Source organism: Ceratotherium simum, chromosome 2 (assembly GCF_057802395.1).
Source record: "Ceratotherium simum simum isolate JZ-2026a chromosome 2, ASM5780239v1, whole genome shotgun sequence".
NCBI lineage: Eukaryota > Metazoa > Chordata > Mammalia > Perissodactyla > Rhinocerotidae > Ceratotherium > Ceratotherium simum.
The window spans coordinates 65,933,616-66,005,704 of record NC_141901.1 but is presented as its reverse complement, the minus strand read 5'-3'; the positions used below and the strand labels follow the sequence as shown (position 1 = coordinate 66,005,704).

Below are 72,089 nucleotides of genomic sequence, written 5' to 3'. Positions count from 1 at the left end.
GTCCAAGGACCCCAGTGGCTCACTTGTTGCTCAAAAGTTTCAGTCCAATTCCAACGCTAGAAGAGAGAAAGTCCAAAGGCCTACTTTTCCTGTGGCATTTTGGCGTCATTTGCTGTGACACCCTGGTTTTCCACGGTCCAGTGCAAGCTAGCCCAAGGCTGCTGAGAGTCTCTCAGTGACCTGGACCCCTGCACAGGCTGCAGCAGTGCCCACTTTGGGACTACCAGGTCAGAGTTCTCTTATTTCACAATCTCATGCTCTTCTATTATTCCTCAAAGCATACCACCATGCCAGGACCAAGACCAGAGGCTGTTCCCACCTTAGTTACGTATTCCTCCAGAACTAGCCTTTCCTTGACAACTCTCCGGCTCCATTATTTTGGATTGAGGTCACCAAACTAGAAACTCTTTTCCTTTTGGCAAGTTCCTCTTGTGAGTCTTTATGTCTCCTCCTGCCAGGAAATCTTTTGTTAGGGTCACCCTAGGTTGCCTCGAGAATCTCTCCTAGCTTTTATCCAGTAAAATAGGAGTTAGAGCCTGGATCCCTTTCTTCCACAAAGACCTTAGCTTTTTATAAAACTGACTCGTCTCTCAACATGCCAAAGAGAAAACAGAAACAGAAAAGCAGCTTCCCTGGGCACAAAAGATGTGTGATATGCTTCCCTAAGGACCGTGCATCCTATTCGATTTACATTTGCCTATGTCAATTCTTTTCAAAGCAAAGATCGTCTCCAAGGTGACCTCTCTCTTTGCCTGTGGAATGGACTTGCACTTTCTCTTCATAAAAAGAAAATTTAACCCTGCTTATTTTCTTTTTTTTATGAGGAAGTTCAGCCCTGAGCAAACATCCATGCCAATTCTCCTCTTTTTTTGCTGAGGAAGACTTGCCCTGAGCTGACATCCATGCCCATCTTCCTTACTTTATGTAGGACTCCGCCACAGCATGGCCTGACAAGCGGTGCCTCGGTCTGCACCCGGGATCCAAACCGAGGCCACCAGCAGCGGAGCGCGCGCACTTAACAGCTTCGCCACAGGGCCGGCCCCAGCCCGGTTCAAAAGTAGCTCTTTTCACCAAAGCATTGTGCACACAATGGAATACTACTCAGCCATAAGAAACGATGAAATCCAGCCATTTGTGACAACATGGATGGACATTGAGGGTATTATGCAAAGTGAAATAATAAGTCAGAGGGAGAAGGTCAAATACCGTATGATCTCACTCATTAAGTAGTAGATAACAACAACAACAAATAAACACATAGGGACAGAGATTGGATTGGTGGTTACCAGAGGGGAGGAGTGGAGGGAGGAGGGTGAAAGGGATAATTGGGCACATGTGTGTGGTGATGGGTTGTAATTAGTATTTGGGTGGTGAACATGATGTAATCTATGCAGAAATAGAAGTATAATGATGTACACCTGAAATTTATACAATGTTATAAACCAGTGTTACTGCAATAAACAAAAAATTAAAAAAAAAAAAAAAAGAAGCTCTTTGAGGTGTGAGGTCACTTTCATGGGATGCAAGAAGCTCTTTCTGGAAGGGCTAGACTTTCTAAATCGAATAGAAGGTAAATTATCTAAAATGCAGATTAAAGCAACACTGCATATCTAGATTCTTTTAAATTTCCAGTACTACACTAATCTTTATTTTGGCATCACCTCACAAGTGCTGGCTCATCACACAACTTGCACAATTCACCAATCAAAACTTGCCAGCCTCAGTTAACCCCAGTGAGTTGTGTGCATGGGAAAGTTAGGTATACCTCCAAGAAGTGGAGCTCCAGAATCACTACATAAGGGAGCTTTGTGGGCACCCTTGTCATCACCCCTCCCTGCATGTTGTGAGTGGCAGAAAATTATGCAACAGTGAATAACTTGCGTTGAGGCTCACTTTGTAGTCTATTGTGTTACATTTCAGGATGATGGCGTGGTAGGACTGTAGCTTGAAATCAGTTAGACACTGATTGTAAACACCTCATAATTTATTCCCAGAGAAAAACTCTTATGATATCACTAGTATCATTCTTATAGAGTGTGTATTACACGGGTATTTTTGGTTATAAATGACAGAACTCAAAGAAAAGCAACCTAGGCAAAAATGGTTGGGGAAGGAGGTGGTTACTGACTTACATAGCTGAATCCCAGAGAAGGTTGTGCTGCAGCTGGCCTCATGGGTAATTGAATTCAAGGACTCAAAACTCTCAGGAATCTTTCTGTATCTTTTAGATCGTCTTCCCTCTTAGTGTCAGCTTTATTATCTTCTACTACTGTAAGACTTTCTTCATTTGGCAGAAGAAACATGACCATAGGCAGCTTCGGACTTAACACTTGTACAGCCTTGCCACCCAAAAAGGAAGGGCACATTTCCCTCTTTACTCTAGTTGGAAAACTTCCTGGAGGGTACTCTGATAGGTTCCTATTGGTTTTATGACCATCTCTGGACAAATCTCCATGGCCAGAGGATAGGGTTTCATATATGATAGGCCTCCCTTCAGTTGTGTGCTCACTCCATGACGAATGCGGTGAATTCTGTGACGGTCAATGCCCCCATGCCTCAGGACCACATATTGGCTTGTATTTGGAGAAGTAGTCCTATCGCAGAAGAAGGGATGGATGTAAGCCAGAGCAACAAATGTTTCCTATACCTGGAATATAGAAAAAATAAAAATTGGATGAAGTAGTATTTCACTAAATTACAAATCAATGACGTATAATTGCCTGTAAAAGGTGAGTCAATGAATCTGAGAATTCTAGAGTTTAAATGAACAGCATCTCCACATTTGCAAAGGCAGAACTTGGAGATACTCTGCCACTTCTGACTCCACACCTGTATGAAATCAATTTTTTTTTTTTTTTTTTGTGAGGAGGACCAGCCCTGAGCTAACATCCAATGCCAATCCTCCTCTTTTTTGCTGAGGAAGACTGGCCCTGGGCTAACATCCATGCCCATCTTCCTCTACTTTATATGGGACGCCACCACAGCATGGCCTGACAAGTGGTGCATTAGTGCGCACCCGGGATCCGAACCAGCGAACTCTGGGCCGCAGCAGTGGAGTGCGCACACCTAACCACTTGCGCCACCGGGCAGGCCCCGAAATCAAATTTTTTACATCAAAATAAAGTCCAGCACGAATGCGTCTATTTTTCAAATATCAATGAACAAATTTTTATCAAAGGGATAACTAAAGGGTAAAAACTATATTGTGTATAATTTTCTCGTAGTTTATTAATTACTGTGAAATTAAAATAAACTGTGTCTATCAGTTTCATTTTAAAGTTATCTTAATTTTAAGCACTATCTTGCTTTAGCTCTTTTCATAAGTGCTTCTAGAGCATACTGTGAGAACAAAAGTGGTGTGAGTGGCGGCGAAGGTTAAGAACCACCGCTTTACATCATCTTACATTGCTTTCCATGTCTAGGAAGATGTTTCCTTTTAGTAATTCCTTCTAAAATCATTTGGACTTCTGCCCTAATTTTTATTAGAATTGGTTATAAAACATAAGTATGGTGACTATAGTTAATAATACTGTATTGTATATTTGAAATATTGCGTATTTAAAAATTGTTAAGAGTAGATCTTAAAAGTCTTCATCACAAGAAAAAAATTTTGCAACTATGTATGCAGATGGATGTTAACTAGGCGAATTGTGGTGATCACTTCCCAATATATAAAAATATCGACTCATTATGTTGTACACCTGAAACTAATAAAATGTTATATGTCGATTATATCTCAATAAAAAGAATAATAGTTATTATTATGAAAATCAAATTAAATGGGCACCCAGAGAAATTGTAGTTTAGTATGACAAGTAACATAGAATTCCCAGCCCCCAGAGGAGTTCAACAGCTAAGGAGACCAGGAGAGGTGAGAAGATGTATGCAAGAGCCACATAAGTGCACAGGTGCTCAGACGTGAAAGAGGACAGCTACCATATGGATTATAGAAAATGTTTGGAGCTGTCAGAGCCTTGAGACAAGCCTGCAAGACTTCGTAAGGGAAGTGAGTCTTTAGTAGAATTTAGGAGAATTTGAGATTAAATATTTAAGAGGGCATGGTTGGCTAGACACTGGGAAGAGAAGAGAGGAGGTTGAAGATCTGCTTTATTGGAGCACATTTCTCAGCAGCTCCAGAGAGACGCTAAAAATTCTCACATTGGACTAATTATCACACAAACTCTATGCAATCAATAGATGATTACAGAAGGATTGAGACAACAGGAGTCACTCTGGGCTCATTAAAATAGGTTCTCATTTGTATGTGTCAGACATGTTTCACACTTCTTGTGTAAGTTGTCAGTGTTCTGAAAGTGTTGGGAGAGAAAATGAGGGAGAGAGCGTGCTTATCCCAACATAAACCCCCAAATTAATCAATCAGCATTTACTCAGAATGTCTATGTTGTTCTAGGGCTATACTAACCACTGTAGAGGTGAATAGAAATTATAAAATTTATTTATTTAACAAATATTCACTGAACTCAATATATACAAAATACTAAACTACAGGTTTAGAAGGAAAAAAGAGAAAGATGAATTAGATATGGCTTATAGTTCCAAGAAGCAAAATATCTTTTGGGAAAAATAAGACAATCAAGGCAAAATGTAACATGATCTACAAAAGATGTCCAAAGAAAGTCCTAAAAGATCACAAAAGTGGGAAAGATCAGGGAAGCTTCATCAGGAGGTTGCTTTTGTTTGAAACTTAGAGAATGGGAAAAGGGAGTACACATAAAAGGCTTTACTTCAGGAGACTATGTTTTAAGCAATACCATGTGGGCTGTGGTGTCCAGAGTGGAGGGTCTGCATAGGACCTACAGGAATAAGAGGATGTGAGATGGAAAGATTGGTGGTGGCCAGACCAAGGAAGCCCCTAAATGCTAGACTGGAGACTGAATACAATTTTCTAGGCAATGGAGAACCATGGAGCATTTTCGAGCAAAAGAGTGAAATGATCAAAATTGTGCTTCAGGAGAATTATCGCGGTGCAAAATTAAAGAATTGATGAGAAAAGGAAGATTTGAAGCCAGGAGAATTAGCCAGGAGGCTATTATAACGTCACAGAGACGATGAAGAATTGAACAAAATAATGAGAGCAGAGAAGGAAAGGAAGGGATGGATAGAAGAGAAATGACATGTGTCATTGCCCCAATTCTCTCCTATAGTTGGAAATACAAGATTAGAATCTATCTAATAAAACAGTTCATAGTGAAGTGCTAGATTGTGCAGTGCAAAATAAGGACTATCAGTGTTCAGAGAGGGATCACTGAGAGCTGGGGCAGCACAGATAAAATACAGAAATGTGAGATGGGAATGCATTCCAGGAGAGGGGAACAGCATGTAAGAAGGCACAGAGGCAGAATGAACATGGTACTAGTACGGTTCAAACAAGCTCCTCAGAGGAGAGGACACAGTCTGCAGAGGAGGAAACAAGGCTGTTTAGCCGAGACAAGGGGCTTATCCAGAGTGGTGGTGTATGGCAGAAGAGCGAAGGCCACAGTAGACTTTTGCAGGAAACCAGGCATTAATTGATGCCAATGGAAATAGGGAAGAGACAAATACAAAGGAGCACACTTTCACCGGAAATTCAAAAGGTTGTGGAGACTAAATAGAAAGGATGAAAGTCATGAATAAATCCAAGACGATGACAAGATTTTTAGACTGAGTGGCTTGGACTATCTTATACTTTAATTAGTTCCTTCTTATTACTTACCAGTAAGATAGTGGAGAACCATTTACACAGTGTAACAATGAAGGAAAAGAAATAGCCAATTTAGGTTCATGTATTTCTCAATCTTTTCACACATAAAATAGAGGATTAATGCAGCACACTAGGGTAAACTAAAAGGAAATTGACGGCAGCTGTATAAAACTTGGTGGGAAAAATTAATTACATCTTTATAGTATGTAAGCATGAAGACAAATCAACTTTTGAGGAAATACATTAAATATAAAGCTTCCAAATAAAATCTATTCAATTTTTTAATGAAAAACTCGAGCTTACTTCCATGAATATATTTTGTACAGGGAATGGCTACATACATTTTCAGATCAAAATTTTAATTTCGATCTCTTTAAATTCTTGACAGTGACCACGGAAGAGAAACTTCACGCAAGTAGGTGATAAAATTCTAAAATCATTGCTTTACAATCGTTGAAAATATAATAACTCTTAAAATTATATTGAAAGGCCGGCCCCATGGCATAGTGGTTGGGTTTGGCACATTCCGCTTTGGTTGCCCAGGTTGGTGGGTTCGGATCCCAGGTGCGGACCTACACCACTCATCAGCCATGCTGTGGAAGCAACCCATATATAAAGTAGAGGAAGATTGGCAACAGATGTTAGCTCAGGGCTAATCTTCCTCAGCAAAAAAAAATTATACTGAACGAATCCAACAGCACTGCTTTCATTGACAAAAGTAATGTTTAAATTTCTTATTGTAACTCAGATGTTATAAAATACAATATTTTTGTATCAAATGTTTCCAAACAAAAATTATGCTCTTATCTGAAGAATGTGCATGCATTTTCAGCACAGTTGCCATGCAGCTGACTGGGGCACCACATAAAAGACTCATTGGTCACCGACGGACAGACTTAACAGATATACAACAGAGGTATTAGCCACCACCTTTAGCTGCACCCTTGAGGAGACTGCTGGGTCTCTCCCCACTCTCACCCCAACAGGCCACACCTGGGGTTGTGCCCAGTGCCCTTGGGCAGTAACATGTCCTGCAGATGACTGTCCAGATGGTAAGTCCAGTGGGTTTCCAGGTGATGTGCCTTCTTCTTGTTCAGTGCCCTGGGGTGGAGCAGCAAATGCCGATGCTACTCTTCCGTTCCTCTGGCTTGCAGCCCTCTGGGCACCGTGTCAGATGACGCTCCACCCCAACCGGGATGCTTGCTACCAGAAGCAACCTGCACTGAAGTTCTTGCATAGACTCTGCCATGCCCCTGAAGAGATAAATATGTTGAGGAACAGTTGTAATCCATTCCCAACATGTTAACATGCCAATGCATACCCACAGCAAAGCTCTGCAATGTAACTTTTTGTTTTGTTCCTATGTCACTGCCGTGGGATTTCTTGGGATAGCCAATATTCCCAGAGCAAAGACGTGTTCCTGTGGAACGGGGCTCATTAGAATTGTGTAAATCACCTTCTACCATGCCCTGACAGGGAATCACAGGGGACCATGGTAGGCAAAAATCACTGATAGTAAGAAAATGTAAAATCGGATTAAAAAGTATCTCCTACCAGAAGAATACTGTTAGGTTAGATTAAAAAAAAGGGTCTTAAGTTAATCTTTTAGCAAATAAGTGTCTTGTGATCTCTTTGAATTAGGTAGAGGTTTTGGTTGCAGTCACAGAAGTGGACTCTGGCTAAATTAATGTGGGAAGAAAGAGAGATAGAAAGAGAGAGAAACAGAAACAAAGAGAGACAAAGGCAGAGAGAGAGAGACAGAGACAGAGAGAAAGATAGAGAGAAGAATTTATTTGAGAGGATATGGGGATGCGCCAAAAGACAAAAGAAAGGAGAAAAGCCAGACTTCTGAAATGAAAGGAACAGGGGCAGTTCTAAGAATTGAAGGACCAGTATTAATTGCTGTTCCCTCTGCTTCTGCCGTGAATCAACACCGAGAATTTTCTGTCTTGGTCTCACTCCCCTCAAGATTCAAATTCCTGAGGAATAGAGTCTAGTTGTTTAAATTTGGCTTACCACCTGGCCCCACCACCCACTTGACCTGGAGAGGGCTGGAGCCAATCGCAGGCCCGGCTTTGACTGTGAGAGTGGGACTGTTCATCATGAAAGTTCAAGAAACTGTCACAAGAAGAAGGAACAATGAATCTTGGACAAACAGAAACAACACATGTCCACTTTCTCATTCTAACTCCATTTTCAGGGCGAGGAAACCGAGTCCTGGAAGGAAAATGCTCTTCTCCACAGCCACGTAATTAGTCAACGATGAGGCCATAACTAGAATATCACTTTCTCATCTTCTAGGACTTTCCTCATTTCAGTACTTTTGCTGTCTCACGCATCTGCATATTCAGTTCTTTTAAATCTCTCTCTCTTAGGAAAATGCAGTAAAATCTTACATTGTTTCCTGGAAATGCTGTGGAGTGGGCTGATGTCTGGGAAATACATGACTAAATTAAATATACTTCTTTATGACCTTAAAAGTAAATGTCATACAAATATCCTGAGGATGAATAGTTGCCCAGAAGCTGAAAAAGAGTTTGTATTTGGCTGTGGGCACCCAAAACCAATACATAGGAAAACTGCTTCTTTTTTATCTCAGGAGTCTGACAGTTTTAATGATGATGTCAAATGCATTCGCAGTCATATTTTTTTCCAGATTATTTGTGCTGTGAAGTACTCTGTCTCGTGAAATGTCAGAGTGCTGCTTTTTCAGTGGGTGCCATTTTTTTCGTTTGAATGCCCTGGAACAGAATTTCCACTGAAAATACTCAAGTTCTGCAAGGCACATTAAATCGTATTTTTATGAGGACCTGCAACAAGCATACTTGAAGCAACATTTAACATACAAGTTCTGCCCTTGGCCTAAACCTGGATTTACATGGTGAAGGTGGGATGGAGTGTATTTTTTAGTTCAGGAATGTCCTCTAGTAGCCTCAGTGCTGTAAGTGGCTTTAATGTCAACTCATCCCAAGGCCTCCCTTGGCCACCGAACTTAAGAAGTTTCTCATAGCAATTACAATTGCATCCTAATTGTTTCTTAGTAGTGTATATCACAAGACGTAATTATATGTTTGTTAAGAGAGGCAGTATGTAGCCCTTAATATCACAGAGCTTGGAGCAACCTACTGGGTTCCAAATCTCAGCTTCACTAATTATAGTTGTTGCCCTTGCACACAATAGCTAACCTCTTTGAGTCTCATTTTCTTTAACCAAAAAATGTGACAACAACGGTACCCAGTTCTTAATGATGTTGTGAGAATTAAATGAGGTAACATGTGCAAAGCATTTTTAATGATGTCTTGTCCATAGTAAGCATTGTGTAAGTGTTTTCTATGGTTAGACTAATTTATTGTCTACGTCTTTCTCCTCTCCACCTGCATTAGACCGTGAGTTCTGTTAGGGCAGGAACCATATTTATTCTTTTCTCAAATGGGTATCCAGTGAGAAAAGTGCCTCTTACATAGTGGGGGTCATTCAATATTTGTAGGTTGAGTGGATGGACAGATGAATGGACAGACCAATTTCATAATTCACCAAGTGCTTTCACATATGTTGTCACATTTGAGCTAAAGAGCATTGCTATCAGATGGTGCTAACACTTCTCTCATTTTACGTATTAGGAAACTGAAGCTTGGAGATATTAAGTGACTTGCTCAAGAGCAGAGCTCAAGCATAACAAATCCTGGGTTCTAACTCAGGTCTTCTGACTCCAAATCTCATTCTCCTCTGGTTCATCTTTTTATTTATTTATTTTTTCCATCTCAGAATCCTATCCACAAGATTTTTCTATAAAATAGAGAAATAATTTACTTTGTTCGTTGTGTTGTTTTGAGCATCAAAAGTTAAAGTAGGTAAAACACAACAGACTGTTTACCAGCGTAAGCCACTGTTATTTAGTATTTAGAGGATTGCATAACGTAGCTTGATTGTTTTGTGAAAGGATTTTAAACGGGAAAAAGAATATTTAAAAAAAAAAAAAACAAGCAAGGGAGGGATAAAGATTTATAGTAGGCATTGACTTTGAATTTGGAAGCATTTCCTGATTCCTGACCAGGAGGTCAGGTCAAGCTGGTAAGGTCTCCTAGAGAGGAAAGGAGAGTAGTCTTCTGATGTTTCGATAATTTCTTGAATAATTGAGGTGTGATCAGCATGCATCTCTGATATTTTATCACATATTTTCAGCTCTCAGCTAATGAAATTAGGGAGCTACAATTTTAGCCTTATGTTTTATTTCTTCTTTATACAGAAATGCTGACTATCCAGGAAGATAAATTCAGAAATTTTCTAACTTATTTTTTTACCTCTATCAAGAATTATAAATTTTTTTTAAGTACTGAAAAAGTTGAAAAAAGAAAACACACACATACAAAGTAACTTTGGTAGTAATGAGAAGCATAGTTACCGATTAATACCATGATAATTAACAAACAGAATCAACTAACAATTATTGAACATTTAGCATGTGGAAGAAACTATGCTGCATGATTTTATGTGCATCATTTAACTTAATTGATTCATTCATTTCTTCAACAAATATTTACTGAACACCTACTATTTGCCAGGCACAGTTCCAATTACTAGACATACAATGATGAAAAAGTGCTTGACCTCGTAGAGCTTACATTCCAGTGGCAGAGAAAAGCAATGAAAAAACTGACCAAGAAATACGTGATAAACTATCAGATAGTGAGAAATTCCATAAAGAAAAATAAAATAATGTGAAAGAATAAAGAGTAATGGAGGCCTGGGGTGATTAATGCCACTTAGGTGAAGTGAGTAGTCAAAGAAACCTTCCCTGAGGAGCTTAAATATGGGCAAAGGTATGAACTGAGAGATTAAGCCATGCAATGTTGGCAGAACAGCATTCCTAGACAAAGGAACAATAAGTGCAAAGATCCTGAGGCACTAAAAAGCTGGACTGGGCTTGCCAGTCAATATGGCACAGAGCAAGATGAATGAGGTCCATGAATCAGGCAGGGTCCTTGGGTAGGGCTTTGAGGTACAGGTGAGGAGTTGGAATCTTCTCCTGAATGTGATGGAGAACTCTTGGAGGGTTTGGACAGAGGATTGACACAATTGGATTTATTTTTTTCTGGCTGCTGCATTGGGAATGTCACAGGGGTAGCAAGAGTGGAAGCTAGTAGAACAGTTAGGAGGCTATTGTGCTACTCCAGGCAAGAGATGGTGGTAGCTGTGGAGGGTGGGGGTGGGGGCAAGTAGTTAACTCTGGAAGATAACATAGTTCCCTTCTGATTACTTCCATTTTCTGAGCGGAAATAAGGGTTGAAGTCATTAGCTGAGAATGATGAGATTTGAAGAGAGCGGAGAAGGTGCGAGTTGGTCTTCGGAGTCAGAAAGTGAACAGACTATGGAAAAATACTGGGATTGTGGGGCAGTGGGGCCTATTTGAAGTCTGTGGTCATGAGTCTAACTTGAGACAAGACCACGTGGTCGTGTAATCCATTTTCAGTTGTTCCGGTAAGGGCAAGGAACTGGGTTTAACTGGGGCTGGGATTTTGCCAGGTGAGTGTGGTGAATAGGGAGGGGGAAAGGAGGGATTATATTGCTGGACTCTGGAAAGTGAGGGCATGAGGCGGCAGTGGCAGTGAAATGTGGACATTGGCGAATTGGATTTTCCCCAGGCTGCCAAATATCTATTGCACTATGCTATGGACTGAATGTTTGTGTCCCCAAAAATTCGTATGTTGAAACCCTAACCACCAATGTGATGGTATTTGGAGGTGGGACATTTGAGATGTAATTAGATTTAGAAGTCCTGAGGGTGAGGCCTTCATGATGAGATTAATTTCCTTATAAGAAGAAAACAGAAAGGCAGTGCTCTCTTTCTCCACCACATGAGGATACAGGAGAAGGCCGCCATCTGCAAGTCAAGAAGGGAGTCCTCACCACAACCTGACCATACCCACACCCTGTTTGTGGACTCCCAGCCTCTGAACTGTGACGAACAAATGTCTGTGTTTAAGCAGCCCAGTCTACGGTATTTTGTTATAGCAGCCCCAGCTGACTAAGAAAGAGTAGCAAAGACATGAGCTGGAAAGTGGGGTGGGAATTGGCTTTCATGTGCTTGAAATAGAGACTTTGGTAAGGTTGGAAATGGCCTGGGGCATGTAACCATTGAAGTGGGCTACCTTTATTAGTATAATACAGTGTTGTATATTTGCTGGGTGTTTTTCTCCTCTATATCGCTTGACACTTCAGAGTTACCAAAATAATCACAAAGTTGAGCCCAGCCATACACACCACCACTAAGATGAAGGACTTAATTTAGGTTAATGTCTGAAGAAGTGCTTCCTTTACAGTTATGACTGTAATACTGACGCTGTTTTGGGGGTGTGATGGTGAGGTTAGAACACCTCCTGGTCTTCGGGGTAAATGAGGATGCCCACACATCTGCCTCCCTTCATGCGGGAAACTCTCACCATTCCCAGACAGCCGAGTGTTTATCAGCAGGTGCATCAGTGTTTTGGGAGCCAGGGAGTCCCCTGGGAGAGAATCCTCAGAAGGAGCTGTCACTCCTGGCTCGCAGCCAGCTCTCAACGAGTTCCCACCGCGGCCTGCTTCTCAGTATGGGATCCAAGTTTTAATTTCGCACAGTAAGAGGTCCGTTTTCACAGCTGAGGGTCAGTGCGCAGAGGCTGGGCTTCTGCTCTCCGACAATCCTGAAGTTAGTGTTCCCAGAGCGACCCGGGAGGCTTCCCAGGGGGCGTGGGTGCCTTCGCTCCTCGGGCTCACTGCTGCAGAATCCGGGGGTGCGTTCCCATTTTCCGATTCTTGACGTCAAGCTCCGACAGCCGCGAAGCCTCGCAAAGGCGGTGGAGAGGAGAGGGAGAGTGGCAGGGAGGAGTAGCCATTGCAGCAACAGCTTGGAGGAGGGAGCTGGACGTCTCTCCGCGGAGAAAAACAGGGAGCGGGAGCCAGGGCAGGGGAGGTAGAGGACCTGCCGGCTCCGGGAGCCGCTGGGTTGCTGCAAAGAGGGGCGGGGAGAGGCGGGGGCGCTGCACGCAGCGCGCTGGCTCCAGCGGCGCCCGCGGGGAATGTGACATCAGCGGCGCCCGGCGCTTGCGGCTGGAGGAGGCAGCTCGCCTCGGCTGCGCCGTGCACACCTCGCCCGGGAGAGGACGCGGACCCGGGCAGGCGGCCGGGATGTCGGCGAAGGAGAGGCCAAAGGGCAAAGTGATCAAGGACAGCGTCACCCTCCTGCCCTGCTTTTATTTCGTCGAGGTGAGTTGGCCTTGGCATAATGCAGATCCTCCGGGCAGCTCCGGGGCGAATTCGGGTCCTGGACGGTGCTGCAGGCGTGGAGACAGTGCCAGGGCGCCCGCCGCTGCCCCAAAATGCCCGACCCTCCCCCTGACCCCCAGGTTTCTCGGGAGGTCCCCCGAGCGTGCCTGAGAGTGCCTGCCAGCCCGGGGTGATTACCACTATCGGTGTCGCTGCTAGGTGGCCTGTAGGGAAGGGATACCTGTGTGAGTGAGTGTGGGGCTAGTTCCCTGGCCCGCCTGTGTGCACAGCGTCCGTGGCCCAGAGGGGCCATGATGCCGATATTTCGGGATTTGTGTCTTCAGTGTGCGAGTACATATCTAGAACTCTGTGACCTTTTGATAAGAAATTAAATGCACACAACCATGCCCGGGGTGTATGAGGGCTGGGACTGTTTATGTACTATTAAGATTATGGATTGCTTTATTACAAAATAAAAACAAAAAAATCCTCCCCTTATAATTACTATGGTGCTCACATCTGCTTCTAAAATTGGGTCTGCATCTCTAGGCATCAATCTATTGGCCCTTTTCCATGGTTAGCAAAAATTATGTATATACACATACATATATATGTGTATATATACACATATGCACATGTAGTACATATGTGTATATATAATATTTTTAAAATAAGTGACATCATCTGATTTTACATGATTTGTACATGTGCATTTATTCTGTGCTGAGCAGTATTACAGATAAACAGATTAATATGCACATGTATTCATAGTGAGCCTCTAACTTACCAAAATGCAGTATTTAAGGGAGGAACAATTTATGGGAGGGTTATAAAGATTGACAGGTACAGTGATTCCATGCACTGTGGTCCATTGCTTTAGGAAGACATTTTTAAGCAAGAGATTTATTAAATCATAGGTAGAAAAGAGATATATTGGACAGGTTTAGTGAAATCCGGCGGTTTTAGGCATGAAACTGTGTTCTGTGTAATTAGAGCCTGTATTGCACAGAGAATTATAAGATTGTTGCTGAATTATAAATATCCCTTCTTGGCCATCTTTTCAGCCAAATATGGAGGTTTAGCACTTCCGAGTATAGGTAGTAGATTCTGTATCTGATGATTGTGAGGCTTAACTGTGTTCAGGGATATTCACTGACTTGAAACTTGGGGGAAGGGACATTGTCAGACTGTTCTTGTAGATAACAGTATACTTGCAAGTTTCTCTTAGGTGTCACAAATTTTAAAAATGGTTTCAGATTTAAGAAAGATGTATATGACTTGCATAAATCTCAGAGAAATGATGGGTGATTCTTTCATCCATGACACATAGAAAAGAAGAAAAAAAAATTGTCCTGTTTATTGAAAGTAGTTAATGGATTCATTTATTTTTGCTCTTCCTCTGTACACAAGGAATTTTGAGGCCATGGTTTAGGTGATTTTGTTGAAAGATGATAAAGAGTTTTCTCAAGAAAAATGTGGGCAGCAGAAGATTCCATGATGAAAAGGGTAAAGGAATAGAAAGATGGGATACCTGCCTTCAAGTTAAATCCTATCAGGCCACTTGTCGCATTGCTAATCCACTGTGGTTTTGTACGAAAGTGCTTTCATTCACGTCCGGATCTATTACATCTGTCTAGGAAAAATCAGTTAATTGCTGGATTGCACCTCCAGGACAAAGCACACCTGAGGTCAGCTAAAAGCTGACTACATATGGATTGTAGGCATATGGCTTCAAGGACAATGCTTTCATGAAAGAGGATGCAAACAAGAGAATTAAGGATGTACCTTTAAAGAATCTATGTGTGTACTTTCGAGATACTCTTAAGAGGAGTACGTATCCCTTAATCTAGAATTTTAAAAGTAAAAATGTCTCATAATGCATTTGAAATGTGTCTCTAGGAACAAACATCTCACAAATGTTACTTCTTCTCTATGAGTGGAAATAGCCCCAAATCATTACATTCACTTTGACCCATTCAGATACTCTCTACTCCTTAGCAGGGCAAGCTATAGAACAGTTACTTGAAGACAATTCACGGAGTCGGAATGAGTATTTGTGACATTATGTCTTGAGGGGTAACAGACTCCAAAGGGAGAGCACAAAATTGGATTGCAAATTATCTCACTGGAACTTAAATGCATGAGGAACCACTAAAGAGCCTCTAGAAAATGGAAGAAGACATTAGTACACCAATTATTTAAGGAGTTGACAGGATGTAATACCCAGCTCCTTTGGAATGACTCATTTTGAAGCTGGTGAGAATGAGCTTTATATCTCCTTTGGAGGATGAATAAATATAGCATGAATTAACATTTCAGTAAAATGCTGTAGAGTAATGACACTTTGCTGTACAACAGTCTCCCAAGACCTTAGTAATTAAAATGGAAAAGTGAAACATGAGTGAATCGCCTTCCATCACATATCAGCCCAAAGCACACATTTCAAGCCTTCTATGTTACTTCAGACAATAATTTAAGTAACAAAAAGAGGCATAAAGGACCAGATCTTGAGGAGAAAACAAAATCTCTGGGTCTCAAGTCAGTCACGCCATGGATAATTTAAACTTTGTCTTTCTTCATGGAGTTCCAGCTGTCTTAAATTGCTATTCACGAGAGGTATGAGATATGAAGAAACTTTAACTGGGAAAATGAGGGGAAAGCAACTTTCATTTGGACCATAGAGGGCCGATGTCAAGTTAGAGTGAATGATGGCAGGAAAAATGGCAGCATGCTTAACCAGGAAAAACTTGGGCCTTACAGACTGGTTGACCTGGTTCTAACATCACCTATGCCGCATACTACTTGGATAATTCTGGCCGAGTTACTTCTCTCGTCCTAGGTTTCTTCATATATGATAGAAATTATATGCTATAAATATAAATAAATATATTTTTATATAATATAAATTATAATACCCATATCTTAGACTATATTATGAGGTTAAGGCATGTAAGACACCAAGCATCATGCCTGAGATAGCGTAGGAACTCGAGATGTGTTAGTTCCTTTCCTCTCTCATAACTGCCCTTGACCTGAATGGATTATTTTACTTCTAGGCTGGTCTTAAAGGATCAAGTACTGACAAGGTCTAACTTGGGAGTTCCCATTGTTCAGAAGAAGCCATCTCCTCCCCAATGCCTAGAAGTGGTTTGGGTTCCAGAGCTTTCCCAAAATGGACTTATATTAACAGACCTGAATGGGGAGAGTGGAGTGCTCTTTACAGCTTGTACAAGAATAATAGTAATCATTTATGAAGCGCTTAATATGTACTAAGAATAATGCTAAATGCTTTACATGCACATCTCATTCAGTCTTCAAATATTCTCGTTAAATAAGAGGCCATTATTATCCATATTTCAAAGAAGAAGAAACTGAAACTCATAGAAGTTGAACAACTTGCCCAGGTTTATGAAGCAAGGTCAGAGGCAGAGCCAGGTGTTAACTCAGAGCACATGCTCTTAACCACTGAAATAACTGTGTCTCTCAAAGTGTTGAAAGAGTATTCACATAGGCAAAGTTACTTCCTGTGGTTTCCCACTGGTAAAAATAGGAAGATGTAGTCCAAGGTGAGGGAACATTTACAAAGCTGATGCAGTTTTGCCTGACAACAGTCCAGTTTCCTCAGCTGAGTTCCTCCTCCACAGGGCGCCTCTACGCACAAGAGTTGGTGGACAGAGTACATTCCCCATACTGACTCACTAGTTAGTGGCTAGTGTCCCCTCAAGAAGTCCCCATGACTAGATGCAGGGAAAGAGTGGGGATGCTGGCAGCCCATTTGCAGAGTGTCAGGTATCTGTAATTTAAATCCCTGCGGGCTTGAGGCTGAGGTGTTCAGCCCCTAAAATGAAGTAATTTTGTCCCGGTTCACTACCAAACTCAACGTTAAACAGACATTAAGTTAATGGACAGAAAGAATTCTTCTTACATCTTTGGTTTATGCTGCCAATTGTCTACTGACAAAGTAGTTTATGGTTGACGGTAGTTAAATATATTGATATTACATGGTGACACGAAAAACACACGATTTCCAGCAGTTTGGCATTGTTCAACTTGGGAAAAGAAAAGTCAAGTTGTGAAAGGAACTCTCAAATAAGCATATCCAAGGCCTTATCAGGTTGAACAGAAAATCAGGTAAAAAGGAATGTTCCACTGAAGAAAAGATGTCTCATGCCTTTAAAATTCCAAAGCACCCTCCAAGTGATGGTTGTATCACTTATAATGGCAGTGGCAGCTAGCAGCATACCTAGAATTAATAAAAAGGTCTTTCAAGCTTAATAACCCAATATTGTTTGTGATAAGGCTGGGTGTCTATGTGCCAAATGCATTTCCTTTATGCAAAGCATTATAATGGTCCCACCTGTGCTCAGACTCACAATTTTATTCTCATTAGTCATCCTGTTCAAAGATATGAGTTCACATTGATTCAGTATGTAATATAAACAAATGATAAATTACTTTTTAAGCCAAAAAGATATAAATTCTTAATAAATAAGCAGGAAAGAGATCCTTTCATTTAAACGCTCTGCTTTATGGCATACATTTTTAACACTAATCTAATGTTTACTTTAAGGAGGTGGAAGAGCTGTGTTTGACCTATATGCAAAGAGATTTTTATAGGGCTGTAGATACAGAGAGTTTGAAATTTCTTACTTCTCATATACAAACACACACACCTGCACACATAGGCAGGCACAAACAGAGAGTGAGAATATCATCTGTCTCTCTCCAATAAGCATAAAATAATAGTTTCTGAAGCATTATGGATTCATAATATTTTAAACACAACAGACTTGAAATTATACAGAAATTATTCACTAACGTGAATGTTGTGCTTAACAATGGATATGTTTTAGGATTTTGTTAATGCAGGTTATTTGCTATAGGGTCAGTAAGTAGACAGTGTGTTCAGGAGTAAAAGCCATTGTCTCTCTGCTGCTGTCCTACCCAGAAAGTTCAAAAAGCCTTTGACATTGTGGTGTCTTGACAAAACCTTAATACGATTTTTGTTTTCTTCCCACTAGAAGGTGTCCACAGTTTATTAAATGTAGCAAAAATTAATTCACAAGATTTCTGTTCTAGGTCATGTTCTATGAGAAAAATTACATAACTCATTTGATCTTCTTGCTGGGAAATATAGCTAGCTTATTTTCTTTTCCACAAACTTTAGCATCAGTAAGAAGTACAAAACCACAACATTTCTGCATTGCACATACCAAAATAGTAGCTGTAGATTTTTTCCCTTTTCTAGAAGGCATAGAGAGGTAATCTGCTCAAAGTACTCCAAAGCCGGCCAACAGAGATGAGCTAACAAATTTTTCCTCCTCTTTTAGAGTTACAATGTACAAAGACCTTTGATGAAAAAGAAGAAGGAAATAGAAAGGATAGATTATAGATCCCTAAATTTTAGAGAGACTAAATGAGGACATTTCCACAAATGCCAAGACCAAGTACTGAATATAGAACCTGCTATAAGGGAATTCTGTACTATTCCTAGGGACCGTCACTATCTTACTGTGTCTCCATGGCCAAGTCACTCAAAATGTTCTTTGTCCTACTTTTCTCTAACAGGAAAAAAGAAATAGTTGGCTTCTACCAACCTTGAAGAGACATTAATAATAGTGATAATAACAGTAATAAGAAAGAATAGTTTATTTCAAGCTTCCTGTATGAGGCAGACCCTGTGCATACATTATCTTTATTCCTGAGAACTACCCTAGAAGTATTAATTGCATTAAGGTAGTACCACAAAGGCGTTACTATCCTTATTTTTTAAATTAGCAAATTGTAGCTCAGAGAGCTAAATATCTTTCTGGGGATGTACAGCAACTGAGTGAGGGAGCCACGATTTGAGTGCTGGTCCATCTTGCTCTTGCATGACCATTACGCCACTCTCCCTCACACATGATTCTAATGATAAAGCTAAACTTAATGATGAAGTGGGATGAGGAGACCCGCCATTGCCATGCCTTGGCTAGCTGTGTGGTATCTGAAGACATGTCCTTGGAAGATGTCTGCTTGGGGCTTTGTCTGAGTTGTGGAATAGAATTTTTCTCTTCCTTCAGCTGCTGAGCTTGGCTTTGTTAGTGCTATCTCCTACTTAGAGTAACTGATTTAATTCTGACATGAATGTGTAGATGGCTCAACAATTGTCAACCGAAAAAGACGCTTCCTTTGGGAAAGTACAGATGGCACCCATGAGTTTCCTGCAGAGACTGAATGAGGAGCTACAAGTGGAGTGAGAGGGAAGAGTGAGAACTGAAATAAGGTTTAGATAAGCAGAATCTGTAGGTCTATGAGAATGACAGAACATGGAGGAAAGAGTTGCAAGGAGGAAAGAGTTGCAAGGAGATAAGAGAAACAGAGAGAGGCCAGGCCAAGGAGGATTAGGACAAAAAGTGTAAGAAAACAGAAGGTAGGATTGAAGTGCATGGGAGGGTAATGGGCATCCAACCTGTGAACAAACCATGGAGACTCCTTTAGGCATTTGGGTTGTCTAAGTTGGCTTGTTACATAAAAAGCATTTAAGGCACAATCGTTACTGTTTATGTTGGGACTGTATTACAAATATTACTCACACCAGATTTCCTCCCAGCATATGTATATAGGATAGGCTGCTTCTCAAGCAACCTCTCCAAAAAAAAAAAAAGTGAGGAAATGTCTTATTACAGAATTAAGTCTAACAAAATCATGTACTCCAAGAACATCTGGTTTGATTCTTCTATCACAAATGAGCAAATTGTGGCTTGAAAAGGTTAACTGAGTTATCTAAAGACACACTATAGTTAATACCAGATCACGAACAGGACGTAAATCTCCTGACTCCTGTTCTAGCGCTTGTTCCTAATTATTACTATTTCTAGAATTCCTTATATTAGAAAGTTTCCCCCTGGACTATAACACTTCAAATACAGGTCATTCTAATTCTACATGTGAGCAAATTGTGCTAGCTGTTTGAAAGTTATATCTAAATACCCAGGGTACACATTTCATGACATAAACATTGCATTAAACAACACGTTAAGGCAATTGTGAATGGATCTTCTGCTTTTCCAAATAGTTGGCTCTTCAAAAAGCATGGTTACAACTAAAGATCATAAGATTGGAGGTACTGTTTTTCTTTCTTTTTTTTTTTGTGAGGAAGATCAGCCCTGAGCTAACATCCATGCCAATCCTCCTCTTTTTTGCTGAGGAAGACCGGCCCTGAGCTAACACCTATTGCCAATCCTCCTCCTTTTTTTCCCCAAAGCCCCAGTAGATAGTTGTATGTCATAGTTGCACATCCTTCTAGTTGCTGTATGTGGGAAGCGGCCTCAGCATGGCCGGAGAAGCGGTGGGTCAGGGCGCGCCCGGGATCCGAACCCGGGCCGCCAGTAGCAGAGCGCACGCACTTAACCGCTAAGCCACAGGGCGGGCACATATTTTTCTTTCTTATTGCCTAATTGCCCACCTATAACTTTACAATTACTTCCCTTGATATGAGGTCTCTGATAGGCAGTAAAGGAAAGAGGAAACATTGTAAGGAGTATGAATGTAATTTACATCATTGGTAACAAAATAACTTTAAATTTTCTATTACAGTTTAATGTGATTTTTTACAGACATTATCTCATTTGATCCTTTAAATATAACTGAGGAGTAGATATTAACTCTGCTTTACAAATTAAATAACTGAGACTCTAGGAGGTCCAAGAATTTGCCTAAAAACCAAGTAGTGCTCTTCTCCCATGTTGGCCACAAGACAAAAAAAATGTTTGTATTTAAACTGTGAAATGTCTAATTATGAGCACCTCAGCTTTCTATGGTTTCTTCTAGAATTAAAGAAATGTAGTTTCAAATAACTATGGAATGGAGTAATTTCCTCATGATCAAGTGGATTTTGGAATGTGGAAGCCAATGACAGAAATGCTAATTTTCACACAATTAATGTTGAGATGTTTTTCCTGTCAGTAATTAGACACTGAATCAATTACCCCTTAGGTCCATTACTGTTTGGTTGTTTTTTAATCACAAAACATTTATGTTAACAACATAAAGAAGGATAATTGCTTCCTTATTTCTGTAACAAGATGGCTTCTGTATATTCTTCTAAAACTATTAGACTATTTAGATATAAATTAAAATGAATTGGAAATACAGGAAATTAAAATCAGTGTATTTTGAAGGAAAGGTAAACAAGGTATCAATATGTTTCACAGACTGTTGTTTGGGAGTGGGAACCATGGAAATATGTGTGGATATGTTGTCTACAATTTGATGTCCTCACCGAGAGCCTGTACTGTGGGATTGCTTTAGAGGTAAAACTGGCATTTAATAAAGTTCTAATCATGCTTCAGAAACTGAGTCCTCATGGATAGAATCCAAAAGAGACCAGTCTTATATTGAGTACTCTCCAAAAAAGGGAGCTAAAATGAAATATCAGGGTATTATCTGTTTGTACGTTCATTAAAATTCATTTATTTGTTGAATAAATATTTATTGATTGCTTATTATGTGTCTTTTGGTTAAATTAATGGAAATAATATGGAACCATTACTGGCATACTTCCTAGTCCATAGTAGAAATTCAATAAATCTTCACTGAATGGATGGAGTAAAACGGGACTAATAATTATGAACATAAATTTTTCCTTAGCTTTCTCTTTTCAGCTGGTGGACACATTTTTATTTGTAAAGTAAGTGATGATGAATGTCCCATCAAATGTGTTGCTCTGCCTTGTGGATTATTTAACAATTGAAGATGAAATCAATCTTCAAGGTCTATGAGTCCTCATTTATTAATTATGTTTTTGCTCATTTTATGATCTAGGGCATACCTGTGGATTACTTGAGATTTGAGACTTGAAAGAGAGGGATCATTGAAACAAACAAGTTGTAGTTTTAATTTTCTTTTCTTTAAAATTTTTTATTTTGTGAGGAAGATTAGCCCTGAGCTAACATCCTTCCCCAATACTCCTCTTTTTGCTGAGGAACACTAGCGCTGGGCTAACATCTGTGCCCATCTTCCTCTACTTTATATGGGATACCGCCACAGCACGGCTTGATAAGTGGTGCGTAGGTCCCCGCCTGGTATCTGAACCTACTAAACCCAGGCCACTGAAGCGGAGCACTTGAACTTAACCACTATGCCACCAGGTCAGCCGGTAGTTTTAATTTTCATAGAAAATTATTTTACAAACACATAGGGACAGAGATTGGATTGGTGGTTACCAGAGGGGAAGGGGGGAGGGAGGAGGGTGAAAGGGATAATTTGGTACATGTGTGTGGTGATGGGTTGTAATTAGTATTTTGGTGGTGAACATGATGTAATCTATGCAGAAATAGAAGTACAATGATGTATACCTGAAATTTTTACAATGTTATAAACCAATGTTACTGCAGTAAACAAAAAATTTAAAAAAAAAAAAGAAAATTATTTTAGTTACATAAGGCACACTTGCTAGAAAAGACAAATTTTTGTGTTTATGGTAGAACAAACCATTAGATATCCATTTTTTGTTCTTATGAAATAATATAGCTTTTTTTTACCATGCTTATTAGTCTACTTATTAGCTTTGTAATCCTGGGCAAGTAACTCACTTCCTCTGAGCCTCAGTTTCCTCGTTTGTAAAATGGTGAAAATATTGTGGGCACATTAGTTTTTGTAACCCTTTAATTATATAAAAATTATATAATATGGCTACCAATTTCTAATGGGAACTCAGTGCCTAGTAAATGAGTTTTCTCTTTCCCTTTTACTTTTTTTTGTGTGTGTGCGAAGAAGATCAGCCCTGAGCTAACATCCAATGCCAATCCCCCTCTTTTTTGCTGAGGAAGATTGGCCCTTGGTTAACATCTGTGCCCATCTTCCTCTACTCTATATGGGACACTGCCACAACATGGCTCTACAAGTGGTGCATCAGTGTGTGCCTGGGATCCGAACCTTCAAACCCTGGGCTGCCAAAGCGGAGGGCGCGCACTTAACCGCTACACCACTGGGCCGGCCCCTCTTTCCCTTTTACTAACACCCATCCCTCATGTTGTCTAAAATAAACTTTCTATGTGGCTTTAGATATTACTAGATTCCCTGGAAAGGCATTTGTTTTCCTGATTTTATTTTTGTATCATACATTTAGGTATGTTTTATAATGTGCATACAATGATAAAGTAATTCATTATAATGTATAAATATATAAAAACAAATGCTTCTTGGAATGCACGCTCATTTTTTATCCATTGAGGTACACACACACACTCACCAAATGAAGACCACTTGCCTTAAGTACCCTTACTTGACCTAGTCAGTGGGAAAGAATTAACATTTACGGAGCATCTTCTATATGCTAGTGTAACACTCTACTGCAAGTCCTTGCTCTAAGGATGTTAACAGGCCCATCCTCTATGAGATCCTGCCATTCTTATCTTTTGAGAGTTCTGTGGTACCATGTATGAATTTTTCAGTAGCAGGGGCTGTCCAGTGCAGATTACATATCTTCCCCCCTCTCATTACAGCCATCCATATAATAAAGAAAATTATGTTCTCCAAAAAATGATGAATGAGTCAAAGGATAGTCCAATCTCTGGGAATAAGTGCCCTCATTTTGGCCATTAGGGTGAGATTCATTAGAATTTTTTCTTTAGGGCAGTTAGAGACACCCTAAAGAATTAATAGGCTTTTTGCCTCTTGGGTAATGATCTGGAGATGCTTGTACTGTAGCAACTGAGATTTGAGTGATTAAAACATGGAGAACTTCCACCAATAAAGATTTTGGTATAGATCATAAGTCTTATTCATGGGAAAACTGTATAAAAAGATGGGCGGCAGTCTGTTATAAACTGTATGCTATACAGAGACAAACATTTGAAACTCTTGTACCCTAAGTTCTCATTTAATTTCTAGCTTCCAGTTGAATTTTAGATGTATGAAGAAAAATTATTTGATGATGCTAGAGTCTTCGATATTTAAGTCTTACACATACATGATTATTTCATGGATAATATTGGTTCTAGTGACATTTTAGAAGGTTAGACCAGGAGGTAATTAAGGAAGAGTTCCTCTTTTTTTGTTGTTGTTGTAATATCATTGGTTTATAACAGTGTATAAATTTCAGGTGTACATCATTATACTTCTATTTCTGCATAGATTACATCATGTTCACCACTCAAAGACGACTTACAATCCATCACCACACACATGTGCCTAATCATCCCTTTCACCTTCCTCCCTCCCCCCTTCCCCTCTGGTAACCACCAATCCAATCTCTGTCTCTATGTGTTTGTTTGTGGTTGTTTTTATCTTCTACTTATGAGTGAGATCATATGGTATTTGACCATGTCCCTCTGACTTATTTTGCTTAGCATGATACTCTCAGCGTCCATCCACGTTGTCACAAATGGCTGGATTTCATCGTTTCTTAGGGCTGAGTAGTATTCTATTGTGTATATACACCACATCTTCTTTATCCATTCCTCCCTTGTTGGGCACTTAGGTTGCTTCCAAGTCTTGACTATTGTGAATAATGCTGCAATGAACACAGGGGTGTTTTCATGTTCTTTGGATAAATACCCAGCAATGGAATAGCTGGATCATATGGTAGTTCTATCCTTAATTTTTTGAGGAATCTCAAAATGTTTTCCATAGCGGCTGCACCAGTTTGCATTCCCACAAGCAGTGTATAAGTGTTCCCTTCTCTCCACATCCTCTTCAACATTTGTTGTTTCCTGTCTTGTTAATTATAGCCACTCTGAAGGGGAAGGAGGTGATATCTCATTGTAGTTTTGATTTGCATTTCCCTGATAGTTAATGAGTTCCTCTTATTATTCATTTGTTAACTCCAACTTCCAGAACAACGGAAATAGTGTGGAACAGATAATAGGTTCTCAATAAATTTGTGTTGTATTAATTATTGTGATGGTCTATCAACTTAATTAATGGGGATGGGGAGATAGAGCCTGTACTGAACCTCAGCTTTGGTCTTGGCCTTGGCCTCTGTCTTCTCGGGCTAACTCTGAAGGATCCTTTCAGTCCTGTTCAGAAACAGGGGAAGAAATTGCTAAGACTTCAGTGCCCAGATGCATGTTCCAACGTGTCTAAGAAGGGCCAAGTGCAGCACCTCCTAGAAGATGCCTGCTTTATGGGGCTATGAAGACTTTAAGATCTGCTCATTCCAAAGCTCCTGGCACACCTGACTCAACAGGCTCTGTTTCTTCCTCCACCGCCTTACAGAGGTCAGTGCAGCAGAGTAGAGGAGAGAGAGGGAGTAGGAGATGACCCAAGAAGCACAAACACCTTAGTGAGCTGCGCCTCGGTCCCACATTCTTTCCTGTGTTGTTTCTTCATTTTCCATTCCACATTAAAAATCACAATGAGGACAGCAGTTTCCTATCTAGGCAGAAGCTGTTTAGCATAACAGAGGGGCAGAGACTGAGCTTGGGTGAAGCAGGAACTTTCCCTTCTCCGAGAGCAAGATAGGGCTGCTTAGCTCCGCATACCAAAGGGGGTGTATACACACACACATATCACACACATGTATATGATCTCATTTCCTCTTTTCCTCTTGGTTACATCACTTACCTTTCCAACTTTTTGTGCTGGGCAAGCAATCCATCAGTAGTTAGACTTATTCATTTAAGATTTTAGTAATAAACTGTGCTTCTTTTTCAGATGTACTTGTATCGCATGTTACCTTGTATTTGGTTTGTATATTTGTTCATATGACTTTTTGATGCATCTCACAGTAAAACACATAATACAATCATTTTTTAGATGGTTAGACCAGGAGATAATTTAATTTAAATAAAGGTAACTTAATTGAAACACAGCGTTAAGACATTGGACAATAAAAGTTATTAACTGTCCCACATTAACAGCCCCCCTTCAATATCTTTTTTATATGCATCAATGTCTTTCAAAGACACATTGAAGTAAATAAGGTCTTAGGCAGTCTTGGAAGATCTTTAACCTTGAAAGCGGGCTCATAATGTGCACCTAAGTACATAGGAGACAAGCTTGGGAAGAGAGAGTGGCTCATGATACATTGTTAAGTTCTCATCTCCAAAATTAGATTAGAAATCCCTTGTCTGGATAATTTATAGGTCAAACAAAATACATCAGGCACATAGTATACATTCAATAAATATAAATAAATTGGTTAATTATTACAGACTAGAAAATGTAAACATTTATAGCGCTTAAATAAAATGGCTTAATGATAAATTTGATAAATGATAAATGACTAAATGATAAATTTAGTAAACAACTTGAAAAAAATAATTTCAAAATACTGATGTCTCTATTTCAGTAATTTCTTTGAATATAACATAAGATTATATGTCACTTTAAATCTCAAAATCAGAAATTTTCTTCTTTTATTCCATATCTCAAATGCATAATTTTTAGTTACATCTCATCTCCCCGACATTATTGCAGTGACAGTGTTTTTTCCCCTTAACTTCTATTTTGTTTGATGTTAAGAAATATGTATTGGACCCCAAAGGTACTATGTATTTCCTTGTAAAACCATTCAGGTGAAAATATATATGCTTTCTGTATATGAATAAAATAATCCCACTAATAGTGAAAATGTAATTTAATCTTAGTGTATTAAGATCTTACTTTTTTTAGGAGACATTAAAAAGTACATGCACAGTACCACTCACAGCAGAAATTGCAGGAGAAATGGCATTTATAATATAGGAAGAAAAAATTCTTATTGATTTTATTTTTGTGATTTCTCAATGTCTTTGGGAAGGCAAAGGTCAGTGGTGGAAGTTTTTAGCAAGAGGCAGTAGGTATAATGATTATAAACATGAACTTGGGGGCCAGATTTCTTGAATCTATAATCTAGCTAACAAACTGTATAATCTTGCACAAATCGTATAATCTTTTTGTGCCTCAGTTCCCTCATCTGTAGGATGGGGATAATACTAGTACCTTCATCAAAGTGGTGTTGTAAAGACTGCATGAGTTCAGACATGTAAAGTACTTTAAATGGTACCTAGAAAATATCAATAGCGTTAAATTGCTATTAGTACCCATATTTTTAAAAGTCAGGTATATGTTCTACGGGAAAAGAAATTACAGCTGGAAGAAAAGATTTAAAAGCAATTACTTTTAACAATTGAAATAAAGGTCCCCAGCCTCAGGTCTTAGTCTCTAATTTGATTTAAAGAACAAAATGCTTTCCAAAACAGTGCACATACTTCAGTGTCTCATTATGTAAAAGGAACAAATCTTCAGGACCCGAGGTTAAAGCTGGTGACTACAAAGCTTACTACCCCAAGCCTAATGCTAGATCAATATTCAGGTAATAAAACAGCCACATATCATTATTTTAGACTTTACGTTAGATCATTGAGTGACTGTAATTAGTCTTTTTAAAGCTGTGAAGATGTAGTTTATAGTTGGGCATCCAGACATACAGCAGATTTTCCCCATCAGACCTGACATATACATATTAGGTCTGATTGTTCTTCCCGATTAATTACCACTGCTATTTGGAGGACTCAATTTGAGTTTCTTGTGTTCTTTAATGTTTAAAAAATATCATTAATATTCCAGAAATTCACAGTAGGATCATTTTTTGTGGTAGAAGTAAACAAGGATTTTTAACTTGGGGGCTTTACTTTTATAATATTAACCAGACTATATTTAACATCTCTGTTCAAATAATCCACACGTCATTAATTTATTCTACATTGAGAACACCTGGTATCAGTATGGTGGGTCCTTCCCTTTACTAGGCCCTGGGGATAGAGAGATGAATGAAACAGTTTGTCTGCTTTCAAGGATCTTGTCATTGACCGGGAGAGAAAAGTAAAGGAACAACCACCATCCCATATGACGATCGCTATGATCAAGGCCTTCATGGGGCCATCTCCATGCAGTTAGAGAAAGCGATCCAAAGGAAACACTAATGACAGAAGAGCATCTGGAGCTTTAAATGTGCCCAATACCTGCTATTTTACATTAGAAGTCATTCACTAGGGAGGCAGAAGTGAAGATAAAAGCAGACTACATCCAAGATATAATTAAAGGTTCCTAAAATTTTCCAATAAATAAATAAATACAATTACATGAGAGAACCTGCACAGGGAAGAACACTGAAGACCTTGGAATAGCACATCATTGAGTGTGATTTGAAAGTGCTCGCCACCCCTTCACTCTTGGTGCCACTTAAACCCCTTGCGCACATGGCCTTTCTCACTTCTGTCCTGTAAGCTGGCATTTCCACCGAAGCCCGGGGCTGTTCATTCCTGAAAAGCACCAGACTAGGGCCAGATGGCAACATGTGCCAAAGTGGCAGCAGGGTGTAGTGGGGCTCGTGCTTCCAGGAATTTAACAGATCAGGTTTCAGTTACTGGCCTGTGCTTAGAAGCCAGGCGTGCTGTTTAACTCTTCTGGAGCAGGGTCTTTATCTTAAAACTCATCTTAAAATTCCCAAGAACGTTGTGAGTATTAAATTAGGTAATTTACGGGAAATGTCTAAATAAAAACTCCATAAATGTTCTCTTTTTTTTAGGTATGAGTAGGTGCTCAAAAAATTCTACTTTCAGTAACTGAAAGTGAAGTGAGCTCTAGAAAGGATAGATATTGGGTTTGAGAAAAGGAAGCAGTTTTCGTGTTTGAGGGATAAGGAAGAAGTTGGTAGAGAAACTGTTTAAGAGTATTTTAAGAGTTAGGAGCAACTGGTGGCTTTTTTCAAACTGCACGTGTCGTCTGCAACACCCTCTTCCTGCTTGGGAACTGCAGCCAGTGAAGCAATGTTGAAGGGAAAGCAGGTGGCGACTCGTGAGCAGAGCAGTTTAGAGCGTGTTTCCTGAACGTAAGCATCTGGGTAGGAATCTGAGTGCTCCCACTCATTGGTTTCGTGACCCCTGGGCAATTTATGTCGCCTATCTCTGTCTCAGTTTTCTTATCTGTAAATTGGGCATGCCAATAGATACTTTATAAGGTGTGGATCCAATGCAGCAATCCGTGATAGAATTCAGCACAGTGTCTGGCACCTAAATCCTCAACACATGCTGTGTGTTGTTAAGAAATTGTCCACGTTTTCTGTTTCTTTAATAGCAATGCCCTGATTTCTTTCAATTAAATTCAGCAAATATTTACTGGACATCTAAAACATTCAAAGCACTGTGTGACTTACAAAGATCTCACTTTTAAGTACCTGATCTTAAGACAAGAGCTGGTATTATACAAATAACTATGATCCAAGGCAGACTAACAGGTCCTACAATAAAGATATACATGGAGTACATGAGGCAGAATCTTCAGTTCTGAACAGAAAGCATAGAGAATGTTTCAGGGAGAAAAAATGATGCGATCTCAGTCTTTATGAGGACAATTTTTATGGGAAACAAATGTGAAAATGTAATGTAAAGTAGAGACTAGAACATGTCTTTTTGGGACATAAGTGTAATGGGAACATAGGCTGTTTGTGGGTTGGGAGAGTGGAGGGTAGGTATAGGGCAAAATTACACAGGAAAGGCAGATTGAGGCTGTAATATAAAAGGTCGTAAATGTCATTCTAGAAAACTTGCACTTTATTTTGTAATTAGCAGAGCACTATTGAAGGCATGATCAGATGTGAATTCTAGGAAAATTAGCGTGGAAGCATTGTAGAGGATAAAACAAATTGTGGAGAGAACAGAGGTAGAAAACCTAATACATTACATATGGTAGGGACAACGTGAAAGAAATGAGAGGAGTGTTTCTTACATCACAACAGCACACGGAGAATTTTAGAACTAGATGGCAATGGAAGAAACCCCTCATTTCACTGATAACAAATGAGGCCCAGGAAGGTTAAATGACCTGCCCCAAATTCCAGGAGCTAGTGGAATAAATGAGGGGAGAAACTGGATTTTGCTGGTTCCGAGGCCAGCATTGATTTCCTCCAATCACACTGCCCTGTTTTAATTTATATCTATGCATGTCATATAAACCACATCCATTGTATTCATGAAAACTAGCTTAGATTTCTAGACTCTGAATAATGTTATAGACTCATTAAGTCATTAGGTCAGCTACTCTTAATGACATTATAAGTGTTAGTGTGCTTTTTATAATTTATATTTTTGAGTTTCATTGTAGTCAATCTAAATATGCTGCAATTAGGGTGAAGACACATACAGCCCTATACTATATTATCAGTTATTATTATTGTCAATACTTAAAAGGAACACTTATCTGCATTAGCTACAAGGCAAAAAGTACTAAGGAACGTCATTAAAGGTTGCACTGTAGGAAATGAAAAATTCCATCATCACTGTGTGTTGACCTATGACAATCTGCTTACTGGCCACAAGCTTTAACAAATTACTTTGATCTGCTAATATTTCTTCCTGTTTGAATTTCATTTCAATATATTAATGTTTTAAATGTTAAAAGAAAATGTTAAAAAAAATTTTTTTTTTTTAAAATGTTTTCACATTGTATGTGATTTGGGGATACTTATCAGGATTGGTTCCCAGCCTCCCATTTTTAATTTGTTATTAATATAAAAAATGTTCTTTTTCTCTAGATTATTGCTTGCATATGAGTGGTATGAATATACACAATTATATTCTTTGACTTCTTGTGATATTATTTATATCAAAACCAAGGTAATTGAACTTTGAAATTTCTTGTGCAAGTGTTGTTCTTCAAAGTGAGGGTTTAAATCATCCTGTATCGATGACTTGCAGTTGTCCACCTACGGCCTTGGACTCTCTTTAGCTCCAGACCAGCATTTTACTCTCTTCTTGACAGCTACATTTTGATAACTAATAGGCATCTCAATTTTAATATTTCCAAAACAGAACTTTAGAGTCCTCTTACTCAAGCTTCTCCCCATCTTCCCCATCCCAGTAAATGACACCACCAGCCCAATTGCTCAAGCTCCAAATCCTTGAAATCAACCTTGATTGTTTTCTCTTTGACAACCAACCCATCAACCCTTCAACAAGTCCTGTCATTCTGTCTCCAAAATGACATCCGGAACCTGCCAACTTCTCTATATCCCCTGCACTACGCCCTGATAAAAGCTGCCATCATCCCTTGCCTGGATTACTGCCATTCCCATGAATCCACTAGCCTGTAAGCTCCATGAGTACAGGGACTTTTCTCTATTTTGTTTACTGTCATATTCCTCACACTTAGAGCAGCGCCTAGCACACACTAGGTATTCAGTAAGTATTTCCCGAGTTTTGAAGAGCCTCCTAAATTTTCACCCTGCTTCTACTTTTCACCCACCACAATCATCCTCAACCCAGCTGCTAGAAAGATCCTCATAAAATATATTTTAAGTCTTATGACACCTCTTCTTAAACTCTCCAAAGTCTTTCCAAATGTACTTTGAATAAAATACTAACTCCTGCCATGACCTTCAATTCTCTGCAAAGTCTAGTCCCAAATCTACCTCTCCGACTTCATCTTATATCACTTCTCCCTTTTGACTATGCCTTTTATCTGGTTTTCCTATGGTTAGTTCATTCTTGCCCATTTCAGTCTCTGTTTAAATGACACCTACTTAGGTAGGTCTTCCTTGATCTAAGATAGAAATTCAGGCACTCAATTACCACAGCCCTCTATTTTATCTTCTTTATAGTATATGTTCTTTCTAATATAGTTTTTAAATTTTTATCTACCTTCCTAAGCAAGAGTGAAATCTTCATGAGAATAAGAACTTGGTTTTATCACAACTGTATTACCAGGACATAGAACAATGCCTGGCACTGGTAGGCTCTCAATAGATATTTGTTGAATGAATAAATCAATCAGCCATCAACATCATATATGTTAACTGGCCCTTTGTCACTATGATCCCATCAATTCAAAAGGATCTCAGAGGACTCTGAATTCACCATGGCTGTGAAAAACGAAAAGAATGGCATTAACCTGTCTAACTCTAGGCTGAGAGCAAAATGAACTCTCCCAAATGAGAAGTAAAGTTTGCCCTTATTATCAAAATGCTAAAAACAAGTAAGCTATCTGACCTAGATAAAATATCTGGTTCACTAAAATTATATCAACTTGAAAAAATATATCATACTGTAGACTTTTTTTTTTTAAATTGGCATCAGAAAAATCAATATTATCTGGCAAACGTAATCTTTTGAAACACATTTCTTTTGTTTGCCCTGTCCTCTCAAACTGTTATAATTTTCTCTGTAAAAATTGCTGTTATTTTTACTCACAAGTTCTTTAGCAGATGGTAATTATAAGAATCATTCTTTTCTTTTTGAAAACTATTTTCCTAATCTTCAGGTAATTTCCCTTCTCTGTATTGCTACATAAAAATAGCGTGGTTCACACTTTTTCCTTGGCTACAACAAAACTAGAGAATAAAATTTCTAGTGCCTGACTATATAGACCTTTTAAAATCTTTTTTAAAATCCCACTTTAACTGCAATCAAAAGATGTCTGTGGGATTTTACTGTGTAAATGTCAATTCAATATCTATACCAAAATTATCATATATTGTCTGTTAAATTTCTTACATTCAAAAGAAAGTTCTGTTGTTGAGCATTTCAAGACATGAAAGATACCTTTGAAGACAAATATATTAGAAGTAAACATTGTAATTTAAGTCATCACACTGTCCAGTAGTAAAATACAGTATAGGAAAACAATGTATAAAATTACTTTTCCCTTAAATATTATAAATATTTTGTTCAAATCATTCTTTCTTAAAAACAAAATTGATATAAAAGATAAAGAACGAAAAATACTTTTTAAAAAAATAGAGAAGCAAACATCAAAAAGAAAGAAAAATATGAGTCCTATTTTGAAAACAAATTATGGTCTTGAAACATGCTACTGTAGAACTATAATAAATATTAATACATAGAAAAATTGACAGTTTCAAAAAGGCTGATGGATGAAAGGACTAAAATGCATAATATTAGTGAAGGAAATTATTTTCACTCAGGTTAATTTATTATATATATATATGCATATATGTTTGGAAGTCACTATGATGTATATTATTAGTGGAAATATAGAAATGAATAAGATTAGTCCCCTACCTTAAGGAGATTTTCATTTGGGAAGGAGTGCAAAGGCTGTAATCCATAGCAGATAACTATAATAAAGAGCAGTGTATAAAAATTTCCTAAGAAGAAGTGCTGAGGAATTAATAATGAGAAAAATTACTCTCAAAAAGGATTACTGGGCTGGCCTGGTGGCTTAGCGGTTAAGTGCGCAGGCTCTGCTGCTGACAGCCCGGGTTCGGATCCTGGGCGTGCACCGACGCACCGTTTCTCTGGCCATGCTGAGGCCGCGTCCCACATACAGCAACTAGAAGGATGTGCAACTATGACATGCAACTATCTACTGGGGCTTTGGGGGGAAAAATGGAGAAGGATTGGCAATAGATGCTAGCTCAGAGGCGGTCTTCCTCAGCAAAAAAAAGAGGAGGATTAGCACGGATGTTAGCTCAGGGCTGATCTCCCTCACAAAAAAAAAAAAAAAAAAAAAAAAGGATTACTAAGTGAGGCATTATGGAAAAGGTGACATTTGATGAGTGTCTTATTGTTAATAGTTATAACAACAACAACAGTACTAACAATAATACCAACATTTATAAACTAGTCTTCATTCCAGGTATTGTTGAGTGTTACTTGCAATATTTCACTTAACCCTTTCAACTGCCTGTGATGATGGGTACTACCAATGTACCTATTTCACAGAAAAGAAAACTGAGACTTAAGAACAAGATTTCCAAGGTCACCCTGGTGGTAGTGAGTGGAAGAGTGGACATTAGAACCTCCCAGGTGCCTTGAAAACCATGTGACCCCATCAGTTTTACTACAGTATGTAGAATTCCGAGTGTCCTTCCCCATTCACACACACATATACACAAACATACACACTATAAGAATAGTAATTTCATTCCATGGCTATATCTTCATTGGCACAGTCGAGCAGATTCTAAAATAATCATCCACAAAATTCAATTATGAATAATGTCTCTACTAAGGAAGATTTACTTAGTTTTCAGATTGGACATATTGATAAAGTTCTGTTTGCCTTTCTGTAGAAGACATAAAACTCACTTTACTGAGGCATAAACATATAAAAATGAGATGATCAGATTTTATTTGGGTACATGTTAAAAGTCTCAGATCTAATTTCCATTTATAAAATATATGTAGAAGACCTAAAATATGAACTAAAGGAAAGCATCAAGGAAAAAGAAAAAAATGGTACATCATCAAATTTGGTTTAAAAATGAAATATTCAACATTCAAATTAATGGAGGAAAGCTTTTTCTGAATTTATGGAAACGATACTTTTAAGATAATGTCTATTTATGCTAAGTGATACATTTTTTTTTTTTTTTGGTGAGGAAGATAGGCCCTGAGCTAACATCTGTTGCCAATCCTCCTCTTTTTGCTTGAGGAAGATTGTCCCTAAGCTAACATCTGTGCCAATCTTCCTCTAATTTTTTTATATGTGGGATGCCACCACAGCATGGCTTGATAAGCAGTGTGTAGGTCTGCGCTCGGGATCCAAACTCTCGAACCCTGGGCTGTCAAAGTGGAGCAGACAAACTTAACCACTATGCCACCAGCCTGGCCCCTAAGTGACAGATATTTTTAACTACAGATTTGCAAATTAGATACTCTTAGTTAAACAGAACTTTAAGCTAAACAGCACCCCCATTAACTGATACTACTTGTATTTCGTTATCCTAAAACTCTATTCCCATTTTTGGAAATGAAACATAGAATAGTGGTTAAGAAATAAGAGTTTGAAGCTACAATTCATGGGTTCAGAATCCACCTCTGCCACTTACTAGAGGAGACTGGGCTTATCCACCTGCAAAATGAGATAATAAGAGCACTTATCTTATGTCATAATAGAAAGTTTTAAGTTAAGTAAGTTAAAATTAATTAATAAAATTAATTAAAATTTCTAAAACAGAAAATTGTCTGGCACGTAGTAAGTGCTATATGAAGTATTTGTTAAATTAAAATTAAAATATATTTAAGTGGATTTAAGTGAAAAATCTCAATCATGGGCATGCACCATGAAGTGTTGATTTACTGGTCAAGACTGAAAGCTACTCTTCCTGTATTACAGGAGAGAGGAGTGGTGAGGGGAAATGGTCAGATATTGGAGTGATCAAATGATCATGGATTCTAATAAGAGAAATATAAGTGTTTTGACATACTTTTTTGCTCTCTCTGTTGAAAAGCATCCATCTGAAAAACAGAAAGACAATGCCAGATTAATCTTCATACATTATTAATGTTTCCAACAAACATAATTCTCATTACAAAAAGACCTCCTGGGAATAAAAGGCATAATACTGTCTTATAAATTTATTTATTTTTTAAACTGAACAACCAGAAATCATGGATGGTCAATAATCTTTATCAAAAACCTGCTCTGTTTGGTTAAATAAATATTTATCCTCCACAAGTAATAAAGCCTTAAACTGAACAATTTTTTCAGTGTTATGTAAGTCTGTGTTTTCAGATTCTGAAAGGCCTATCATCAGGCAATGTATTCGCAGTATTTTCTCTTTAGCTGAGAGCAAGTCTCTCACTCAGCTTATGATCCTTGATGGCCAAGCCCATGTCCTGTTCTCGATATTATAGTTAGCACCCACATACTACCTGGCATACTGTAGGTTGAATGAATGAGTAATTGAATCCATAACACAAAGTCTAGAATGTAAATTGTGTCTGGTTTAGGTTTACCAGGCATACTAGAGGACATCCAGTAAAATTAGAATTTTAGATAAACAAAAAATAATTTTTACTATAAGTATCTCCCAAATATTGCATAGGACATACTTACACTAAAAATTATCCGTTGCTTACCTGAAATTCTAATCTCACTGGGTGACTTGTATTTTCATTTGCTAAGTCTGGTAACTCTAGTCTAGTTATTAACACTAATTAATATTTATTCATTAATTCAATTAGTCATTTATCAACAAGTATTTATTGCTTCATTAAATTATTAAATGATGTACTGCATGTCTACCATGTGCCAGGAACAATTCTATGCCCTGGGGATTCAGCAATAAATAACATTAGCAGACTCTCACTTCACAGAGCATGTATTTCAGTGGGAGGTGGGGGAAGACAAAAAATAAATAAGTATCAAATTGGCAAGGTAATTTCAGTTAATGATAAGTGCCATGAAGAAAATCAAGCAAGATGATAAGGATAGAGAGGGAAGGATGGATCAAGGGCTACCTTAGATAGAACATTTAGGAAATTATCATGAAATGGTGAGAAGAAGCCAGTCATTCAAAGAGCCAGGGGAGGAGCACAAAAGGAAGAAGGAAAAGGAAATGCAAAGAACCCTTGGTAGAAATAAATTTCACTGTTACAGGAAAAGACTGAAGACCATGGGATTATATCAAACTAAAAGCTCCTACACAGCAAAGGGAATCATCAACAAAATGAAAAGGCAACCTATCATATGGGAGAAAATATTTGCAAATCATATATCTGATAAGGGGTTAATATCCAAAATATAGAAAGAATTCATAAAACTCAATACCAAAAAAAAAAAAGAAAAACAATCTGATTAAAAAATGGGCAGAGAATCTGAATAGACATTTTTCCAAAAAGGACACACAGATGGCCAACAGGTACATGAAAAGTGCTCAGTATCACTAATCATCAGGGAAATGCAAATCAAAACCACAATGAGATGTCACTTCACACCTGTGAGAATGGCTGTTATCAAAAATACTGCAAATAACAAGTGTTGGCAAGGATGTGGCAAAAAGGGAACCACTGTGCGCTGTTGGTGGGAACGTAAATCATGCAGCCACTATGAAAAACAGTATGAAGGTTCCTCAAAAAATAAAAAACAGAACTACTCTATGCTGGAGCAATTCCACTTCAGGGTATCCACCCAAAGCAAACTAAAACACCAACTGGAAAAGATATATGCATCCCCATGTTCACTGCAGCCTTATTTATAATAGCCAAGACATGGAAGCAACCTTGGATGGATGAATGGATAAACAAAATGTGGTATACACATATAATGGAATGTTATTTAGCCATAAATAAGAAGAAAGTCTTGCCATTTGTGACAACATGGATGGACCTTGAAGGCATTATGCTAAGTAAAATAAGTTAGACAGAGAAAGACGAATACCTTATGATCTCACTTATATGTAAAATCTAAAACAACAACAGAAAACAGAACTCATAGATACAGAGAATGGTTTGGTGGTTGCCAGAGGTGGGGGGTGGGGAGGTGGGTGAAGTGGATGAAGGGAGTCAAAAGGTAAAAACTTCCAGTTATAAGATAAATAATTGCTAGGATGTAATGTACAGCGTGAAGACTATAGTTAACAATACTATATTGTATATTTGAAAGTTGTTAACAGAGTAAATCTTAAAAGTTCTCATCACAAGAAAAAAATTTGTAACTGTGTAGTGATAGATGTCAACTAAACTTATTGTGATGATCATTTTGCAATATATATAAATAGTGAATCATTATGTTGTAGATCTGAAACTCATATAATATGTCAATTATATCTCAATTAAAAAAAAAAGACTGAAGACCAATTGAACTGTAGTTGGCAGGGGGCTGGTATAAACGTGATACAAGAAGATGTAAGGAAGCAAAGCAAGAGCCAGATCATGCAGAAACTTGCATTCTGTGGTGTAAATTTGGATTTTATTCAAGTAGAATGGGAGCCGCTGAAGTGGTTGAGATAGGGAGTGCTGTGATCTAAATATTTTAAAAGAGCCCTTGGGATGCTGGGTGGAAAATGGATGGGTGGGTGGGGAGGGTAAGAGTGGAGAATACCAGTTAGGAGGTAATTCAAGAGTAACGGTGAGGGATGATGTGGGCTCACGGCAGGCTGGAGACAGAGGTGGATGAACTGGAGATATATTTTGAAGACAGAAGTACTTATAAATGATTTTAAGTCTGAGATCAGAGAGGAGTGGTGAGAGAAGGGCAAAAATACACTTTCCTACTTCAAGATGTACTGATTTTGTGTATGACCTGCATATAAGAATAAATTATCTTCTATGTCCTTCATTCTCAGTTGCCTATATTGGCATCATCGGTGGTTAGCCTGTACTTCCTTGAACTCACGGATGTCTTCAAACCTGTGCACTCTGGATTTAGCTGCTATGACCGGAGTCTTAGCATGCCGTACATTGAACCCACCCAGGAGGCAATCCCATTCCTCATGTTGCTTAGCTTGGCTTTTGCTGGACCTGCAATTACGGTAAGTGCCCCCAAACTGTGTTTGTCAGTCCCAGAAAACTAAGAATGACCACATTTGTCTAATAAATAGGTTAAAGTGAACTCTAAGTCTTGGACCGGAAATAGCCTGTCTTTGAGATATTTTGACAGTATCATGTGGGAATACTTAATAGTTTAAAATGACTGGCATTGAAAGTTATGATTATATGATGGCAAAATGACGGGTCTCTAATGTTCACTTTGATAAATCATTCTGAAAGAAGGTTTGTAACTGCCTAATTCTCCTTGATTGGCTACTATGACATTTCTGATACACTTCCTAATTAATGTATTTTTCATGTGTTTATTTGGTATCTGAAGTCTGGAAGACTAGAGGAAAAAAACAGTTATATAGCTGACAGACTTGCTTCTCAAAAGTACATGGTGATTATCACTTACAGTGTCATTTTTTACTAGGTTAGCATTTTTGTCTTGATTATGAGCACTGAGCACCAGCACCTCTAAAGTAAAGAGGACACAGCTCACATTCCTGGCACACACAGAATAAAATACCTTAGATTCAGGACAGGCATTTACATTTCAAAATGTGTAATGTAAAGAAATGCCCTAACCTACCAGAATTGAATTAAAATCATAGTTGTTTGTAGTTTGCTAACAGACACATTGTGAATAACACACTTTTAGTTAATTCATTAATAAGTAAGACTGGCCAAGCCTTTCCATCGTCTCTTCTGCCCCCAGAGTCCTACCTAGGGACAAGAAACATGTTTCAAGGTTAATAATATTTATTTCTACCAGTAGGAACTCTTTGATTTTATCATGCTCATGAACGTCAGAGGCAGTGGTTATTAAATTAAAAGCTGTATTTGGATGGAGTTTTTACAAGATTCCCTAATGAATTGGCCTATTCTGGTTCAGTACATCAGCAGTTTTAGAAAAGTCTCTGTATAGACCTTCTAAACTCTATACTTATATATAGCTATGAATTGGTTTTTTAAAAAATTTTCCCCATATTAAGTAATCACAGCATGCTGTTTACACTATAAATAAATAATCTAAAATATTCTCAGAAAATAAAATTGGAACTTAATTTTCCATTGAACTTTATTATACTTAAAAGGTCTCAAAAAGCTTTGTAAATTAATGAGTTATTTGAACTCAAGTAACTCCAGGGTGATTGGAAATATTAATGATGTACTTGGAAATAGCTAGGACTCAGACTAATAAAACATATTTACAGTGCAATATTGCTCAGAATAACAGCGTTTTCCTATCATTTCTCTAAAGACTTATAAAAAAATTCATATCTTCCAGTCGCTTGACAAGAGTGGAAAGAATATATGCTTCTAAATCTATTACACCAGAAAGCATTTCTCCTAGTTGGGGTGTAATGCACAAATTTGTTATAATTGATATATTTGAAATAAAATAAATGAAATATTGTACAAATGTTCATGACTGTGCTGAAAAGACTGTGTTGATATTTATTCATTTAAATAACTTGCTTTTTATATATCCAGAAGTCTTTCTTCTCTAGGGTATTTTATTAAGTTGCTAGGAAAGTAAGTCTAATTGTGGCACTCCCTGCCAGCATCATTTATCTCACATTGATCCCTTTGCTGACACTGTTACATGTCCTGGAGACAATGACCTTGGCCTCCTACTGTGTTCCTGCTTCTCTGACTCCCTCATTTCCCGTAATAAATTCTCAATATGCAATTTCAGGATGCTTTCTGGGGGATTCTGGGTCGACGCTTTCTGTCTTGAGCCCTGAGAAATGAAAGAACAAATCTGCCATGGCTGCCTTCCACCACATGGACCTGGGGATCCCAGTGCCAATTCCTTCTACAAAGGCCTCACTGAATTCCTAGGTCTCCCCAGGTCCTCCATAGCAGCTGCATGCCTCTTAATGGAATGAGAGGCAAACTAGGGAAATATTTATACCTCAGGGTCCCCAGTTTCCCCCATATCACTTAAAGCTCCAGGACACTCCAGGATGTCAGTGATTCTCTTCTCCACACTGGTTTCATAGGTTTTAGGTAAACAACTCAATGGTAAAACAATCTTCACTTTGCTGACATCAAATACTATTTTTCACACTTTTCTCTCCAAACATACATCATACTTCTTCTAGATTTCTCTCGAATTTCATTTTTCCCTCTATTTTTAAGGCCTTCCCCCAAAACATGCATTTTCTCAACATTGGTCCTATAGTGTCTGTAGTCATCTTGTTCTAGAACCATAATTCTGTCTCTGATCTCAATATGTACATTACTACTTAACCCCTTACCCCCCCTTTCTTGAAAGTGAAAATAACAAATAGACCCTAATCCCTGACTTTCAAGGATGTCTTTTTCTTTTTATCTTTAAGGTGGCACAAACCTCTTCCAAACAGAGTGGTGGGGAAAGGTAGAGAGGCAAGGGAAGTCCTTCATTTGGAAATGGCTTTTAAAACCCACTTGTATGAGGAGAGGCACTTCCTGTTTTGACCCATTTACATGGAGAGAAGACAAATCAAAACAAAAGACTTGCTGTCAGAAATATTCTTTAAAATGACATTTATATGAGCAAAAGGAAGATCAACTGATTTTTTATACGGCATTTAAATAAAAATCATCTAGTGTTTGTTTCTCAGAGGTTTTTTTTTATGTTTGAGAGATATTCTAAAAATAACTTGTCTTCATGATGTTGTAGAGAAACTGTGAAAATTCCTTTCATGTCTGTGAAATGCATATTCTTATTTATCTGAAATTGTCCTTAAATTAGAAAAATTCACCCTTAATACTCAATTTTCATTTACTTTAGAGTGATAATGAAACAAGCATTTTGTTTAGTCCTTTGGAGATTATCTCTCAGGGAAAACAACACAGATTTATCATAAATCTTTATGATAATCTTTATAAATAAATAAAGATATATAAAAATAAATTAAATAAAATAAATATTTATATAAAATAAATAAAAAAATATAAATATGATAAACAGGGTTTATCATAAATCTTCATGAAATCTACATGGACTTTCTCTTCCCTGGAAATAAAATTTTATTCCATATTATTAAAGGATAAGTATATCTAATTTTACAGGATAATTCTGTCAGAATTTGATTATAGTTCTTAGAAGGTCACCTTAGCTTTAGCAGACTATACATACAGTAGTCTCCGCTTATCTGTGAGGGGGATAGGTTCCAAGATCCCCAGTGGATGCCTGATACCATGGATAGCACGAACTCTATACCAAACCTGATACAAGTTGGCTACTAAGAGACTAATGGATGGGTAGCATATACAGTATGGATACCCTGGACAAAGGGATGCTTTATAGCCCCGACAGGACAGAGCAGATGGCATGAGATTTCATCACGCTACTCAGAACGGCGTGCAATTTAAACTTATAAATTGTTTGTTTCTGGAATTTTCCACTTAATATTTTCCGACTGAGGTTGACTGAGTAACTGAAACCACAGAAAGTGAAACCGTGGATAAGGAAAGACTACTGTACAATCACAACGTAGAATATCAAATGTGTTAGGGTTTTCAAAAGACATAAGTTGAAAATTTGAACACTGAAGATACTATAATGAATATTACACTGTTTTTGTTGTTTTATTTATTATTTTCACAAGAAAGCCTTTTTGGATTGTAAGCTTTCCCTATGGTGGCTGTTCTGAGGGCAGTGCCCACATAATAATAAGCAGTATATTTCCTCACTACATCTACCCTGAAGCAGAGTCACTTTGGAAACTCTTCCCAAAACCTGTCCACGATGTTTGATATGCCGAAAAATTATATTGCTTCTCTTCAGGCCTGGGTACATCATAAACAGAGTACTGTGAAGAGGTACTTGTCATAAACTGTTTTCTATTTACAAATGACAACAGCAACAAATAATTTTATCGTCAAAAGCTAATCCCTTTAACCATATTGCAACACAACAGCATGCCATTCAGGATGAAGAAACAAGCAGGAGCGTCTGGAAATACATTAGGAAGCATCTCCCCTTCCCCTGAGGAGAATTCTATCTTTAAATCAAATTGAATCATTTTGCAAATTCATGCAATGACATATAGATCAAGGTTAAATGAATAGAAGTGTGAAGAGAAAATTGACATGCTCCTTAGAGAAAAGGACAGTTGCTTGATGTCAAGATACTGACAAGAAGCCTCTATTCATATTAAATAATCAAGCCAAATAGCGTGAAAGCACTCTCTTGACATATGAGCTTTCAGCATATTAAACAACTAAAATAAAACTCCTGAAATCTCAAGGTCATTGGAGATAATGACTGTTGTGTTGTGTGATGACACATTTCTCTAATGGCACTGTACAAATAAATTCCTGTATAATTTAGCATTCACGGACAAGATGTGAATCTTTGCATATATAATTGAAAAGAAAGAAACAAAATTATTCATAGGGTTACTATTGAAGAAGTGAAGATGAAATCCATCTCTTTTAGCCATACAACAATGCATTTCAGAAATGAATGGTTAATTTTCTTGAAATGATGATTTTGAGATAGCCATTATATTATGCCATGTGCATGGTGTATCATGTCACTTCTATCTACGAAGAATATAGAACCTATTGTTCCCATGTCTAACTTAAAGTGAGGATGTAGGATATTTTTCAAGAAATATAAATAATTAACTCACTGTTCAAGGATTTGAAAAAAATTCCTTTTTTTCTATACAGTTGATCTTAAAAGAGTTTACCGTGTATGCCACGTGATTTTCACACAAGAATGCTTACTGGTAGAGTTTCATTAAGAAAATCATTTTTATGCAAATTAAGATTCTTTATAATTGTGCACACACCATATTACCTACAGAACTAAATGTAGCAGATCGAATATTCGAAGCAGAAGGCCGTAGGCTTACTGTCATCAGTTTCAAAGAAACCTGTAACATTAAATACTTCATAAAATAAATGTTAAGCTAGTATTGAGAACTGGGAAGTTCCCCTGGGAAATCTGTTTCAGCCTCTAATCATTGTTATAGTCTTTAAAGTAACATGATCGCTTGTATCTAAGGGACATATGTCTACTTTTCTCAGCTCCACATGTTTATACAAATCAATTCCAATTTCTCAATAACCTCTTAGGTACGGTAATCCCAAATATTTAAATTTTTTCACATAAGTAAAACTGATAATTTCAAATCTTGCTTCTCTTATACAGAATAAATAACAGCCTGAACACCCAGGGTGATTAGCCAACGAGAATCCCACAGTGAAGGTAACAAACACCAACTCCACAGGGCCAGGCACTGTGCTAGATATGAGGATAAAAGGTAAAAAAGAAATGAGTCATCGCTCAGAGGGTTCTAGTCTAGTGAGAGATAATCAAATGAATAGTTAAAGTGCACTTTAATCAAGCTATGCTAGCGGGAAGGAAAAGGTGCTAAGGAAACCACATAGAAGTGCACATAATTTAATTTAGGGTGCAGTAAGGGATTTCAAAGACAAGTTCCTGAAGGAAATGATGCCTAAATATACCAAGTTCCTTTACCCACGTCCTATGTCCTAGGATCCTACAGCAAGTGCACTGTTCCTTATCTTAAGGTGGTCCTTCTGATACTACAGTATGGTTCCCCGTCCAGTGTAAACACAGTTTCTAAATATCTATACCTAGGAAATACTACCTAATATGAATGGATAACTCTTCAGAAATTATTTTAGCCACATCAATGATTCCATTTCAATTGTCCCAGAGTGTTTTCAACCAGAAGTTACTGCTCACCTAGATTCTCTTGTAATCTGTGTTCTCCAGTCAGATAGTTACTAGCCATATGTGGCTATTTCATCTAAAATCTAGAGTGATTTAAATTTTAAATAATTAATTAAATACAATGAAATGAAAACAAAAATTCAGCTCCTCAACCGCAGTAGGTAAATTTCAAGAGCTCAATAGCCACTTGTGGGTAGTGGCAACCGTATTGGACAGTGCAGAAAATATTTCCATCATAGACATTTTTATTGGACAGCTCTGCTTTGGACAGCACCTTTCCACCTTCATGCATGCTTTCCATGGATTGATCCTTCTGCTCAATCCCAAACTGGTTTATTGAAATAATCTGCTAATAAAATATTCCTAATCCTAACTCTGGTACTTATTTTGTCCTCCCCTCAGGCATCTTTTCTTCGTGGTTTTAGTGGTGAAATGCCAAGACTCTAAAAGTTAGGGCAGAATCAGTCACCATGCGATTAATCAATTAGGCATCACTGGGTGTTGTCAGGCAAAGGGCCAAAGTCTGGTTTGCTGCAACCACATTAAGATGCCAGGATGCTCTCACACCCTTAACCAGTACGTAGGAGCACAGAAGATCCAACCAATGTTCCTTATAGTGCCCTGATTGCTTACTTTGCAGTGCTCCCTCAAATACTCAAGAGAAATTGCTCACATCTCTAAAGCTTTTGAGAAAAATACAACTTTACCTTGCTGAATTGCTTATGTGTTAAGATATAATTTATAATTCCTTTGTACCCACTGAGTCCATTCTAAACATGCTCTTATCTTTGCAGATTATGGTAGGGGAAGGAATTCTCTACTGTTGTCTGTCCAAAAGAAGAAATGGGGTTGGACTGGAGCCCAACATTAATGCTGGAGGCTGCAACTTCAACTCTTTCCTTAGAAGAGCCGTCAGATTCGTTGGTGGGTGTGGGGAATCACAAAGAAAGGAAATGTTTTTTTCAAATAGAAATGTTGTATTTAATTACAGATATTAAGTCTTTAAAGCTATAATTTAGTTGTATAATTTTAGGTACAGGATGAGTTTTACATTATACAAAAAACTGCTAAAACACTAAGATTTGGGCTTTGTATCTGAAATGTGTTATTTACAGTTATAGTCCTTGTTTTCAGAGCTAACATGTCATGCATTTCAGTATATTTTTGTCTTAGCTGTGGTTGAAGCATAATTTACTTTAAAATGGTTTCACTGAATCTGTGTTCGTCTTTTAAAGTGGAGAATAAATGTCAGCAGGCCAGTATGAATCGATAACTCTTCAGAAATTAGTTTAGCACATCAATGATTCCATTTCAATTCTCCTGGAGTGTTTTCAGCCAGAAGTTACTGCACATGGAAATGTCACTGTAGAGTACTACATCATGGCTACTTTTCCTTGGTTATATCCTCTAACTTGACCTCCCATTTTTCATGAAATGTATAGAAAATCCATGGACCTGGCTAACCAGCATCTGAATCAAACCGGTATCTAAACCTTCATCTCTTCTAATTAGCATGGGACCATCTTAGTATCATTCAAGTCACAGGCCTTTTTTTTTAACTGAGTTGAGAAGTCAAGTCACGGTACATCACACCATGTTTTACATTCATTCCAAATAAGTCAGTAAAAAGTTATTTTTACTTGTAACCTCTCAGCTCAAAGGAATAAGTAGTTTCATTTAATACCAAGTAGATAATTAAATACAACCATCTTCCCACTAGAGGAAAAGTCTGGTCTAAATCATGCCCTAGACTCTGCTCTACTAAGCAAGGCACATGGAGATGGTAAGATAAGAACAGGCTCCCTGGCAAGGTCATGCTCTGAGGCAAGGTAGTAAAAGGTCAGGACATACAGCTGATCTCAGAGAAAAGTTTTCCTAGTGCAACAAAATGCTGTGGACAAGGGGGCACATACCTCTCTGAAATACCTTATGCTGGGAGAATAGTCCCTCCTACCCTAGCAAACAGTGTCCCAGAGTCAGCAACTCCATCCTCCGTAGGTCTGGAGATTCTAGAGAATTCTCCAAAGGTAAAAATGGGTGGGTTTCCCCACTTATCCATAGTCCTCTCCAAGACCTTGCATGTTGCTAGGAATTAGAATGTAGAAATAAAGCTCCTGTGTCATGAATGGCAGGTGAGTGGGTGGAGAAGGAGTTGGGAGAGTGATGGTTAGACAACGATGAGCAGATAAGGAAAAGGCAAAATACGGGAACATGCAGGCCAGCAACCTTGGTTTGAAGGAGTCCACTGAAAAATTATCCAAGTGCCTCTCACAATGATTTCTATGAGCAAATCATGAATCAGAATTCAGGCTGTGAAGTGAGAGTGAATCAAGGGTGTCAAGACAACATAGAGGAAGCAGGTGAGTTCCAGATCATGTGTATCTGAGCAGAGAGCTAGACTCCCAAGGATAAGGCCAGGCAAGGGACTTGAAGCAGAAATGGAGTGAGCATGCATCAGGGTTTGTGAGTTTATGGTTTAAGACTGGCCCCAGGAGACAAAAGAGAGATAGATTTTTGAAATGAAGATATAAGAACATTATCTCTGAATTCCAAACATGCAGGAAGGCTCCCACAGCCTTGTACTTTGGATGTGATTGTTGTTTCCACGATGGGGTCCACTTGCCCTCTTCTCTGTTTTAATTAGCATTCCTGGTATGACTACAGCTTGTAGGGAGTTCGAACTGATTCTATAGTGTTTGGCGACTATGCTGGAGTTAGGAACCATTGGGAAGAGAGAGCCCTGGCAGCTCAAACATTCTAAGCAATTTAAAATCATTTTGAATTTTGCTTTATTCCTCATATTTAATCCTTCTCAAATCACACAGTTGGTCACCTTAACATGTTCCACATGTCTGCCAAGTGATCTATAGTTAATAATATTAAGAATTGGCCCAATTTAACCAAACTGATAAAAATACCTCAAATTACTACTTTGGAGATAGTCATTGACCTTATTTTTGCCTTAAGAATCTGTTTAGAAGTTTAGGACTTTTCTATGCTATATTCTCAAAATAGACTCAGAGAAAATGATCACAGCATATTTAAAGATTGCCATGTTAATGTGAAATAAACAAGGTTGATGATGACACAACATCAGCATTAAGCACTAACTTGGTAACAATTTCTTTCCTTTACTTATAGGTGTTCATGTTTTTGGACTATGCTCTACAGCTCTCATTACAGATATCATACAGCTGTCCACAGGATATCAGGCACCGTACTTTCTGACTGTGTGCAAGCCAAACTACACCTCTCTGAATGTGTCTTGCAAAGAAAATTCCTACATTGTAGAAGATATTTGCTCAGGATCTGACCTTACAGTTATCAACAGTGGCAGGTTAGAAAATGAGATTTAAAAACATGCCATGTCGGTGTTGTCATTGTTCATTAATAGCTTGGGGTATCATCTTAAGCGTACATTTTTAAGTCACAATGATTTTGGTTTTATTTTTCTTTTCAATTCAGTAATCTCTTTAGTGATTATACCATAGAAACCCATTGGTTTCCAAACCCTTCTCTCTATCTCCAAATTTCACCTTCACATTCTTGTCACTCATCTTCATATCACCAAACTCCATTCATGTTTTGTGATCTACCTTATTCTCATTATGGTTTCAGATTACCACAATTGGTTTACTTTAGGATATTTATGGTCAGTCATGGCTTACAGTCAATATCTGTATATATTGACTTAACCAAAAGACTAAATATCTACAATATTTACATCTCCACTATATGTTTTATCAAAAAAATCATATGAGTTTTCCTTTTAGTAGAGTTTTAGAAGGGATAACACCTGGGATTGAATATGACTTCTTTGAATAAACCCAGAACTGTATAGCTTCTAACCTTGGATTTTAGAAAATAAGGGACAGAAAAACTCGAGGAATTACCAACGCATTAAATTTTTTTCAATCAACAAAGTAAAAAATAAACTCACATGGTAAGAGATAATATTTTAGAAGCTCAAAAAAGTAAATTACAGAAGGATAAAGGGCAATAAATAATTGTTATAAGAATTCTATTTGTCATTCAAAGAGTTCCTAAAGATTGATATGAGTCAAAAATAAGTTAATAGGCACATTTGAAGAATCAGAGCCTGATATTATGTAATTACACATATTCAAGTGCTCACGGTCCACTCAATAATTTTGAACCTACATTGAAGACCTATGTCCTCTATTCTTTCTGAATCCTGTACATTATCTTGTCTGTGTTGAATGGCAGCCCTTTTTATTGGATACAAAACAATTAGGAGGACGTTATTCTAACTAAATTTTATTTTTTCCAATTTTTTTATGCATTAAAAGAAATCTCTATTCTTCTTCTTTTGTCATCCTTTTCAGTGTCTCTCCTGCTGTCTTGTGTTCCACCTTTCCCCCTTTTCTCCTTAAATTGTTTAACTAAATAAGATGCTCTGTGATTCTTGAGATAATTATTTTAAAGGGGAAAATACAGAGAAACATTTTGTTAAAATTAGAGTTTCTTGTGCTTTCTAGAGTGTAAAAAACACTTTTAGACCCACTGCTGTGAGAAAATAATTTTGTCTTTTAAATTTTTATATAAATGAAACCATGTGTTTAGGATCATAGAAAAAACTTAATCACTTTAAAATCTTAGGTTTTATGAACTTTTACTTTAAACTGACATAATTCTAATACTGAAGAATAATTATAATGCTTTCCAATCCATTTCTACTTTCAACCATCGTTCCAATGGTGTAATGAAGTGATCTCTTACAAAGCTAGCACTTTACATTGGAAAGTGCATCACTACTATCCTTTAATACTAACGGTGATTAGCAGTGTTTATTTTATCAGATTTTTCTCCGGAAAACTAAACAGAAATTAAAATTATTGCCTATTGCCTTGTGGCTTTTAAGTTGAACATTTTAACCACACAGTGTTCTTGAGATGATTGTTAGCAGTGTATCTGAACTAGAAGGCATAATTTGACTGTCTTCCTTTGTCAGAAAGTCATTCCCTTCTCAACATGCGACCCTCGCCGCCTTTGCAGCTGTATATGTTTCGGTAAGTAACTGGGTCTTTTTCATCAAGCTGTGTCCTACAGAAAATCAAGAAGATGAGTGTTGTCTCCAAGTGACTGATTAGATTATATAGCCATGTAGTAACAGAACAGAAAACTTTCACAGAGCAGTCCTTGAATACAATGGCATCGAAAGCAGAAATTGGATGCTACTATAAACAATATTATAGTAAAATAATTTTTCTACACACTTATAAGAATATTTATTTAGCCTGGTATCCCTTTAATGTAATATTTTACTTCATGGGAGGATATTGTGAATTATGTGAATGTTATAAATTCTAAAACTAAAAGAATTGCATTAAGTACACACATACAATTTATTTGCAGTATTTATATAACAACAGTGACTTCTAAGTCAATGTAAATTTGATAAATGCTATACAGTGAATTGTCATTTTATCTGATTAATACAACAGCCCATGAGGTCTTAGGTGAGAAAAGTGGACTGAAATTATGTGACAAGTAACGTGGAGACTAAACGACTATCTGGCTAATTCTACCACTTCAATTTTTTTTTCAAACTTTCGTGTAATTACATGAGAGATCTGTTATTTATTTGACAAATTTTGTCATGTATTTCCTTTCTTTGCAGGTGTAGAACATAGCCATAGCAGGGGGCATGGAACAGTAAAATTGATGTTGAGTGTATCATCAGTTAGACTTTTGAGTTTAACTTTTTATTTGATTATAATTTAAAAATAAAATGACATTTCTAACATACTTACCCTATTTCTTTCATGTTTAAGATGTACTTCAATTCCACATTAACGGATTCCTCTAAGCTTCTGAAACCTCTCTTGGTCTTCACATTTATCATCTGTGGAATCATCTGTGGACTAACACGTATAACTCAGTATAAGAACCACCCTGTTGATGTCTATTGTGGCTTTTTAATAGGAGGAGGAATTGCTTTGTACTTGGTAAATAATTTATTATTATTATTTGATAAAACACATTTTAAAATGGAAAATATGCATAGAATATTTTGCACCGTAATAATTTACTTGAAATAGGTTTTATATTCATGAGAAAATCTCTGGCTGCGTCTCCATTCTAAGGCAAGATACATATCCCACTTTCAGTAAAATAACATAGTAAACTCTTATCATGGGCCAGAAACTGTGATTTTAGAAGGATTATTGCATTTTATCCTTACGCTACCCCCCTAGAAAAAGAGTCAGGGACTATTATTATCAGTATAATTTTACAGATGAGGAAAGTGAATAGTATTAGTGAAATGCAGTTAGTGAAAGTGAAGATTTAGTAGAAGATTATATAACTCACCCAACAACACAAAGGGGACACCTGGCTATAACTATGATCCAACTAATACTGAGTTCTTTAGCACTGCTCTATTTTCCAGCCTGACCTTCCTCCAAGGGAAATATCCTCGGCATAAGGAAACTGAGATTGTCCATTTCACTCATCCATTTTACATTTATTCAATATCTGATCTGTGCCAGATACTATACTGAGCATCAGAGCAATGAGAAATAAGACATATCCTTGAGGAGTTTACGGTATAAAGACTAATAATAGTATAAATGGTTACAATACGTTAAATGATATAAGAGGGTGAGAACAAACTGCTTTGGGAATAGCACACCTCCTAAGGAAGTTAGAGAAGCCTTCATAGAAGTGGTGTGGTTTTTTAAAAATGAGACTTTCTTAGGGTAAGGAAAGGAGAAAGAGCATACAAGGAGAAGAAACTGCCCATGCAAAAAGACCGGCATGTGAGAGAGTAAGTATTAAGTGGAGGGTGAGGGGACAGGAGGAATGAGAGATAATGGCCGTGTTTCTAGCTTGGAAGATTGGGCAGATGGTGACAACATTAGCAGATGAGGTAAATGACAGAGGAAGCAGATTGGTGGAGGGAAAGTGGGTTGATGAGCTCAATTTAAGGATCACTATGCAGCTGAATAGTTGGGTCTGGAGCTCAAAGGAGCAATGATGGAGAAATAGATTTGGGAATCATGGACATTATTGGTGGAATATCATTATCGTAATGAGAGTATAGACAATTGCCAGGTCATAAGAATATAAAGGAGCCAGGGAACACCAGTATGCAAATGGCATGCAGAGGAAGAGGCAATAATGAAGGAAACTGAGAGAAGCTGACAGAGAGATGAAAAGGAGTTGTCGTTAGCAGCAGTTCTCAATCATGTGGGCTTCAAACACTTGTGACAGGTGTTACAAGAAAATGATTACAAAAAATCGTAAAGGTACGGAAGTGAGCAGTGATTTATTTTTTGTTTTTATAAACTAGCATAGTCAGGATTGTCAGTTCAAATCTCATTCTTACCCACATGCTGTCTTCAGTGGAGGAAAAAGTAATCAAATTAAAGTTAGTGTGCCAGGAATTGTGCATAAGCCTGGGTTGCCCACAGGAGTGCTGATTGGCAATGTGTGTTGCAGAGTAGATAAAGAAGACCGGGAACCGTCGCTCTCCAGTTCATGCATTGCCTTTGCACATGTGTGATTTCATGGTGTCCTGGAATTGGCATGGGCTCCATAGTCTGAAGGATTTGGGCTTGAACCTCAAGTCTTTTGCCACTTGGCCAAGTTATGTAGCCTCTCACAAGCCTGTTTCTTCACCTATAAAATGAGGATAATAACTATCTCCTTCATATCATAACAAGGATTAAACAACTACATTTATTAAGCGCAGTGCTGGGCATTGAATGTCGGACAGTATAGGCAGAGGTTACTTACAGTCTAGTGGAGGGTGTTCCTAAACCTACAACTTTAAATACAATGATTAACAGAACAGTAGGTAGGGAGTTCTCATCCTGGGAACTCTGGCAGTGAGAGCATAGTTAGATATTATTTAGAAGAAAATTTGAACTTAAATACTTAAATAAAGTACTTGGAGAGGCAAAGGTTGACTTTATTCCATTCCTGTTGCACTCTATGCCCTGAAATTGGAAATTTATCGGTTCTAAGCCAATGCTGTTGTTCATTGGTAAGCACTCTATAAAATGTTAAATCTATGGGATTCCTTTGGTTTGATTTGAAAAAGTAGAGAGTGGCTACCATCTCTTGAAATTAGCACACAAATAGGTATGTGCTGCTTGCTCTTTTCTCTAAACTAAGCATCTCAAAAACAGAAAATTCAGCAGGGATTAGACCTTTTATGTGTAAAAAGGGTAAAAATTCTGAATCTGAATTTCAGCCTTTTCCAGATTTTTATCCCCCAAATCTAAAACAAACAAAAAAATTGATAGCTTGAGTAGGAAGACAAGATTAAATAAAAATTGGCTCAAATTTAGTGTACTAGCACTGAATTGATTAAATATTACTTCCCAATTTAATGCCAAGTTTAAATTAGGAAAGAACGTGGGTGCCCCAATCTAGTGACAGTTTCTGTCCTCTCTTCCCAGAACTCTCTGTACAATGCTGAACACACAGGGCTGTACTCCATGTGAGTTGTAGCAATATGGGTCTCAGATCTCACTGCAAAACCTGATATCATGTTTTATGAATGATTCTTTGTTCTATATTTTCCACACCTCTTCTGCTTCCCATCATGAGGTATGATTGAAAATGGAAGGTAAAATAAATCAGTTAAGTCATTTGAGGTGTCACTCAACAAGACGTTCCTAAATCCAGAAACATGAATTGCTTTGAAAAGCAGAAGAATGTCCTTATTTCTCTCGTTGTCTGACTTTTCATCTCCAAACATACAGAGGATAAGCTTCACAAAAACATTCCATGGGATGGAGAAAGGAGAGAAAATACAACTAATAAAAAACAATGGGCGACTGGCCCCGGGGCCCTCGAGTGGTTCAAGTTCTGTGGGCTCAGCTTCCGTGGTGCCGGGGTTCAGGATTTGGACGCCGGGGGCAGACTTACTCCACTCATCAGCCATACTGTGGAGGCATGCCACATACAAAGTAGAGGAAGATTAGCACAGATGTTGGTTGGCTCAGGGCTAATCTTCCGCAAGCAAAAAAAAAAAAACAATGGGCTCCACACTTCTGAACAATTAGTTTGGTGATTTATGATATAACTTACAAACTATTTTCTGAGTAATTGTAGTTTTAGTTTTTGTTATTTTTTGTCAATGGTGTATAGAGAGCACATACCTTATTTATGTGCTTTGGTGGGTTCTCTAATGCATGATATTTATGGTTTCTCTTCAACATTAGGGCCTGTATGCTGTGGGGAATTTTCTGCCTAGCGAAGAGAGTATGTTTCAGCACAGAGAAGCCCTCAGGTCTCTGACAGACCTCAATCAAGACCCCAGTCGTGTTTTAGCTGCTAAAAATGGTAGCAGCAGTGATGGAATTGCTCACACAGAAGGCATTCTCAACCGAAACCACAGAGATGCTAGCTCGCTGACAAACCTCAAAAGGGCAAATGCTGATGTAGAAATCATCACTCCACGGAGCCCCATGGGGAAGGAGAACATGGTTACCTTCAGCAACACTCTGCCTAGAGCCAACACCCCATCCGTAGAAGACCCTGTCAGAAGAAACGCCACCATCCATGCCTCTATGGATTCCGCTCGATCAAAGCAGCTCCTCACCCAGTGGAAGAATAAGAATGAAAGTCGGAAGTTGTCCCTGCAAGTTATAGAGACTGAGCCTGGACAGTCACCACCCAGATCCATAGAAATGAGGTCAAGCTCAGAGCCATCGAGGGTGGGGGTGAATGGAGACCACCATGGTCCTGGCAATCAGTACCTCAAGATCCAGCCTGGCGCTGTCCCCGGGTGTAACAATAGCATGGCTGGGGGACCGAGAGTGTCCATTCAGTCCCGCCCTGGGTCCTCACAGTTAGTGCATATCCCTGAGGAGACGCAGGAAAACATAAGCACCTCCCCCAAAAGCAGCTCTGCTCGCGCCAAGTGGTTGAAAGCAGCGGAGAAGACCGTGGCCTGTAATAGAAGCAACAGCCAGCCCCGAATCATGCAAGTAATAGCCATGTCCAAGCAGCAGGGCGTTCTCCAAAGCAGCCCCAAGAACACCGAAGGCAGCACGGTCTCCTGCACTGGCTCCATCCGCTATAAAACCTTGACAGACCACGAACCCAGTGGGATCGTGAGGGTTGAGGCTCACCCGGAGAACAACAGGCCCATCATACAGATCCCGTCCACCGAAGGCGAAGGCAGTGGCTCCTGGAAATGGAAAGCCCCTGAAAAAGGCAGCCTTCGCCAAACTTATGAGCTCAACGATCTCAATAGGGACTCAGAAAGCTGTGAGTCCCTGAAAGACAGTTTTGGCTCTGGAGATCGCAAGAGAAGCAACATTGATAATAATGAGCATCACCATCATGGAATCACCACCATCCGCGTCACCCCAGTAGAGGGCAGTGAAATTGGTTCAGAGACGCTGTCCGTTTCTTCTTCTCGTGATTCCACCCTGCGGAGAAAGGGCAACATCATCTTAATCCCTGAAAGAAGCAACAGCCCGGAAAACACTAGAAATATCTTCTACAAAGGAACCTCCCCCACACGGGCTTATAAAGATTGAATGATGGCCATTCAATCATTTGGGCGACCCCCAAAAGACCATGTACTGATTCTACCTGTGCTCTGTTCCAGCGATTGGGAAGTCTTCTCATCAAACTAGATTATCCACCATCAGCCCGGAACTCAATGACTCTTGAGAACTACTACACTCAAGCTTGTAGATTTCACATCAAGGGGAGGGAAAAGCACAATGCAAGAACCTAACTAATGTGATAATCCGGAGACTCTTAAGACCTATCTTCAAACTCAAAAGGTTTGCAGAGGGCAGTATCAAAAGAAAGTGGTTTCCTTCAGTGTATACTATTTTACTTCCTGAATGTGCCAACCTTAGGGATTTTTCTTTATAATTAGCTGTGGGAATCCAGAACACGCGTTTTCCCTACAGCAGAGGCCATGCAGTATTATATATTCATTTTGCAGAATCTGCACCCAAAGCTCAATACGGGTGGTGCTGATTATTATAGTACATATACCATGTAAACTCTCAAATTCTATTTAGCTGTGAAATAGTGGTGTGCAATTCCTTGTCAAAGAAATGCTACTGTATTAAGATGCTGGCTGCTTTGTGTTAGAATAGGACACCCCGCAGCTCCTCTGTAGTGGCTCTGTCACAGTCAAACAATGAAAAGGTTTTGTGCATTTCTTAAAAATTATGCTTTCTTCAAGAACAAAAATTGTGTAGGAGTATTTTCAGTGAAAGGGAATAACTAGTATTTTTCTGCATAGTTTTTTTTGCTGCTTACTTTTTAAGTATAGATCCTGCTAATGAAGAATCTGTTTTTTAGTGAGTACCTTTGCATAATTTAAAAAATATATTGTTTGAGAGAGTTTTTTGAAATTGTGATCATATTTTGCATTTTATGGCTTCTCCTTCATCTATTGATTTAAATTTTTTTGATATTATTCATGTTTTCTTCTACTTTTAAAGGAAAAATAACAGTTGACATTTCTTGAGCAAAATATACTGCTGTGAATTTATAAACAAGAAATCTAAACCAAAACTTGACCTTATGGGTTACATTGCCAGCAATGTTGGTCAAGTCTTCCCTTGGATGTCTCCAACCAGCTGGCTTAGGCTGCTATCTTAACAGGTAATCCAAAAATTCCATTTGGTTCCAGATTATAAACTTTTTTGATATCCTGATAACCAGTAAATTGGAGCCACAGTACTTGGGTTTTACCTTCTTCCCTAAAATATTTTTGTTAATTGGACACCAACAGGAAGACTCTGAAAAAAGTGCAAATTGCTAAGTAAAAGTATCTCACAATATAAATTAAGAATGTATTTCTTCAAAATATCTAAATAGGCACAGTTTTAGTGCTTAACGTGCAAACAACAGTTTTTGCTACCTAACCTGAATGAAGCCTTCAGCCTAAATCAAAGGGAACCAAGATTATCAATAAGAAGAAGATAAAAACAAAACATTTTGAGGTGTTTTTCAGCTTAAAAATTTATTTTAAGCATGAAGAAATATTTGGTTCTTGGAATTTAGTGTTAAACCTTTTTTACACCATCTTAAGAATTCTAATATACACTTGCTGATTGCCAAGGGGATAAAAGGGAACAACAAAGCTGGTTGATCTGATCTCAGTTTAGTTTTCAATGAGAACAGAAGGAATTGTTTAGAGATGAATCGTACCACATCATTATCAGCTTCTAGAGGAAAAGGGCAGAGCTTTCTAGAGTCACCAACCTCCTAAAGCGTTAGGGTTTTAGCTGAAACCAGCGGAATTGAAAACTCTGGCAATAAAATACAGATTCAACTATATCCTTCTGGCAATTTCCTTCTCAGAGAGGGGGGAGTGGGAGTAAAATGTTGCCTTCCTCACTTCTCACCCCCACCACCATCATGACACTCCTACTGGCTTTTGCCGGTTGATAGAGGGAAAGGTGGACAGGTTTTAGTACTCTGAACTAAAAAAACAAACTGCAGCATTTCAGGTGCAGTATGATATTTCCTAATCTTTCCTATTTCTTAAGAAAAGATTTTAAAGTACTTCTCTAGTCATTGAAGTTTTTTTTCTTTACATAAATATTGATATATTCTTTTTCTACTCAAAGTGCCAAAGGCTACAGTTTTTAACGACTTCAAGAATTGTACCACATTGTTAAGGAAATACAATGATAGTCACTAGAACTCAGACCTCTGCATGTATATTTGATAATACATCTTTTGTAAAAAAAAAATTACAAAAAAAATTTGTTTACATTCCACTGGTACCTTAATTTAAAATAAATGAGACTAACAGGTGGTATCTCTTAGTGTTCTATTGATCTTATTTGCTAATGAGAGCACTTCTTCCTTTGTTAGGCTGTGCTTTACTGATAAAACCAAGCATTGAATAAAGAGAGTGAATTATCTTTTTAAAGTATATAAAATTATGAAAATATATAATATATATATATAAAGTATTGTGTTTAATAAAATGTTATGCAATGTTTTCCAAACTGATAAAGTTTGTAAAGTGCTATAATGTATTTTGTTAAGTACAGATCAAAGCTATTGTGTGAGTATATTGTGCTAACATCATAGAAATAAAGATTAGATTTCTTCATCAAAATTGGAACATTTTGGTTTTTTACTTCAGAGTATGAATGGATAATAACTTGGCTTATAGAAAAAGAGCTGCAAAATAAGAATGAATCAAAACTGATTATATTCATAGTTGTTTAGAAGAAAGTGTTGCACTAAGAAAGAAAAGTTTGTCAAACTATCACATAATGTTTCTTGACCATTTAGAATTTTTATTTTATGCTTATTAAAGGAGATCTTTTAGATTTATTTAGGCATAGATTTTTCATGTATCAATGTTATAGAGTATAAAAAAAGAAAATATGAAAGAGTCAAGGCCAAGTGTTCTGAATCAATTTTTGACTAAGAGTGGTTGATGTGCATATTGTTCCAAATATTATTGCCCTTTGTGCCAGCTTTTCTTAAGAAGAATGCTTTACTATTGACTCCAGGATTATTTTCACAGCCGTTAACACCTGTTCTATGAGTTGTACTGCTTGTACTCTACATATCTCACTAGAAAATATTAAAACAAGTTCTTAGACCACAATCAGGACTTATACTTTACAGAAATGATCCTTAAGTGGTTCATTGACTGAAACATGAAGTTACAGTTGTCCAGTAATACCACCAAGTTCATACAGTTGTCCAACAGCAACCAAGTTCATGCATACCAAGCAACTATAACATGATTGTTCCCTGGCCAATAGCCTTGTAAGATGCTATTTATGGTAGAAAACATACTAGTTTTAGAGAAGTTAACATGTGAAAAAACATGTGTATCTTATCTTGGTTGAAATACAACATTAAGCCTCTCTGGTCTTGATTTTTTCATCTCTAAAATGGGAACATTCATACGTTATCCTTTCCAAAAGATATTCTAAAGTCTTTTCTAAATTTCTATGGATTAGCACTGTGTATTTTATCCAGAGAGCAAAAACTACTTACAAGAAAATAGGAAATAGCTTGCTGGTCTAAAACGACTAACAAATGAGTATTGTCATCTTTGACCACAAAGTTAATATAAGCAACCCAAATGGAGTTACTAAGAGCCTACATCACCATTTTACTACATAATATATCAAAATAGATGATTTGTATTCAAGTACCCCTGATCCTAGTACCTTTCTCATGAGGTATCAGGTGAGTGGATTCTGGGTATATACATAAGAAGCTATCATTAGGGGCCATATCATTTCTGTCTTTCACAGGTCAACTCTTTCCTAGATATATAAGGGTCCTTCATATTACAGTTCAAAGGGAATACGAAAAATTATGCATGATTCAGAGTGTAATTTCATTAACATAATTGAAGGAAATCAAAAGGAATTGAAATGATTTCATCAAAAAGGAAAATGTGGCCCAGAAAATGAATAATGATCTGTTTCTGACTGGATAGTTCATTTCCTCTGCTTAGTAAATGTGTCTCCTGTTTTTATTCTGTTGAAACTTTCCAAAATTTTCTAGGATCAGATGTTCCAGTTTGAAGAAAATATAGATTTCAGTAATGGTGCATGGTATCGCAGGTAAGATCCAATTATAGGAAGTTCCTAGTGATCATGCTTTCTAGTTGCGAGAGAATACCTAAATGAGTCCTCTGATACAGAATGAGTTTTATTTCACTGTCCATACAATTCAGTGTTAGTTAGTCAATGTAAGTCCCTAATTGCGTGTGTTTGTGCACTACAGTCAATGATAAGGAGGGGACAACTGAGAAAAACTGTAGTTCTGACACCAGTTCTATTTTACAAACTTGCTGAATGCCCATTTTTCTCCTTTATACCCCCTACCTTAAGATTCTCAATCATTGCCTACAAGAAAAATCTGTCTAAACTCTAAATAGCACACAACAGGTGTACAACATTATAATTCAACATCTGTATACACTGCAAAATGATCACCACCGAAAGTCCAGTTACCGTCCATCACCATGCAATTGACCCCCTTCACCCCCAATCTCCTTCCTCTTTTTAACCACCAATCTGTTCTCTGCGTCTATGAGTTTGTTTCTATTTTGGGGTTTTTTGTTTGTTTGTTTTGGCTTTTTTTAGATTCCACGTATGAGTGAAATCATACAGTATTTGTCTTTCTCTGTCTGACATATTTCACTTAACGTAGTACCCTCAAGGTCCATCTGAATTGTCACAAATGGCAAAATTTCATTCTTTTATACAGCTGAGTAATATTCCATTGTATGTATATACCACAGCTATTCCACTTCTGGGTATTTATTCAAAGAATACAAGAACACTAATTCAAAAAGATATATGCACCCCTATGTTCATTGCAGCATTATTTACAATAGCCAAGATATGGAAATAACTTAAGTGTTCATCAATAGATGAATAGATGAAGAAGATGTGGTATATAAAATCTCCTTTTTGTCTTAATCACCTCAGGCCCTTCTGTACTCGGCTACTACCTTATGGAAAGAAATCTAGATACTGTCTACACTAGGAACCCTTTTTTTTCCCCCACCATGTTATGGTTTATACCCTCTAGCCTATGATTTCCCTCTGAGAAAAGATACGTAATCTTTGAGTACTAGGAAAATCTAATTCACTCCACCCCCAGTCCAATCTTTCCCTTATTGCATCTAAATTAAATAATGACAGATATTTCCACAGATATTTCTGGAGGTATGAAAAGAGGTATTTTCAAAAATTAACTCAAAATATGTCCAAGACTTAAATGTAAAATGTAAAACTATAAAAATTTTGGTAAAAAAAAAAAACACAAGAGAAAACCTTCAGGATCTAGGACTAGGACTCTCTACTAGTCTTTGGTTGAATATGTGCTTTGCAAATATTTTTTCCAGTCTGTACTTTATTGTTTCATCCTTTTAACAGGGTCTTTTAAAGAGCAAGTGTTTTTGATTTCGATGAGGCCTAATTTATCTTTTGGCCCCTTCATGGGCCACATTTTTTAAATAAAATCTAGAAATATATAAAAAATTCTCAAAAATAAACAATAAAAAGGCAATAATATAGTAAACAGTAAAGACTAAAAGAGTAAAACAGTAAAATAAAAAAATGGACAAAGATATGAACAGACATTATACCAAAGACAATATACAGATAACAAATAAGCATATGAATAAATATTCAACATCATTAGCCATTTGGGAAATACAAATTAAAACAAACACAATGAGATATTACTATATACCTACAGGAATAACTGACATAAATACCAAATACATAATACCAAATACTAGCAAGAACGTGGAAAAACTGGATCACTGATACATTGCAGATGCAAATGGAAAATGGTATAACCACTCTGGAAAGCAGTTTGACAATTTCTTTAAAACAAAACTTACTAAACTAAACATATACTATCATTATGACCAAGTAATTTCACTCTTGGTCATTTATCCCACAGAAATGAAAACTTACGTCCACACAAATCATGGTACCTATATATTCATCTCAGTTTTATTAATAATAGCCAAAAACTGGAAACAATCTAGAAGTCCTTCAGTGGGTGAATGGTTAAACAAACTATTATACAAACATACCATGGAATATTGCTTAGCAAAAAAAAGAAATGAGCTACTGATACAACCTTAATGAATCTCCAGGGAATTATACTGAATGAAAAAGCCAATACCAAAAGGTTACACACCGTATGATTTCATCTCAAGCAACAGTACAAACATGAGCAGCCCATAGTTGGAGAAGTGGTTTTACCATCTTTAATTCCTGGCTTCCAAAGTTGCTCTAGTTGTCATGATTTCCCAACAGAAGTGGGGGCGAGAGGGAGGGAGTCAAGGATAAGCAGGTTTATCTTTCAGAAGATGATATAGAAGTTGCATCTGTCGTGTATAATCCACCCAATTGGTGCAAAATACAACACCATGATGCAAAAGAGTCTGGGGGGTGTAGCCCAGCTGAGAGGGCCTGGGCCCAGCTAAAATTTTGTATCTTCTCTAACCAAATGGAAAAGGATGAGAATGGCTCCTGGAAGCCAATGATCAGTCTTTGTTACACCAGTTTCAAGACCGTTCACAATACGACCTACAGACCTTTATATGCTACTACTGCTCCATAAAAACATATTGCTGCAACAGACTTGGCTTCGTGATTGTGTGTGTGTGTGTGTGTGTGTGTGTGTTTATTTATTTATTTATTTATTTATTTATTTTTAACTCTCCTTCTGGAAAGTCTTTGCTCGCCTTTTTAACTCCCCTTTGTCTTTCAAGGCTAAATCTTCCTTTATACAATTTTAGAACTGGAAAGTATTTGAAATACCACTCATCCTTTTAGATACAATCATTATAATTGTCTATTTTTCACACATGAGAAAAGTAGAATGCACGAGAAGTGATTTACTCGAAGTCACACTACTGGTAGGTATCAGGAGGGCACTGAGGGCAGGGAACAGCTACCTTCTGTTCATTTTTTAATTCCTAATGTTTAGCACATCACCCACCACATAGGTTGGACACTCAATAAACATTTGAAATGAATGAATGAATGAATGAATGAATGAAAGAAGTATTCTGACATTGGGGTCGGTACATTTTCAAAAAGGCTAAGCTAACTCTTCCTTTTGAGAATATTTATATCTTTGTTCTAAACAATCAATGTATTCACCTCATCATAGTTTGTACTATTAATCAACCTGATTAACAAGGCATTGAATGTTTACTACACACTAAATCGAAAGCCTTCATAAGCAGCTTCTAGTACAATAGATGCTTAATAAATACACAAATAATTGAATGAGTAAGTGTGTTCTATCTACTAAGAGTGAAAAAAATTATGAAAATACAGAAATAACAAAATTTATTACACAGAGAAAAGTATGAGGGAATTTGGATGAGAAAGAATTGGTTGTCCGTTTGCGCCCTGAAGTTCCACAGTTCTCAGAAATCCCCTCCGAGACTCTGAAGCCAGAGTCTCCTTTCCCTTATTTGAAGCATCTTTTAAGAAATGTTGACATGGTCTAGCCAGATTTCTCGGAACAAGCTGTCTCCTCACAGTAGATATGATTTCACAACAGTTGTTCGTTCAAACGTTCCCACCTCCACAGTAGTCTCTGTGAAGGCAGTGGCAGGGAAGAGCACCTACTTATCCTATCATTTAGAAAAGAAAACAGAAAGCCCTCTTTATAGTCAGCATTCAAGGTTATTTTTCAAATTCAAAATCAGATATTAGAGTCCAGGGACTACAATGATTTCTTTATATCTGGCATATCCACTGTTCCCCTATTCCCACCCAATCTGCCACTAGGATATTACAATTACTTATTTTCAGAATTATGGAACAATGAAAGTGCTTTGGGGTCAGGCTGACAAGTATTCAAATTCCAGCTGTGCCTACTGTGTGCCTCAGTTTTATTGTCTGTACAACAGGGATAATAGTTTAGGGTTGGTATGGAGATTAAATGAATAAATGAATAAATACAGGCAAAGCATTTAAAACAACGTGGCAGTATGTATTAGTTCTTATTCTGGGGCAACATTATGTGACTTCTTTATCTCTAGTCCTCATCTCTCCCTAGAACTCTAGAACCAAATATACAACTGCCTACTTTATTGATATCTGTGCTTAAATATCTATAATTTTCTCAAATTTAACATTTTCAAAATACATTTCCTTGGTCCTGGCCTGGTGGTGTAGTGGTTAAGTTCCCATGCTCTGCTTTGGGGGCCTGGGGTTGGCGGGTTTGGATCTCAGGCGTGGACCTATGCACCGCTCATCAAGTCATGCTGTGGCAGCATCCCATATAAAGTAGAGGAAGATGGACGTTAGCCCAGGGCCAGTCTTCCTCAGCAAAAAGAGGAGGATTGGCAATGGATGTTAGCTTAGGGCTAATCTTCCTCACAAAAAAAAAAAATACATTTCTTGTTTTATGTTTCCAAATTTATTCTTCCATTTTAGTAATTGCAAACTGTCCACCTCCCCGCTACAGTTGGTAAAGCAGAAAATCTGAACTATGTACTTAATCCATTCCTTTCCCTTACCATTCACTTCTAAACCAAGTCGTATCAAGTCTTCCTCCAAAATACATCCCAACTATAACCTCGTTCCCCCATCTTCACTGCCCATAACCTTGGCTAGAACCACCATGAACTCTTGATACTCCTCTCTAGGCTTGAGGCTTCCATTTTGCCGCCCTATAGTCCATTCTTCCTACGGCAGCCAGAACAAACTTCTTAAAAACATAAGTCAGATCAGATCTCCTCCTAAAATTCTCCAAATGGCTTATGGAAATTCAGTTTCCAAAAACACAGAAACTTCAGACATGGGTATCTAGTCCCCTTCATTGTTAAACAGAGGTTTCCTGATGAAGGAACCTCAGCCTTCAGTGATGTTACCTGTGACATGGGGAAAGTAGAATGAACTCAATCTCAGCAGAGGGCGTACTGAGAAAAGACCGTACCTGTGACCTCTATTCAATGACATTACCCATGAGACCTAAGGATGTCTAGTGACCTTAATTAATCCAAATAAAGTCATCTCTAGTTATTATTGATGCCTCAAAATAATTTGTTTAGTAATTCAATTGGTAAATACTTATTACTCACATTCAGCATGTCTATGTTCCAGACAATGTGCTAGATTTAATTCTTTCAATGTCTCATCACAGTGATGAGAAATAGATTTTCAAAGATCCCCAAAGTTCTTCAGTTGTTTCATTTGGGAGGAAAAACAAGACAGTGTATGTTTTAAAACCACTGTATTCCAGAGCACAATTCTATTAACTGCCATCTACTTTCTTAAAAATTAAATAAACACCTCTCAACATATGTCCAAGTCACAGAATTATTAACATCAAACTCTTCCTCATACATGTAGCAAGGTCAAAACTTACATCCTACATACAAATATACAAAGCAGGACAGAATACCTTTTTGTCCATTACTATTCTCAGCTTGCTTGGAAGATACTAAAATTGCCAGTTAAAGGCATATCAGCCACTTTTCCTATAAAATAGTCTCTCTTGGATAAAGGTTCAATATTTTTAGGTTTCTTATCCTCACCTTAATTCTAGCCAAGTAGTTAAGATGGCTTCTGGGAACAGGACAAAGCTAGTGTATCCAGATGGCAGTAGGGTTAGTAGTGACTAGTCATTAGGCTAGTGTTTTGTTCTCAGCCCTCACTAGCTTCCATGGCAATGTCTTTTGTGCTGCTAGCACTGGCTGCTGAAGTGGGCAGCTAGTAAATTTGGGGTCTGTTCTTTTAGTGTTTTGAGCCCCGTGGTCGTACATCCTTCACTGACTTGGCACCACCCCTCCACTTGCTGGAATTCCAGATTCTTTGAGTCTGTCATATCGTCTATCCCACTCTAGGTGAGGCTATGCTACTATGGGGTCATCTCACTCGCTGCTTTCCACAGAAGCCCCATGGCAGACCTACCAGTCCTCAATTCAACTCTCTTCTATTTTTCTCCTGGACATATTTAGGGACTTCTGTTGCCTATATGCTACAGGGGAGCCAAGTCTCATGGGGCACTTTCTCAGGCTCTCTCTTTGTTTTTACCCCTGCACCAGCAATTTCCAACTACGCACTGCACCTCAAGGCTATAAATGTGAATAAGACACTATTTCTGTGTCTGAGGAGCTCATAGATGGGTGAGGAAAAGAAATGTAAACAAAAAAAAATGTCATTTGGTATGGTAGGTCCCCATGTACAATTGCGACACAAGGATGGGAGTGGTAGCCCCTCTCTTAAATTCTTTTTAACTGTTGCAAACTATGAGACAGAAATTCTTGTAAGAAATAAGGCCATCTGTGAGTAAGTAACAAATATGGAATCAAGGTGGTGTCATTATAATTATTCACATGTGACTATCTCTGCAACTTGAAGGCTAATGATTTATTGTCTTAGAAAAAGAATTTGTTGTCAATTGTCTCTTATTCCAATGACTGCAGCCAACTAATTGGGGCAGGTTTTCTACTGCTGCTGAACATACACAGAATTAAGGCAGATATTAAAAAAAAAAAAATAGGGAATTCTAACCACACTATTAGAAACCTGGCCATTATAGCGAAAAGCCAGGTTAGTTGAATGTGCCTTAGAAATTCCAAGCAATTAATCTTCAAAAATGAATTCCTGAATTCAACATAAATCCTATCAGGGCACAAATAAGTGAATTGTTGGTGAATAGCCACAGGAATACCCTTACATTTCCTCATAACCTAAAGGAAATCAAGAATAGATTTCAAGCATATTGAGTGGACACGTATATCAGTCAGAGTGTCAGTAGAAAATGGGTGACATCCTTAAAGAGTTTAATTGAAGAGATTCAGGACGAAGGGAGTATTCAAAGAGGTGTGAACAGAGTTAAGAGAACCCATAAAGGGTGATAAAGCACACAGGAACCAGCAATAGCGCTAAGTCATTACTAACCCTAAGCCTAAAGAGGTGGTGAGTTCAAGCGTTGCTAAATGATGGTGCTGGAAATTACTCATCTCCACAGAACATATACACCCTCGGAGGTTAACTTGCCCTTTCTTCCCTCTGCCTGACTGTATACAACGCTATTTACATTTTTTTTTTTTTTAAAGATCACAGGTCTTTTTTTTTTTTTTTATTGTGAGGAAGATCAGCCCTGAGCTGACATCCATGCCAATCCTCCTCTTTTTGCTGAGGAAGACTGGCTCTGAGCTAACATCTATTGCCAATCCTCCTCCTTTTTTTCCCTTTTTCTCCCCAAGGCCCCAGTAGATAGTTGTGTGTCATAGTTGCACATCCTTCTAGTTGCTGTATGTGGGACGCCGCCTCAGCATGGCCAGACAAGCGGTGTGTTGGTGCACGCCCAGGATCCAAACCCGGGCCACCAGTAGTGGAGCACGCACACTTAACTGCTAAGCCACAGGGCTGGCCCCTATTTACATTTTTGATAATAGCTGTCATGGAATGGACTGTGTGCTCCCAAAATTCATATGCTGAAGTCCTAAACCCCAGTACCTCAGAATGGACCTGATTTTGAGACAGATTTTTACAGAAGTAATTAAGTTAAGGTGAGATCATTAGGATGGGTCCTAATCCACTATAACTAATGTCCTTATAAAAAGGAGAGATTTGGACACATGCATATGTATAGAAGAAAGACATTGTGAAGAGACTCAGGGAGAAGATAGCCATCTACAAGCCAAGGAGAGAGAGGCCTGGAACAGATCATTCCCCCATAACTCTCAGAAGGAAACAACTCTACCAACACCTTGATTTTGGACCTCTAGCCTCCACAACTGCAACAATAAATTTCTGTTGTTTAAGACACCCAGTTTGTGCTACTTTGTCATGGCAACCCTAACAAACTAATACAAGAGCTATTATCTAAGCACACATAATGCTCGCCACTGGATTCATTTTCCCCAGAAGGTGCCTCATCTTCAGATCCTGAAGAGTCGAGATGGACTTGTGAAGCATGCGGAATGACACTGCCACAAGCGGTGAGGAAGAAACAGGGTTTAGAAACAGACAACACTGAGTGCAATCCTGGCTTAATCACTCACCAATTCTGTGACCTTGAGCAGCTCTCTTACCCTGCCTGAGATCTCCTCATTTATAAACAATTTTTATAAATTTATTAAAAAAATTGTTTGTTGTGAGAATTAAAATCCAATTATAAAAGTATACCCCAACTGTCATTTTTATCATCCCTTTTAAGCATCACGTCCTTCGAGTATTTTTAGGAAAAAAAGGCAGGTCGTTATCTCAGATTCACTCTTTTTTTTTTTTTTGTGAGGAAGATCAGCCCTGAGCTAACATCCATGCCAATCCTCCTCTTTTTGCTGAGGAAGACCGGCCCTGAGCTAACACCTATTGCCAATCCTCCTCCTTTTTTTTTTCCCCCTTTTTCTCCCCAAAGCCCCAGTAGATAGTTGTATATTATAGTTGCACATCCTTCTCGTTGCTGTATGTGGGACGCTGCCTTAGCATGGCCCGACAAGCGGTGGGCCGGTGCGTCCCTGGGATCCGAACGTGGGCCGCCAGTAGCAGAGTGCACACACTTAACCACTAAGCCACAGGGTCGGCCCCTCAGATTCACTCTTGAGTTGTCCACCCACCAGTTGCTTCTCAGCATGTTGTACTGATATGTGCTCTGCTGGTATCTCAGTAGCCCACTGCTGACTTCTCTACTAGTTGCCACCAAGAACTATTTAGACATGGTGGCTTAATACAATACTGTTCCTTTCACATAGGTTTAATGGGGTGGAACATTGAGGAACAACACATCTTTGTTCTCCACGTTACCATATTTATGTCTATATAGATGTATCCAAGTAACCATAGGAAATTATAAACATAGGAGGTAACAATATTAAAACTTTGTACTAAAATTAATTTTCTGCAATTAAAGAAAAAAGAATCTAGGAAGTTAAACTCTTCATAAAGGTTCATCATTGATTACCTCAGTTTCTCACTTTGCTTCTATTTCTTTATAATTGAAAGCACCTCTTCTTTTTTCTAACCCCTGTTGAGTAAATCTGTAACTCATCTCCTTCTGATGTGAGCTAGCTTCACCCCATTCCATCTACCTTTACTTAAGTTCTGCCTGGGTGTTAGAATAATGTCCTGGGAAGAGAAGTTCTGGGAAGAGTCTGTGGGGGACTTTGGCTGCCCAAGTTCCACCAGGAAATTTAAATTTGGACCCTTTGAGATTTTCCTATCAGAATGAGTTACAGATAGTACCCTTGATTCTTCCACCAGTTAACCACTGAATCTCTCTCTCTCTAAGGTGAATGCTATTTCTGTTATCCTTCATTTCTTTCTTAAGCACTTCCCCCACAGTTTTCATCCTCTTTTCTTTTCTTATGACTCTTTGAGAGTTTGTGTCTCGTCTTCTCAGACAGGACTTTTTTTATTTCTTAATATTCAAGGACAAGTGTTCATTAGTTTTCATTTCATTTATGACATTACTTTTCTTGGTTTAGTCTTCATTAATCTTTGGTTTGTCATGTTTCTTTTCTCCAGGGTATTTCTCCCCACTTCTAAAAAAAACAAAAAGGTGGGGGGACTGGTCCAGTGGTGTAGTGGTTGGGTTCACACACTCCACTTTGCAGCCAGGGGTTTGCGGGTTCTGATCTCGGGCACGGACCTACACACCACACATCAAGCCATGCTGTGGCAGCATCCCATATACAAAGTAGAGGAAGACTGGCACAGATGTTAGCTCAGGGACCATCTTCCTCAAGCAAAAGGAGGAAGAGTGGCAGCAGATGTTAGCACAGGGACGATCTTCCTCACCAAAAAAAAAGGAAAAGAAAAGAAAACCTTTACATATGTCCCAAGCTGGTCCCTTTCTAATTATGCCTCAAGTTAAAATCTGACCTGTTTTTTGGGAGACCGCTCTTTGTTGAGAGACTGTACAGAGATGTCTTTATTGTCTTGTTATCTTAAACAAAAATTTCCAGGATTTTTTTAAATAAACTTTATTTTTTACAGTAGTCTTAAGTTCACAGCAATATTGAGCAGAAGGTACAGGGATTTCCCATATAGTCCCTAACTCCATACATACATAGCCTCTCCTTTATCAACATCTCCCACCAGAGCAGTACATTTGTTAAAATTGATGAACCTACACTAACACATCATTATCACATAGCTTATATTAGAGTTCACTCTTGGTGTTGTACATTCTATGGCTTTGGACAAATGTATAATGACGTGTCCATCATTATAGCATCATACAGAGGAGTGCTCTGCCTGTTCATCGCTCCCTCTCCCCCAACCCCCGGCAACCCCTGATTTTGTTTTGTTTGGTTTTGTTTTTGTATTTTTTTATTGCAGTATAATTGACATATAACATTATATTAGTTTCCAATGTACAATATAATGATTTAATATTTGTATATATTGTGAAATGATCACCCTCTGATCTTTTTACTGTCTCCATAGTTTCGTCTTTTCCAGAATGTCATATAATTGGAATCGTATGTTATGTAGCCTTTTCAGACTGGCTTCTTTCATTTAGTAACATGCATTTAAGTTTCCTCCATGTCTTTTCATGCTTGATAGCTCATTTCTTTTTAGCACTGAATAATATTTTATTGTCTGGCTGTACCATAGTTTATTCACCCATTTAACTACTGAAGGATATCTTGGTCCCTTCCAAGTTTTGGCAATTATGAACAAAGCTGCTATAAACACCCATGTGCAGGTTTTTGTGTGGACATTAGTTTTCAAATCCTTTGTATAAATGCCAAGGAGTGTGATTGCTGAATCATATGGTAAGAGTATGTTTAGTTTTGTAAGGAACCTCCAAACTGTCTTCCAAAGTGGCTGTACCATTTTACATTCCTATAAGCAATGTACAAGAATTCCTTTTACTTCACATCCTGGGCAGCATTTAGCGATGTCAGTGTTCTGGATTGTGGACATTCTAATAGGAGTGTAGTGGTATCTCTTTGTTGTTTTAGTTTGTAAATCCCTGATGACATATGATGTGGAACATCTTTCCATATGCCTTATCATCTGTATATCTTCTTTGATGAGGTATCTGTTAAGGTCTTTCGCCTATTTTCTAATCAGGTTATTTGTATTCTTATTGTTGAGTTTTAAGGATTCCTTGTATGATTTGGATAATGGTCCTTTATCATATGTGTCTTTTGCAAATATTTTCTCGAAGGCTGTGGCTTGTCTTTTCATTCTGATGAAGTAAAACTAGACATCCCTTCCATGTCTGGTTCTGATGCTTGCCCTGTATCTTCAAATTGTGTTTTTTGCCTTTTGATATGCCTGGTAATTTTTATTGATAGCTGGATATGATTTTGGGAATCAAATGGATGATACACGTACAATTTTAACACTACAAATTAATAAATAACATGAATATAAATTAGTGAGTACATTTAGAGTTTGCTTGTTAAAAAACTTACATTTTAACTTCCTTATTATATATAGCTGAAGGTAGAAATCTCATGAGCTGTGATATATTCAAGTAAATGGCTTCAGTGAATGCTTCATGTGTATCTATGGATTGACAAGGTATTTTCATCTGTAATTCAGCTGGCTACCACCAGGAGACAGTAGTGTCACTCATGTTATGTAATTAGAATGTAAGGTTTAGTTCTGATATCTCAACATAGTAATTTAAATCACAATGAATAAGCTATTTGATATTTATTAAAATAATAAATCTGCTGCTCAAATATTAAACACATACATTTATATAACAAAGAAAATGGCATTTAAAGCACATCTTTAAGAAATATAAGATCCAGCCATGAAACAAGGTTGGTTTATTTAAGCTAATTTTGGTCACTATGTAAATCAACACTCAGGGGAGAATACAGTGCAGACTCCATTCTGCACCTGGGAGGAGTTGCTTTATCAGCCCCCTGAAGCCACTTCTGCCAGCTCAGTGTGGAACTAGAGTGGCTCCTTTCTCCTCCTTCCTTTAAAACAACGGGGCTCAGGACTGCACGGGCCCCAGCACCGCTGCTTTAGGAGGCACTGCAGGTGCCCTTGCTGTTGCTGTTGCTATACAGAAACTAGATATTAGACATTCTTTGTGCCTGTGCAGAACTCCAGTACCAACTCAGCGGGTGCCTGCCACTTGAGTCCTCAGCAGTGTTGTTGAGTCCTCAGAATAACCTCGCACAGTAGACACTATTATTGTCCAAACTTTACAGATGAGCAAACTGATGAACTGTAAGGTTGAGAACTTGCCCAACAACATAAATCAGGACTCAAACCCAGGCTCTTTAGGTGTAGAGCCTGCCCAACATCTGACTGCCCATATATAATGCATCCCTTAGTAGTATTGTTATTATTAGTTTATTATTAAGTTTTAAAATGTAGCCTTCCTAAAAATAATAAAACAGATAATGCTATAATGAAAAAACTTCAGCACCCAGTTCAAGTCCTAAAAATTTAACTGTACTCCATTTATTCAGAACTCTGAAAATATTATGATTTCAGAGTCATTCATAGGCCTTTAGCCTTTGTTTCACAAATTAAAAAAAGAAAAAAATTTATCTAGGGCCTATTCTAAACTAGGCTCTACAGAAAAAAAAAAAAATGTGAGTAAGAGTTGATCATTGCCCTCAAGGAATTGCTTGTTTTTCTACCACTTATGAAAGAATCTTATTAAATGGCCTCTTTTGGCTATTTCTAAATTATTAATTTTGTATATTTGATAAGAAGGAGATAACTTTTACTTCCTGACTAGATTTTCAATCTTTACTTTTGCCCTTGATCATTCATCTTCCAAGTCAAGGGAGAAAAATATTGAGAAAAAAAGTGCTGCACATCTCTTGACTAGGATCTTAAAGTGTGTGCTTCCAGCTCACTTTCCAACCCAAATGCAGTTACTGAAGTAAAACATATTTTTAAAGGGTGGCCCAACTCTCTTGTCTCTCTAATTAGTTCTTCCTCCCCCAGTGTTTTTCTTCTCTCTGCTCATATTAGTCAGTTTATATTGAACAAATGTCTTGACTCTTCCAGGCCTAAAATTTTAGTCTGTGTCCAAAACACATAATATTACTGATGACATTTCGTTTGAAAGAAGCCAAACTTTTGTTCATTAATTTTTTGAAAATATGTTTACTTGAATGAAAGTTCTATAAATAATTTCATACGACACTGATTATTTCATAAGGTAAAACTGCAATGTGATCTACATGTTAGCAATTCTACGTTTTAATCACTACCTCAGGAGATGATTATTCACACTGCCCTTTGTAAACCATTGCATTAGGACGTCTTCACCAGGAGGACAGGTGCTGTGTTTTACTCACCGGTGTATTTCTAGTGCCTACTATAATGCCTTGGCCTTGAGAAACTCAAAATCATCCATATGGATTTATTAAATCCTCCCAACAACTTAATAGTTATTACCATTTCAATTTGGAAAATGAGAGACAAAAACACTAAGTTAATCGACTCTGTCAAGCTCACTAACTAACTAGCTGTTGACAGAACAGATTTTAAAATCCAAGGTTCTGGGATTGCAGCTCTGTCTGTGATGGTGTGCCACAAAAATCCGACTTTTTCCTCCCTTCTTGGTGAGTATCAGACTCAAAAATGTAAATCTTTCGGGCTGGAGGAAACACCTAGATTTGGAGGGAGGTGGAGCAAGGAATTTAATCCACTAAATCCCATCAAGGGAATTTAGCTTGGAAAATTCCTTATCAACAGAAAAAAAAATCATTGATTCTTTCAATTACACTTTTGAACGAAGGCCTTGTTGTAATATGAGTTCAGTTTACCTTTTAAGCTAAATGTAAATCAAATTACTAATTCTTTTTTTTTTCCATTTTTTA

The 72,089-nt window shown here is 37.9% G+C and overlaps 1 protein-coding gene across 1 annotated transcript; it reads left to right on the top strand.

Moving 5' to 3' along the window:
• The first annotated feature begins 12,745 nt into the window (after positions 1 to 12,745).
• Positions 12,746 to 56,871, top strand: PLPPR4 (phospholipid phosphatase related 4). Its single transcript, XM_004420792.2, has 7 exons — positions 12,746 to 12,943; positions 37,941 to 38,126; positions 44,626 to 44,755; positions 46,973 to 47,168; positions 48,804 to 48,861; positions 49,627 to 49,800; positions 53,029 to 56,871. Exons 1-7 carry the CDS (start codon positions 12,866 to 12,868, stop codon positions 54,352 to 54,354), a joined length of 2,148 nt encoding a protein of 715 aa, XP_004420849.1. The 5' UTR covers positions 12,746 to 12,865; the 3' UTR covers positions 54,355 to 56,871.
• The last annotated feature ends 15,218 nt before the right edge of the window (positions 56,872 to 72,089 follow it).

Bases quoted from the DNA above. Each gene is read 5' to 3' on its own strand.
- PLPPR4 (XM_004420792.2), top strand. From the start codon at position 12,866: ATGTCGGCGAAGGAGAGGCCAAAGGGCAAAGTGATCAAGGACAGCGTC. The intron at 38,127-44,625 runs GTAAGTGCCCCC...TTATCTTTGCAG, and splicing joins TTGCTGGACCTGCAATTACG to ATTATGGTAGGGGAAGGAAT. The intron at 48,862-49,626 runs GTAAGTAACTGG...TTCATGTTTAAG, and splicing joins TTGCAGCTGTATATGTTTCG to ATGTACTTCAATTCCACATT.